The sequence below is a fragment of the Nicotiana tabacum genome, chromosome 8, assembly GCF_000715075.1.
Source record: "Nicotiana tabacum cultivar K326 chromosome 8, ASM71507v2, whole genome shotgun sequence".
NCBI lineage: Eukaryota > Viridiplantae > Streptophyta > Magnoliopsida > Solanales > Solanaceae > Nicotiana > Nicotiana tabacum.
The window spans coordinates 115,640,024-115,712,112 of NC_134087.1; the positions used below are offsets into that span (position 1 = coordinate 115,640,024).

A 72,089-nucleotide genomic window follows, 5' to 3' on the forward strand; every position below is an offset into this window, starting at 1 on the left:
GAGCCCATCTCTTGGGAGGCTCTTCCATTATGTAATTGTATGTTTTCTTGTCAATACTTTTGAGTTGGGACATTAACTGATTAAAATCTTCACATTTGTATGACCTTGCAGCACTTTGAAAAAGATTTATTACCGTGGCTTTTACATGTCTTTGCTTTAAATTTATCTCAAAGTGATAGAGGCAAATACCATGGTGAGCTTTAGGAAAAACTTTTCTAATCCCATTTGCGATCGATTGGTTTCTATCTGACAAGAAAACCAGTTCACGACAGACTTGAATTACTTCTCTCATTTCCCCGAAGAACCAAATGTATGCCTTATTGTTTTCTGAATTTGCTACACCAAAACATAGAGGAAAGATTTGATTGTTTGCATCCTTTGATACAACAACAAATAGAACACCACGATATTTGACTTTAAAAACGTTGCATCTACTGCAATAACGGGTCTACAGTAGGACCAACCAGCTATTGATGCCACAGGAGCAAAGAACATGTAAGCAAATCTGTACAGTGAAACACAAAAAAAAAAATCATAAGATGTGAAGTTTTTCAAATAGGAACATTTGAAACTTCAGGCTGATGGTTAGTATTGTTTTGCTTACCTATTCTGCGCATCTCTTTTTATGCTTGTGTACGTTCCTGGGTTTTTGCCCACCATCATGTGTAGGTATGAAGGAAGAATCTGGTAGTTCTCTTCAGGTGTTCCCCTTATGCAAGCAACAGCTTTTTGAATAGCACGCCATGCCTTGTGATAACCACTGTCAATTCCAAATTTCTTTTTCATTTCATTTTCTACAAAGGCTAGTGTAACCTCTATCTTTTTGTCTCGAACATGGTCTATAGTTTGTTCACTTATAAAATTTGATGTAACATGCTTCTGATCTGATTTTCTTGCATCAACCGAGCATTCATGGATGTTATGATATTTTATCACCCTGAATAGTGTGGAATATTTTATTCTGGTAGCACGTACATTCCAACCACATTTGTCCACGATGCATTTCAGCTAGTATCTCTTTGAACATGATCTAACAACAGTGAATTCAACTTTCTGGTTTAGCTCCAAGCTGCAGAAAAATTTAGTCATGTTTTGTTTGTTCTCAAAAATTGATCCAACTCTTACTTCCTCAGGCAACACATCGTGCCTAAGTATTTTACATGGTGGAGATTCTTTCAGCTTTCTCCTCACTCTTTTTCTTGATTTTTAAGAAGCACAAGAACTTTCAGTAATTTCTTCAATTCTATCTGATATTATCGGTATAAGCTCCATGTTTACTTCATCTTCGTTGTTGCTTATCATTGCAGAAGGTAAAAAAAGCTTTGTTGGATTGTGTGTTGGTTGTCAATTTGCATTATTAGTTGTCCTTCTTCTTCTTGGTCATCGACAAACTGGTATGAATTTATTAGAGGAGCGGGTAATTGTTGCAGCATTATATATTCTGAAGCAGCTATAATGTTAGAAGGTTATTGCTCGTTGTCTACTTCCATTATTGGCTGTCCTACTTCATGTTGATAATCAACAAAAGGTTCTGAATCTATCGCATATGCAAGCGATTGTTTGAATACAGCAGATTCTGAAGGATATATTTTTTCGATGATGAAATGTCAATTCTTGTAGGGTGAATCAGTTGTAAGCAAATGTATACATGTACTGAGTTCTTCATATGAAGTTACAAGCATTCCTTTGCTTGTATTTAGTTTGATATCAAATCATACTTTTAGTGCATATCTGGTTGAATCAATATTTGCAACTTCACTAATTTTCTTCAGGAAAGTATTGAATGATATGTGCTTATTAAGTAGAATAAGTTTTGTATCATGATCCAAGTATTTGAAATCAGGAGTCCAACTCCCATTGAAAGTTATAACAGCGCAAATTGAACTCATCCTGCAGATTCATGTTAGTGGCAAGTATTAGGAAAGCGAATAGAAGAATTTTTAGGTTGTTTGTGCTAAAGTTTTTACAAATGAACTAAATCACTTAGGCATTTTCTGCAGAAATTTTTTGGAAAAAGATGTATGACATAATTAATGAATGCTACACAGAAAACTTCAACTTATTAAGTGCAGAAGTTTTTAGAAATAAGCTTAATAACTTCAGCATATCAGCTGAAGTTTTTTTGAAAAAGCTGTATGACAGGGATTCATGAATGCAGGGAAGATAACTTCAGCTCATTAGGTGCTGAAGATTTTAGAAATAAACTAAAGAACTTCAGCACATTGGGCTGAAGTTTTAGCAAATGAATTCAACAAACTTGAGCATGTTTCAGCATTAATTGCATAGTATACATGAGTAACCTACACAATTAAAGTAGTAATTATATTGCGTTGGGGGTATGTGTTAGTGTAATAATTACATTCCTATCACATTCATGCACGCTTTTCATTAGACAATGTTTAAAATTCCTCTTTGCCTTTTTATATACCATGCAGAAGTTTTTTCCCCTATATAAGCACGCTATTCCTTATGAGTTTATTCACTCAAACACATATATTTTAGCAGACATAATAAAATACAAAAAGAAAAAAATAGATGCTGCCATCAGGCAAATAGTGAAAGAAATCAAGCAAGACATTACAGAGGCTTTTGAGCTGAAACTGGATGAGCTCATACACAAGTACGACAGGGAGCTGGAAGAAATTAACAACAAGCTTGATACGCTTGTGATGTATACAAGATTTGATAATCTTGGTGATGAAGATGCTCGTCCATCTGGTAGTGACGACGATGATGATGATGATGATAATGATATGGGCGATTAGTTTTCTTTTTATTATTTATATTTATGTAGTTTAATTTATCTTTTTTGATGTTTAATGAAATATTCAGTTTTTGTTTTAAGTTTTTTCTGCATTGTTTTTTAATATTAGTTCTATTCAAAGTCAAAAAATAGCAGAGGAAATGAACTATATAAGTTCAGCAGGAATTAACAAAAACTAATCCGAATATTAAGCATTTTTTGGTATGAAATTTTTTCAAAAAATCATAATAAAATACACAGTGCTTGATGGAAACTTCAAGCATGAACTAAAAAATCTTTTTAAACTTAGAAACTAACAGAACAATTAACAAAAACTTATCCGAAAATTACATATTGCACGACAAAATATTAAGCATTTTTAGCAAACGAACTAAAAAACTTCAGCATACAAAAAATTATATGAAAAATATTTTACATATTCTTGAAAACATAAGCATTTTTTGGTATGAAGTTTTTCCAAAAAATGATAATAAAATACATAGTGCGGGAGGGAAACTTCAACTCCATCAACCGAAGTTTTTACAGATTAACTAAAGAACTTCAGCACCCGCGCTGAAGTTTTTTGTGCAATATGAAATTTTAATTTATGTTTTATTTTTTACCCAGTGTAGGAGGAAAACTTCAGCTCCTCCTACTGAAGTTTATAAATATTAACTAAAAACTTCAGCATCTATGCTGAAGTTTTTTGTGCAATATGAAATTTTAATTGATGTTTTATTTTTTATTACAGAGTGTAATAGGAAAACTTCAGCTTCTCCTGCTGAAGTTTGTAAATATTAACTAAAAAAACTTCAGCACCTATGCCGAAGTTTTTTGTGCAATATGAAATTTTAATTGCTGTTTTATTTTTTTACGCAGTGTAATAGAAAAACTTCAGCTCCTCCTGTTGAAGTTTTTAAATATTAACTAAAAAACTTCAGCACTTATGCCGAAGTTTTTTGTGCAATATGAAATTTTAATTGATGTTTTATTTTTTTTACAGAGTGTAATAGGAAAACTTCAGTTTCTCCTGCTGAAGTTTGTAAATATTAACTAAAAAATTTTAGCACATATGCCGAAGTTTTTTGGGCAATATAAAATTTTAATTGATGTTTTATTTTTTTTTACGCAGTGTAATAGAGAAACTTTAGCTCCTCCTGTTGAAGTTTTTAATTATTAACTAAAAAACTTCGGCACCTATGCCGGACTTTTTTGCACATAGGTGTTTTAAATATTCAAATACTCATATAATGTTTTAATATAATTTTTTCTTCGTTGTGTTATTTGCCTGCTTGTTTTGCTGAATTTTTTAGATATGAACTAAATAATTTCAGCTTGTTTCAGCATATTTGTCGGATTAGAATGTTAGAATTCATCGTCAAATAGATTTAGAATGCAAATTCAGCATATCAGTGAAGTTTGTCAAACAACTTCAATCAATCAATCAGAAAACATGTAATTCAAAAACTATTTTGAATTCTGAAGATGAATTTGAATACTTACAATGTATTTTGTAATTTGAATTTGGAATTTGAATCTGGTTCAAATCTGGTTTGCGAAAGGCGATCTCAGGAGAGACGGACTGATGGACGAGATACGAAGAAGATCTGGAATTTGATTCTGGGTATGCTTGATGCATCTTTTATATGTTTTGGAAGGGGTATAATGATCATATTATTACGGATTTTTTGTTAGTTGGTTACAAAATCAATAATTTTTAAAAATAGGGTATAGGTTAAAAGGTGGCATAAAAATAGGTTACGGCTGCAAATCGCCCCTTTTTTTTGTTGTTGAAGGAAATGAAATATTTATATACTGGTACCTAAAGTTGGTTAATAGAACTAATATTAAAGTTGGTTTTTATTAAACTTAAGGCATTTTGATTGCCAAATTCAGCCAACTCAATACAAACATTATCGAAATTAGTCTAACAAAATGTGTTCCATTTCAAAATATTGGGGTTCAACAAATAAAGATTGAGTTGCAAAATACATCCGTTCATGTAGATTGGATTGCATGCAAGCTTCCTTAGGAGTCCAAAACGCTTTTGATGTTTTTTTGGACAAAAACCACTTTTATACTACTTAAAAAAAGTTACATAAATGAGTAAAACGCAGTACTATACTGCGAACTACGTTAACGGAAATTAGTCCGTTAAAGTAAAACGCAGTATGGTACTGCGTTTTACTTTAATTTTTTTTTTGTAATTCGCAGTACCATACTGCGTTTTACTTTAAATTTTTATTTTTTTGTAATTCGTAGTATAATACTGTGTTTTATAAAGTTGTTTGCAGTATTATACTGCGTTTTACTCTGGTTTTTGGCCCACCAATAATGAACTGACATAACAATAATTCAATACATAAAACGTAGTATTGTACTGCATTTTACATTCGAACTTGCCTTATTTAAAGGCGTTTCAATTTTATGAAAATTCATTCAATCTTCAAACTTACGTTCATACTTCTCTCTTCTTCTTATCAATCATTTTTTTACAATGTCTGAAGTGGCAAAAATAAGGGTTTCACTATATTGGGGGGGGGGGGGTGAGGTTGTGTTGGAGAATAACTCTGTGAGGTATAGCTCACCTCCACAATGTCATATTAAATTGCCGCTTACTATGGAGTACGATAAATTGGTATCGTTGTTACGTAAAAAATTAATGAGAGGTGGCGTTCGGTTAACCTTAAAATAACCCGGTAGATTTCCGTATTCAGTGACTCCGCAGGGGTTTGCTTATTATTCTGAGTTTAACATCGAGGATGATGAAACTCTTAGAGATTTTTTTGCGGATTCCGGATGAATACATGGAATTTATTGTAATAAAATTATTGGAAATGTACGTCAAGGTGGAAGACGATCCCAATAATGAGGGCGTGCATAGTAGGGATAACCCCCAGTCATCGGGTGGTTATTCTGGAGCAGTTTTTGCCGGATAGATTGCTGATGAAAGAGCTTGCCTTGATTTAAACTTGTCACCACCAGCGAATGAGCAGCCACAAAATAATTTTTTGACTTTATATAATCAACAAGACCATTGGTAAACTTCAATTCCGTGGGTGCTTTAGCGATATTAATTTTATGTTTTAATTGTATTTGTATTAACACTCATATTTTTCATATGGGGTACCGTCTGGATACGAATTTTACAAGTTATGACCCTGCCCCTAGTTGGAATATGTGTAGTTCTGGAGTATTGGACCACGGTGGTCCATCCGGGAGTCATCACCAACAAGAAAATATCCATCATGAAACGTCAAGACAGTACGACTTGTAAGTAAAGTGATATAGCTATATCTAAAGTATTTATCTAGTTGGGTATATTATCATTTTTTTTATTTTTGTGCAGTGAAAACGAGATTCTTGAAGCTCCTAACCTTACACAGTTGCCCATAGACGACGTATTTACTCGTGATTTGGCAGATGCGTAGAGTCAGGAAGATGATAGTGATTATGACAATAATGCGGATGAGTTTGGGGATGACACACCCTTCCATGATGAGGGTGATGATGAGAAGGAAGTGAATGTTGAACCTAAGCTGACGAGGGAGCATGTTCCTCCACCTCCCGCTAGACCAAGAGTGTACGAGTCCTACGTGCCATTTCATGAGCGGAATATTCCCTACCTTGATAATTTGCCAAGCATGCCGAACGTGGATGCCCTCACAAGGGATGATGATGAATTTCGGTCAGCGATGTGGGATGAGTCTAGACCAGCTGTTCTGACAAAGGGCATGTATTTCCCTGATAAAGCTCGCTTAATTAGGGTTGTAAAAATCTACAGTATAAGAGAGTGTCGTGAGATGACGGTAAGTGAGTCAACTACGGAGAAATACAAGGTTGTATTCCGTAGAGACTTTATGGGTTGTCACTGGATGTTGCATGCCACCAAGAAGAAATCAGGTTTGTGGAAAGTGGGTAAATTTATTAGCGAGCACAGATGTGAAATGGACACATACAATGAGAATCACTTCAACTTGGATGTGGACTTGATTTCTCTTGTCTTGATTCCATATTTGGAAGTGTCCATTAGGTTCAAGATTAAAGAGTGTATTACAGCCGTCCACCAGGAGTATGGTTGTACTATAACCAAAAGAAAGGCATATCTCGGTCGCAAACATGCCTTTGAACTTATTTATGTCGACTGGGATAAGTCTTTTTCAAATCTTCCCAGGTACATGGCCGCACTGCAACACTTTAACCCTGGGACTGTTGTTGAATGGAGGCGTGAGCAGAGTCCGGACAGACCCGAATATATTTTCAACTATGTGTTCTGGTCATTTAAACCAGCAATTGATGGTTTTGTGCATTGTCGTCCTGTTATTTGCATAGACGGTACTCATGTCTATGGAAAGTATGATATTAAGCTTTTGATTGCAGTTGCAGTAGATGTCAACGGGCAAATATTTCCACTAGCTTTTGCCATATGTGCCAACGAAAGTGAAGAGACATGGACACTTTTTTTGAACCACTTGAAGCAGCACGTTGTCAAACAGCGTTTAGGTATTTGTCTAATATTAGATCGGCATGGTGGTATTTTAAGTTCTGTACGTCACTTGCCTGAATGGCAGGAACCATATGCATACCACCGTTACTGTGTGCGTCACCTAAAGGCCAATTTCCAGAAGAAATATCCTGACAAGGCATTGCATGACTTAATGTGGATGGCTGCAACTGAGCACCAGCAGTGCAAATTCATGAGGCACATGAAAGCGATCCGGCAATTAGAACCACGAGCCTATACTTGGTTGATGGGGCATGAGCTTCACATGTGGACATTACATGCTGATGGCGGAAGACGATGGGGAGCCCTCACTACAAACGTGTTGGATTCATTCAACGGCTTGTTGAAGTCTGCCCGTGGACTGCCTGTCACTGCCATTGTCCGCATGACATTCAAACAGAGTGCGGAGAGGTTTGTTGAAAGGCATGCAGCTGCATCAGCATTGATGGACAAGGGTGTTCAATTTATGCCAATACCCATGATAAGATTTGAAAGGTCCAGGAGGCGAGCACAGTGGCATTCATTTATTCAGTACGATCATGAACGTGGTATTTTTGAAGTTAAGACCGCTATCCGCGGACACCGTGGGAATAATCTACAGATGGTGAATGAAAATAGAAGGTTATGTTCATGTGGGAAATGGACCATCTACCACATGCCGTGCGCACATGCGTTGAAGTGCTTTCAACAAGTTGGATATGGGGCAACAAACTATATTGATAGGCAATATAGTGTTGCTGCATACGTAGACACGTATAGTGGGAAGTTGCAACCATTAGGTGCTGAGCATTATTGGCCGCCGGAACCTTTTAAGATGGTATGTAACAAGGACTATATGCGCAAGCTGCAAGTGCAAAAGAGAACGCGTATACAGAACCAAATGGATGTTGGTGACACCGTTTATGCGCGTGAATGTGGCGTATGCTTGCAAACAGGACACGACCGTCATAAATGTCCTTCAGGTGGTGTGCGTGGCGGTGGTAATCCGGCTCCTGGTGCAAGTTCGTCGAATGTACCCAACTATCAAGGATACCCCTAGTCTTTTATTTTGGTATTGTTTTTTGTAATACGTGTTATACTTGTGTATGTTGCAATATATATCAAATAAAATTATGTTCCACAATTTGGAATAACTGAAGAAAAAGCTGTTTAATTGTAGGAAAATGTAAATAAAACATTACTACAGCACAAACACAAACATAACAGGCCAACATAATAAAAATACATGAAATATGAAAAATACACTAAACACATACATGCCAATGTTTAGTCCCGATTGCCATTTATTCTCCGCTCCAACCACTTAAATCGTTCTTCCATTCGTTCTTTTTCTTCTTCTACCTCTTTCAGTTTCGCCTTCACCTCTGCAAGTTCCCGTTTATATTTTTCTTTTCGTTCCTTTTGTGTTTCACAATTTCATTGTGCTTTCCATTTTTCTTCTCCCACCTCCTTCAGTTTCGCCCTCATTTTTACAATAATTCTATCGCTTTCTCTTTGTGTTTCCCGTTGGCATAAACACATATTATGAAGAAACTGCAGTTGTTCTCTGTAGCATTCCTGATAACATGGTTCATCAACCCATTCCTCAAAATCACAAATAGGTTCGCCGGGAACCTTGTATAACTGGTTCATACAGCACCAGTAGCGGCGTCCAACTTCACCACCGTCCCAACAATTTTGCATCGAGCATTCTTTTCCACAGTTGCACTTTGGTGGACGAAGAGGTTGAGCCATTTAATGAAATATTTGCTTTTAGTAAAAAAAAACCTTACTTTTAATGAAATATTTGCTTTTACTAATTTTTGAGCACACAAAATAACTACAATGATGCCGTTATTTATAGGCGAGACAAAATACATAAAGCATGATATAGTACTGCGTTTTATGGAGTTGTCTTGTCGTTCTAAAAAAGATGAAAATCATGTGAAAAAAGCTGGTTTATTGCAGAAAAATTTAATACATAAAGCGTGGTATAGAACTGCATTTTATGGAGTTGTCTTGTCGTTCTTAAAAAGATGAAAACCATGTGAAAAAAGTTGGTTTTAGTTATCCTTTGTGCAGTGATGGTTTTAGTTCTACTGTTTGTTTTTGTGTTACGTTTGCAATGTTTGTGTTTCTTGTGTATTGTTTAAGTAAAACTGCTGTTCAAACGCAATTAAAATAAAATGTTGTTAAAATATAATTGTTATCATTATTTACATAATGCACTATTTACACAAACAAAAAACCTAAGTAAATTAGTGAGTCCCGCAGCCTGTGTGCTTCAGTGCGGCTGCTGGCCTGAGTCGCATCCCCTGTCGCCCGGGTACACTATCTGGATCATCATCATCAAGCTGCCTCTTTATGTGAGGATGTGCAGCAGCATCGACACCACAGCTGACAGGATCAGCAACCTACAAAACAAGTACTAAACTTAGCAGGTGACAAAGTATATTTGTATTGTACGTGTTAAGTCAAAAAATATATTCCCACCGTGGTCTCGTCGGCCTCCTGAATATATGCATCCGTGGTGTCCTCATCAAAGCATGTAGTGGCCTCAAAGATGGGCTGAGACGAAGCCTTCATAAAAACCTTAAAAATTAATTAATGGCAGCTCATTAAGGAAAAGAAAACAAATTGAAATTTTAAAGTAATACAAACATACTTGCGCCTGTGGTAGATTTGCATCAATCGCCGGGGATGAGGCATAACTCAACCTGCGCTCGTAGCCTGTAGATGCGCGACAACGCGGGCATGGAAAGGATGCTCCCCGATGAACTGCCACAAATCGTTAGGTCTTCTGGGGCGGAGAGGCTGCATCGATAGCTGTCCCTCCCATACAAATGAGGACCTATGGTCGCCCTGCAACACTAGTAGCTGATCCTCGGCAGGTCCGGGATGCGCAGGCGGAGGAAAGTCCATGTCGTCTACTATAATTTAAACAAAATTAATTGTGTGTGTTAGCTTAATAAATTAAATAATTAATTATGTTTAAAATTGGACTGAATAATTATGTACGGGTTCCAAGCTCGATATTTGAGGCCCGGTAGCACCGAGTTATTCTTAATTATTATGCGTGTTAATTTTAACATTTTTAGAATTGTGTGTGTTAGCTTAATAAATTAAATAATTAATTATGTTTAAGATTGGACTGAATAATTATGTATGGGTTCCGGGCTCGATATTTGAGGCCCGGTAGCATCGAATTATCCTTAATTATTATGCGTGTTAATTTCAACATTTTTAGAATTGTGCCTGTTAGCTTAATAAATTAAATAATTAATTATGTTTAAAATTGGACTGAATAATTATGTATGGGTTCCAGGCTCGATATTTGAGGCCCGGTAGCACCGAGTTATCCTTAATTATTATGCGTGTTAATTTCAATATTTTTAGAATTGTGTGTGTTAGCTTAATAAATTAAATAATTAATTATGTTTAAAATTGGACTGAATAATTATGTATGGGTTCCAGGCTCGATATTTGAGGCCCGGTAGCACCGAGTTATCCTTAATTATTATGCGTGTTAATTTCAACATTTTTAGAATTGTGTCTGTTAGCTTAATAAATTAAATAATTAATTACATTTAAAATTGGACTGATTAATTATGTATGGGTTTCAGGCTCGATATTTGAGTTAATTTTACAACATATATTAATTTGTTACTTTTGTAAGTTTATTGTATTAAATTAAATAATTAATTTTGTAAAGTGTAATTGGATAGATTTTGCAGTTACTACATACTTAAACTACATAGACTCTACGCTAAAAGGCTCTACATTTTACTACGCTAAAAGGCTCTATATTTTTCAACACTAAAAGGCTCTATATTTTACTACACTAAAAGGCTCTATATTTTACTACGCTAAAATGTCAATATTACATATAGAAACAACTAACATAAAATACAAATATGAACAACAAACAAAATAAATAATATTAATTTTTTAACAATACAAATAATTTATCAAATTTTAACAATTTTTTGTACCAAAGCTAATAAATCAATCCGGGTATAAATAAGATACAAATTTAAACACAAACATAACACAAATTAACATGGAAACACATTAAACAATACAAATATGCATGTACTATACGAGTTTCGACATAAACAAAATCGAAATACCTTGATTTAAGTTTTTTGAATTTGATTGAAATCGAATTTTTGCACCCGAAAGAAGGAATCCAAAGCTTGTCTTGTATGTGAGACCTACACTCCTTGCTCTTTAGGTGACGGGTGGGACCGATTTTTTTTTTTTTAAGTTTGTCGCGGGGTGGGGGAGGGGGGACCAGCAGAATCGAAATTTTTAAAGGAGGGGGGCGTCGGTTCAGTGGTCCAAGGAAGAAGAAGGGAGTTTATTTTATAAAGCTGTTCGCAGTATTATACTGTGTTTTAAGTAAAACGCAGTAAAATATTGCGAACAGCTTTATAAAATGAAGTATTATACTGCGAATTACAAAAAAATAAAAATTTAAGGTAAAACGCAGTATGGTACTGCGAATTACAAAAACAAAAAAATTTAAAGTAAAACACAGTACCATACTGCGTTTTACTTTAACGGACTAATTTCCGTTAATGTAGTTTACAGTATAGTACTGCGTTTTACTCATTTATGTAACTTTTTTTTAAGCAGTATAAAAGTGGTTTTTGTCCAAGAAAAAAAAAACATCAAAAGTGTTTTGGACTCGCTTCCTTAGCCAAGAAGTACACCACTTGATTTCATTGCTAAAAATTTATGTATGACCACCACCTACTCCAACCGGAGCATTAACAACTCGTAATCACGAATACTGGCGTCATCTGAATGATAACTTTTTTCTAGTTCAGACAAGCATATCTCAATATCTATTTTAATAAGTTGAAGCTCGCATGCTAAATAGAGACGTGCTTTTAGAGCAGGTAGCTCAGCTTCGATAGGAAATATTTCATAACTATAGTTGTAGAAACAAGCCATCCAATCTCTTGCATTGTTTTTGCTTTAAAATTAGACCGTAGATATAATTAATTTATGTCTAATTATATGTAGGAAAGAAAAGAGAGACAAATAATTTTAAAATCTTCGAAGGAAAAAGATAGTAAGATTTCTCAGTCGGCGTTGGTCCCGTGGGGAAAATACATTTATTGGGTGACGAAAATTTAAAATGTTACATCACATACTTTAATATTAGGATGAGTCGTAATAATTCATATGAGCTTGAAAGGATTAAGATCATTCATGAAGTTATAGAGAATTTATGACTATGTTATTGTAAGACCCCGTAAGTTTAACAACCTTGATACCATTATATATAATTGATATGGTATTTTGAGTGGAACATTTTTGTATAAAAAAAAAAGAAAGGTTATTTTCTCACAAAAAAAGAAGGTTATCTTTTTACCATTTTAAGAATTAAGCATGCAAAAATTGTGCTCTTTATATGAGATTAGAAAAATTAGAAGTTGACAAAATATATACATTTTTTACATGGATATTTTAATGAAATAATAGTGTATGCATTTATTTTATATGCTACCACATGACTATAATAGTAAGGTATATAAAATGTATTAAAAGTGAGTAGTATTTTAAGTAATTTGAGATAATGGGAGATTAACTAGTTAATTACTAATTAGTTGATGATTAATTAAGATATTGGATAAATCCTAAAAGACCTTAACGTGGCAGCCCCATATGGTCCATTAAGTGACTCATACACTATGATGCATGGTGTCACATTGTTAGAACATAAGAAAGCTCCATCTCAGTTGTTTCCTCGTTCCTTTTTAGATTTTTATAACAAGATTTAAGATTGAAGTTTGCAAATCTTTTCAGCTGCTAGGTTGTAGGTATATTGCTGAACAATCATTTTTTTTCAGATGCTTATAGTTTTATGGCTACACCTTATCCACTTTCTTTTTCTCGTTGGTAGTGTCATGCACTAGAGCTCTATTTTTCAGTACGCTCACTTAACAAGATTTACACCACTCTTTAGCTTTCTGAACATGATTTGTATAGTGATATTCACTTCCCCCAGCACATGCAAGCCAATGTTTGCTTATACCCTTGAGATTAGAAGATACAAGCATCACGTTTCAGCACAAAGTTATATCCGTAATTGCTACAATCAAATCTCATACAATACTACGTGAGATTTTGCGATTCTAAGAGAGTATGGTGCAATCTTTCTCAAAAATATAATACAGATTTTCTCCTGATTCGATCCGCCGTTATGTCTTTTTCGCAAAAGACGTGTGTTAGAAGGATTGTCAAGAAAATGAGCTAAGGTATGTTAAGACTATCCTTCTTTCCTTTTGGCATGATCCATACGATATAAACGAAACGAGCAAATACACAATTTTCATAAATGACTATTCATAGAAATGCTAGAGATGCCTATGTTCTTGATTCCCCATGTATCCTATTATTCTATCATTGCGAAATAAATAGTTTGCCCATCAACTTTGGAGCGAAATCCCTGTTACATACCTCTCCTTCACGGGAAACTTTTTACACACTCAACCTTTCAAAAATGTGTCTAAGATACATCACTTTTGACCAGATAACACTTGTGTGTTTACACATAAAAAAAAGCGCGTGAAGCCCGTAAAAAATTCGATTTATTTTTTGTCTCCCCTCCCTACAAGAATCCCTCCCCTACCTCTGATCTTCTTCCTCAGACCACCCTCCCCTCATCTTCTTCCCCAAATAAACTGTTTGAAAGAACATAAAATTTTAGATCTAAAATTGAGAGAAATTCATTGGTTTATTGTCCAAATATTATGAAAACTATTTATTTTGTGATAGATTTAAAAGCTTTTAATAGTATTGAAGGTTTGGTGAAAAAATCTAGAATCCACCATTATTGGATATCGAAAAAGTTTGAAAATTCAATTGGGTCTTGTTGATTATTGAGTTGTTGAACTCAATTGTTGGTCGATTGTTTTCGACTAGTTGTTTAGATAGTGTGGTTGAATTTTGGTATTGTTGGAAACTTTCTCACAAACAACATGTTGGCAACAAAAATGGTGCTTAAGATATAAAATGGAAAGATGAAAAAGATGGGTTTTAATTGTAATTTCTAATATTTTTTTCCTTTCTAAAGTCGATGACACGTGTTACGACCCTATTCGGGCGTGACTTTCACGTTGTCTGAAAAAATTAGTCAAGCACAAAAGTGGTGTGTCTTAGATACACTTTTGAAAGGCTGAGTATGTAAAAAACTATCCATGAACGAAAAGTGTGTAACAGGGATTTCGTTGCAAGGTCGATGCGTAAACTATGTATTTTGCCTTCTATCATCTGTTCATGGGCCTTATACATACGTAAGTTGATAAAGTTTATTTCATGATATTAATCAAAGGCATAATGGTCTTATGACGTTCCGAGAAATTTTATTGACGTACTTCTCATGCATTGCATTCATCTATACATGTACATTGACCCATGACCCGATGGCGTTATACGCGTATATATGTATATTATATGTATATGGGATATGGGAAAATGTTACGGTATTATATACGCACCACCACCTGATCAGCTGGTATACGTTGATGATTTTGCCCACAGTGGCTGAAATGATATGATGGGATGCCCTCAGAGACTTGATGATGTTATGAACACATGTACCTATGCCGACATGAAATTCATACGCATATGCATGACACTATAAGTATTTCATGATTTATAGAATTATCCAGACTTATTGGTTAAGTTATTTACTCCATGTTTCTTCCATGTCTTTTATATACTTATTTATGTGCCTTACATACTCGGTACATTATTCGTACTGACGTCCCTTTTGTTGGGGACGCTGCGTTTCATACCCGCAGGTATAGACAATCAGTTTGACAAGCCCTCATATTAGACGAGGTCAACATTCAACGAAGGATCGATAAAACTCCATCTTATTCGGAGTGCAGCCAAGTCTATAAGTCATCATGTCAGAGTTTTGCTACAGATTTATGGGTAGGCCGGTACCCTGTCCCATTTGATGTCAAATAATCTTAGAGGCTTTGTATTCATTTTGTACAGTATGTCAAAGGCCTTGACGGCCCATATGTATTCATGTTTTAAGAACGATAGTTTATTGATAGAGTGTTCGCTCACTTACAATTATGCACTACGAGTTGTTGCCATGTTGGCCCACGATGATCACAGAAAGAATGAGCTACACAATGGTTTACTCGGACCAGTACGTCACCAAGTGCCAGCCACGCCTCCCATGTTTGGGGCGTGACATAAAATACGAAATTTAGAAAATTTACTAGCGTTTTTCCTTAAAATAATGCTGTGACATAAAATACGAAATTTAGAAAATTTACTAGCGTTTTTCCTTAAAATAATGCTCATACATTTCATTTTATGTGGTGGGATTGGAAATGATAATTATGCTTAACCTACTCATCATTAACGATTATATTAGGTCAGACAAAAAACCTAGAACAAAAACAATTGACACAATTGTGGATACTATTTTAATCTTCCAATTTAATTTTTAATAACTTGCTAATATTACTTTTATTACCTTTTAGTTATATATATATATATACATTTTATTTAAGCAATTAAGAAATTTTTAATGCCCCCTAAAATTTTGCTTAAAACGCGAAGTTTCGAGGTGTCGAGTTAGGCTTATGTGTTAAAGATTATTGAGGTTCTAGCTCGCCGCGGTATAGACCTTTTGGATTTAACAGTGCATCGAGGAGTTAAAGAAAAATGTTGGTAGAATAAGGCATTTCTGCTGCCTTTATGCGGTTACAGAATCACTTTGTGGGCCGCAGAAAGGCTGCAAAGCGAGGCAGTCATTTGGGTCATTTTTTATGTCACTTTTGCGGCCCATTATGCGACTACATAAATATTTTGTGGGCCGCAATTTGATCGCATATCCAGCCTCGAGATTTCTCAAATGGTGGTTCTGTGGCACATTATGTGACCGTAGAACAGGTATGCGGACCGCAGACTGGTCGCAGACCGAAGCAGAAAATTTCAGTTCCGGAGGGCCATTTTGCGGACTGTAGATATATTATGCGGTCGCATATGCGACCGCAGATTTGTGTCGGGGCTCCTCATTACTAATTTTTAAATCTGATCCTATGTCGATAAAACATATGCCATAATTCATTTTGAGCATATTTCTGATACTTTAGAGTGATAGAAAGAGTTCTAGAGTGAGAAAGTGATCTTCATCAAATTACTCTTCAATTCTTGCTCAAACTTTGAAGATTATCAAGGAAATCACACTAGGTCTTCATCCTATAGGTAAGAATCTATACCCTAGCCCTTAATTTCGAAAATTAATTAAAAATGAGTAATTAATAAGATGGTTCATGCGTATGAGAGTTATTTATCTTGCATGCATGTATGATAAAAGAGTGTAGGGAAAATGTGAGCTAAAAATGGTGATGAATGGGTTGTGGTATGATGAAACCTTCCATAAAAAGGACCTTGAAATCTTAATACACACTTAGTGTTTGATAAAATGCTCAAGTGAGCTAGTACCATGAACGTTTTCCTATTTTTTTGGTTCAATTTATTATATTGCTAAAATAAATTGAGGTTGCTAAGAGTTCCGGATAATTGTAGAGTTTAAAGAAGCTCAATTGAGGTATGTATGGCTAAAACCTCCTCTTCGTAGAATTGAACCCCATGGCATTCATGCAATCAGTGTAAGTTCCGAATTGATCATTATAGAATTTGTTATCTCGGATGTGTTTGCGTTGAAGAATATATGTGCAATGTGTATTCCAATGATTTCATCATGTTATCTTACCATTTGAGGATATGTTAAAAATATGGAATATTTGCAAAAACAATGCCTAGGCTGCAAGTCAAATTTGAATAAAGATTGTTATGCCAAATTGTGTCTATGCGTCTTAGATTTTAAATTGCTCACATGTGTAAGCAAAGTATTGAATGAAAAGCCTTGTTGTGGTTGTTGATGATAATAATAACGTGAAATGTGGAAAAGAACTTGGATTATGAAATGCGGCCAGGTGCCAAGTATGATATAACAATTGTGGCCACTAGTGCCGATGGACTGAAAAAACATGAAAGAAGTATGAAATGAGATGATTGATAGAAAATGGTAATGTCTCGGGCGAGACGGCCTAGCCGGTCGGGCCGTGAGTGGACACTATGCCGCATACGTAGTGGTAATTGTGCTGGAAATTGAAATAAGAATTTGACAATGAAATTATGATTATGGTTGATGTCTCAAATGAGACGACCTAGCCGATCGGGTTGTGATCGGATTCCGTGTAAGAATGCGGTGGTATTGTGGATGATGGTGTATTAGTATTAAAGATGTCCCAATCTAAAGTTATGGAAATTTACTTGAAAACTTATGTGATTCTTAATTTGATGTTATGGTGTTGTTTAAGGCTTTTATTGATTTTATGATTATCTTCTTCTTGTATTATTGTTCATTCTAATGAGATAGTGTTTAGTTGTACATACTAGTACCATTCAACGGTACTGACGTCCCTTTTGCCGGGGCGCTGCGTCTTAAATAAATGCAGGTGGTTCCATAGCAGGCGGTGTTAATCATCGTTAGCGGTCCATCCTCCTCCCAGCAGTCTTGGCGAGTCCTATTTCATTTCGGGGTCATACATCTTTGGTTCCTTATGTACTGTACTTGAGGTATAGCGGGGGCCTTTTTGCCGTCACTTTTGTAGTACCCCTTTGTATATATTTAGAGGCTCACTCAATTGAGCGTTGGCCGCGCTCCCGAGTTTGGGGCATGACAAAATTTATAATATATAAATTTTGTCATGCCCCAAACTCGGGAGCGCGGCCAACGCTCAATTGAGTGAACCGGCTGAGCAAGCCTATTCGACACTTTTTACCCGACTCACGTATGATTAAGAGAGGGCATGCTTTTATCAATTAAACCTTAGGAAGGTCATATATATATTAATAAATCTTTTCATTAGTTACATCATTGTTAAGTTTCGAAATACACACATTCTTATGATTGAGTGGAGCAATAGCCTAAAACACAATATAATCCGTTGACCTTTCCAACACCTATATACAACTCACATAGTGTCTACGGAGCCTCTAAATATATACAAAAGGGTACTACAAAAGTGACGGCAAAAAGGCCCCCGCTATACCTCAAGTACAGTACATAAGGACCAAAGATGTATGACCCCGAAATGAAAGGGTATAAGCTGAAACCCCCTCATTTAGCTGTAGTCAAGCCAATATTGCAAGAGTATAATATTTTTTTCGTTGAAGAATATTAGTTTTGAATCATTAGATTATGTGAAAGTTTTTTTTTTAAAACTCAACAAGAGATAAACTGGTTTCTACTTGATAGTTTCTATAGCGACTTTTAAGTGTAACAAAGAGTATATATAAAGAAAAAATTGGTATGAAGTGAAATATTTTTTTTTAAAATGTAAACAAATTATTTCGAAAAAACTCTTTACTTTTTTTTAATTCAAAGATAAGATATTTTTGAAAATTAGTAGAGGGTTTTAAAATTATTTTAATAGAAGTTATATCATGGATAAACTCAAAAAAATCAAAATTTTATGGAATATTTACATAATATCCGATTATATTTATTCTTTACTTTTAATAGCTAATATAAATAGATGATATACGGACAACACATGATTATACACATATTATATATGGATTATATATAAATTACACATCATTCAATATTTTTAATTTAAGTGGTTGGGTGAGCGCCTATTTAGGCTGATTAGATAAAGCCAAAAGAAAAATATGAAATAATTTCAACCAAAGACTAAAAATATAATTAAAGTTCATATGTAGAACTCATCCTTTTATAGTGAAATAAATTAATTTTTCGTAACAAAAGAAATAATGACATAAAAAATAAGATAAAAGAAAATAAATATTGAAAAAAATATTAGAAAGATCTAAAAATGAGAAATAAAAGATGACAACAAATTTCTTCTTATGTTTCATCTTTGTTGAGTATAAAAAATTTGAAAGTTAATCTCATCGATTTCAAATATTTTTTTCAACTTAAATACATAGATTATAAGATAAAGATATCTTCGAATATTTTTTTAATTTACATTATGTGTTCTTAAGATTATTTATATACAATCCAAATAACTTAAATATTTGACGGGTACTAATACTAGTTAATGGTAAATTAAGACAAAAAAAATTATTATTGTTTGGCCAGAATACCGTCATTCTCTTTTAAACAAGAAGTAATTCCTACGGAGAGGCATATAACTGTGAATAAAGAGGAAGAGGGGAAAACCTGCATAGATTTGAAGCTGCATTAATCCAGATTGGAGTTGCAATCATCATTCTGCAACTCCAATCTATTAGCAAAAGATACGTTTATCTCATTTTTATTATTTTATACGACCCAAATTAGATAGATTTGAACCTGCATATTCCAATTTATTGTTAACCTACAAGTCTAATTTATTATCCGAGTTGAGTAACATCGCCTTTTTTCCGCCCCACTCCATTCTTATCGAAACAGGAAAAAAGTCAACCAACCATTCTTTTTGTTTCTCCCACATCTTGCAATCTCCGTCTCTCTTAACCTATCCACAACTCACCATTATTTTTATTATTATAATAATTATAATTATAATATAGTACATTTATTAAGAATTTTTTTACAAGTTTTTTTAGCTTGAGCAAAATGGGCACTGGTTCATCAAAGAACCCAGACTCTAGTTCACATGGCAGCGAGGACCATGGAGGAGGACAACTCTACGTCTCTCTCAAAATGGAAAATTACAAACTCAAAGGCGAACTCATTCCTCATGTCTATGGCTCTGTCCCCCTCATTGGTTCCTGGGATTCTTCTAAAGCTGTACATTTTATTAAGCAGCTCTGATTTTTTACTCCCCAATTTGAACTACTGGTATTTACTAATTCTAATGCCAATTTCATTTTTCATCTTCAGCTTCCCATGGAACGCGAATCCACCTCTATGTGGGAACTCAGTTTCGTCGTTCCTCCTAATCACGGTTTGCTCCTTTTGTTATTTTCTTCAACTCGTTGATTTCATGGAATTGCCCTTTCCCCCTCCAAAGTAACTATGCACTGACGGTGTAAACAAAACTTTTACACTATCAGGATCAATCAAAAGATAGATATGTATGGGTAGTCGTCAAAAAATGAGATTCTAATAGTGAGGGTAAGTCAAGTTACCTACTGCAACAAGTAAGGTGACCTAATAGTGTAGAAGAATCTTTAGACAGTATCAGTGCATTTAACTTGTTAAATACTTTGCCCTGATGGTGTACATTTTCTTTTCACTATTAAGTCAATCAAAAGATATCTACCGCTAAGACTCCATAAAAGGTGAGATTTGTAATATTGAAAGTAAGGCACCTGCTACTATAGGTAAGTTAACCTGATAGTTTAAAGAATCGTTACACTTTCGGTGCATATAACTTAAATCCTATTGATATAGGAGGATTAATATAGCCGACCTCAACTAGCTTGAGATTGAGGAGTTGTTGATCAATTGACTTTTCTTTATGAAGAGACGTTGGACTTTAAGTTCCTGTTGAAGCCAAAATACAACCATGAGCCTTATATAGTGGAAGAAGGTCAAAACCGTGTACTAATTGCTGGAACATTACAAGGGGACGGCCATTCAGCTTCGTTTAAGCTGGACAACGAAGAGATTATTGAATATAGAGTGTTTGTTAAAGCAGATAGAGTTTCACCATTTGACCTTGCGGCTAGTTGGAGAGCCTTTCAGGAAAATCGCAAGCCTTCCACTGTTCGAGGAATACCGGATGTTAGCATAAACTCAACACCAGCGATGGGCGCAGAGGTAAGGTGTTGCCATTGTCAGTTAGACTGCTAATCATAAGTGCTGCTTTATAAACCTTCATGCTAGAAGCCTGTCCTTACTATCTTGTTGGTGGTTTCTCCATGTCAATTAGTGTTTGTCAAACATTTTTGGAGCCAGGTGCGTTGTGCATTTTCATTTGGAGCAAATGCGATAAACTGTTCTACGTACATGCTATTGGATCAATAAATGTCGTACAACTAAAGACGGAAAACTTACTTTGGTTATGAGCATTATGGGGTTGCAGATTTTGATATTCAATAGGTTTAAATTTGAATATAGATGCTTAGCCTATGCATGTTTGTTAGTATATGTGTATTTTGAGGAAACTTTTGGACTTTGTGTTTTTAATCCGTGCTCCTCATTGTTCTCTATTGTCTATTGGTCAAATTGATCATGTTTTTAGCTTCTGCTGATGCTTGTGGATGAATATTGCTTACTAGGGCCTGTCTTCTATAAATTCCGGTTGTTGGATATGTTTGTCATATATGCCTTAATACTATTAATTACATTTTAAACAATTTTTCTCGACAGAGTGGCTCTTCAGCTAGTCTAGAGCTTGATCTTGAACATTATGTTGTCCCTGCTCCAACAACATCTGCAATGGTTTACGCAGCTAACTTGACAGAAACTCCCAGGTCACTAAAACGTACAGGGGTATTTTCTGGGACAGATGGCACTACCATTCCTAGGCCTTCCTCAAAGGATGGTCACACTTCAAATGATCGTCCTGCTACAATAAAGGTTCTCTTGGTGCCTTTTGTTTCTGTTTTTGTTCCATTCTTATCTAACATAATAAACCCCCAAAGTGCACTGAGATTCAGAGTTTTGCTAATTCTTCCTTTTTTTTTTCTTGATTAAGTGTTTAACTGTAATGCATTCCCATAATTTAAGCGACTTCAACATTAGCATATCTTTTGTACATGATAGTGATCATTATCATAGTCAGTAAAATGATAAAGCTATTCAACTCTAGCACTTCATCTTTTTCATCCCCAACTAAAATTCTTGTGTAATAGGCATCTGTATGTGGTGATCATATGACCAATCGTAGACGCTATTTAAAATTATATCCCATGTTATGTATGACAGGTATCGCATTTGCTGGTGACATGCATATTATGTTATTGATGTTCTCCCTACTTACTTTGCCAACCTTTTGCTCTTATTGTTCTAAGTATATTACCATTTGCTTTAAATTGTACCTCATAGGTTAGGAACTGCACTTGATTCACATTGTGCCGTCTTTTTATCATTCAGGAGATGGAAGTGATTGTCCCAGATCTAAGTAGAATGCCCTCAGGGTCTGCCATGGCTGAATCCAAGTCCGTGGGAACGTTCTCGTCTTTGCAAAAACAAGATAGTTACAGAGGACTCCTTGTAGATAGAGGTGTGGGATCTCCTAGACTAGTCAAATCACCCAGTATAACCAGTTTTACTCTTGATCTCAAGCCTGATTCAGATGCCAAGGTGTGTAGAAATCTAATGTGTCCATTGTGATGAATACTGTAATAAAATCTCTGCTGTGGCGTGGTTTACACATCTGATATATCTTTCTTTTTAATTTTTAGAATATGATGCCAGCTGCTGCAGGAGCCGTTGCGGCTGGAGCTGTAGCAGATCAGATGCTTGGGCCAAAGGAAGACAGGCATCTAGCAATCGTTTTGGTATTTTCATTTTCTGATGAAGAACTGATAAGCACTAATTAGCTTTGAATTGACTTTCCTTATTCTTGGAGTAGTATCTTATGCAACAAATGATCTTAGGATTTACATATGCTGCCTGCAGGTTGGCTTACCAGCTCGTGGAAAAACTTTTACTGCTGCTAAGCTAACTAGGTATCTTCGATGGTTAGGTCATGATACCAAGCACTTCAATGTTGGGAAGGTAAATTATAGCAGTTGTTCTTCAATGTCTTTCTAAATTTGCAAAAGTAAGGAAACTAACCACTCCTTTTCTGTGACAGTACCGCCGACTCAAGCACGGAAGTAACCAGGTAGTTTAATTGCCTGAATTGAACTGTTTTTCTAAATTGCTCCAGTCAAAAAGAACTGCCGTCTCATATATCCCCCCCCCCCCCACATAAAAAAAAGAAGGGGGAAAAGAACTGGTACTACAATTAGCAATTGTATCAAGAGATCTAAAAATTTTATGTTCTGAAGAGAGTAGAGACAAAACGTAGTAGTCCTTGGACATCCTTTTTGTAGAAAATATACAACATGTGCAGACATTCATGCACAAAATGCAGAAATTCTAAATTATTCCTGGTAGTAGGTTCTGCATGCTGATTTACTTTACTCTGATCTATAAAGTTGAAAAATCATTTCCCCCAATAAGATATTAAAGAATTCAACCTCAAGGATGCCTTACAGTCCAGATGCTGGGCATGCTGCTTTTGTTGCACTGTTTTCTAATTTCACTACTGGGCTTATATTTTGAAGCCACCGAGATAAGATAAAGTGGCCGCTTATATTCCTTACATTTGTTAGTAGTGTGCTGATATAGAACAAATTTGAAGGATGTCATGCCTAATTGTGAGCATGAAAATAGTATTATAGGGTTTGTTATGTGGTGGAAAGAACAGAAAAAGGTATTGAGCTTTCATGGTATCATAGGGAAGAGTCCCAGAGAAGATTTTGGGACTGCTTGGCATTATTACAACATAACAGCAGAGACTAAGAAGAACCATGGAGGAAGGTGTTGGAATCTAATCCAAAACTCCTAGGAACAATTTCTTCCGAGGAAGGAAAATTCTTGGGAGATGAAATGAATGTGTTGTACTCAGAAATTATCAACTGTTCGGACCTGTACTACCATGTAAAAATTATGAGAGAAGCCCGAACTTGAAAAAGGCATCGTTAGTAAGTTTGTGCAACTCCTGCTGGGCCTTACCAACATTTGGTTAATATCCTAAATGCTTACCAATATTTGGTTAATATCCTAAATGTAATTACTGGCCTTTATGCAGCTCTTGCCAAATAGTGTTTGGAGAGCATTTGTGCTTAGAGGCTTCCATGAGCACTCTAGTTGCTACAATTTATATGAAGAGTTAGATTTTAAGGGTAAGTGAACTATGGTGATTCAAGGTGGATGAGGGCCTGTTAGAGAACATTAAACAACTTCCTCCATGATTCTTGGAGAACACAAAGTTACCTATATGCCTCACTTCCGGAATAATAATAAAATATTTTAAAATTGACAAATGTTTATAGAAGTGAGAAATCTCTAATTCTAAATGTAAAACAACTGAAACATGCTCGTACAGGTGGGCCTTGTGGATAAAACCGGTTTTCATCTAGATGTCCCAATTCATTTTTTTTTGTCATGACAATTTCTGGAAATGAAACAATTTAACAATCTTCCTTTTTAGAGGAATTTGTCATATGTTGCTTGTCAAAACTGTTTCTGTACTTGATTTCGTTGTTCGTCAGACTGATAGATGATTCACTTGTAGCTATCCTTGAAAACTCAACTCTTGAATGAATTTTACCAGTTGTTGTCATCCTTGACATTTTCTTCTTTTTGGTGCTATTACTTTCTACCTTTCTACACATTGTGATGAAGCAACTACATATGTCTTGGTGATGACTTATTGGATCTTTTCCCTCTTGGAGCTATAAGTTCATATTAATTGAAATAGAAACTGTGAAACTTCTTTTTCTTGTGTATCTTGTTGATGCAGTCTGCTGATTTCTTCCGAGGTGACAATCCAGAAGGCTTGGAGGCTCGCAATGAGGTAATGTCTATCAGCATAAAGAAAAAGAATAGGGTTTTTTTTATTGTCTGTTTGCTAGAAGCCTGAAATCATCTTAAGTAGGAGTGGCAATGAGGCAGTGACCGGGCAGGCATACCAAATGCTATCCCAGTATTGACCCCATTTTGGCCTCTATTCTCTGTCGTCTAAGTTGCTCCGACATGGCAGTTTAGGTGCCGTACCCGTGTCGACACGACACTAGTATGGGTGTGGGTATGGGATCCGTACCGGATCTGGTCAAACAATTTCGGATACTTTGATCACGACGGGCGGAAAATTCGAGACGAGATACAATTTGGTTCCCGAAATCAGAATCCTAATAATTAGGGTAAAGTTGAAGAAAATAGCATACATTTTCTAAGAAATCAATCCTTTACTTATCTACAACTTGAGAATAAAAAAGAAATCCACAATTTACAATCTATACTTAAGTATTTCACATAATTTCTCATAATTCAGAGACATGTTTTATATCTTTGTTTTTTTGAATTATTTTTAGCCGGATCCCGGCACCCGTATCCGTACTAGGATCCGTATCCCCGAATCTTAGAATTTACATCTCGAAGGATCCGACTTCTAGATCCGTACCCGTGTCGGACACCCGTACCCGTATCCGAGCAACTAAGTCTGTCGTTTCCACAGTTATCAAATTGGCAACGGCATACATAGGATTTTGACACTTACCTATTGTTAGAACTCAGCTAGTACCATGTTTGGGTTTGAGGTGGTGGGTTTCAATAAGGCTTTACTTCTATCCCGAACTGATGTTTACTTTACATTATTTTTCAACCAGTGTTAGCCTATCGTGTGTGTATGTGTGTATTATGTACACATATACATTTAATTGTATTTTTCAGGGAAGTAGTGTCGGATGACACCACTTGAAGCAATGGAAGATTTAGAGGAAAGAGGCAAGACCAGTAAGATGAGAGGCTGAGCTTTAAAAGGGCAGTACATTCAGCTCCGTGCTTGTGTATTTTGCTAATATGCAAACAGGTGGATTTTGGGATTTTTAATTGGAAGTTGACAAGGAAGATTGCATGTCAAACATGATAGATAGAGCTGTTGAAATGGAGATGTAGGCTCCCCCTAATGTGGTCAGAGGAGGTCACCGTCTGCCCTTTCCTTGTCTGTTGTTCAGCATGATTTAAAACTGGGGTTAAATATCGGTTTGAGATTGGGAAAGAGAGGGATGGGGGAAGATAGAGAGAAAAAGTGAAATCCGGGAGATTCAGTCATAACTAGTAGCAATAACGATGGCTTTCTCTCCTTTCGTGTTTGTGTTCTGTTGGGAAATTAAGGTTCTCTTATGTTCTCTCTGTTTTTTGTTCTGTGTCCCAAAAGAACCATAAGGAGTGTCAGACGTGTTCTTATGTGTCTTGAGAGACAGGAGAGATCAATGAAAGAGAGTGGAGGGTTGTCCTCTGGTGTGATCTGTTTTGAGAAACGTGGAATGAAGAAAGAGTCAGAGGGTCTGGTTTGCAGAGGTAAGGGTGTGCACTAGCTAACTTGAATCTAAACCCCAGATAAGTTATGAGAAATTACGTATAAACTTTTGAAGTCCTATCTCCGACCCCGCACAGTGCTATGAAAAAAATTCCCTGACAGTGCTCCATTCCCCATGTAATCTATAATCTCTATCCAATTATGGACAGGTTCTTGATTGCCCTGCCCCAACATCTTAGTAGCCCCTCCTGGCGTCCCAGAGAATAGAACATATGGATAGGGATTTTTCATATACCATGCATGGGAAATTTTCAGTTTGCATCAATATTCTCCATTGCCAATCCAGCACCCATTAATTGGTCATTGGACCATTCATTTTTAGGAGAACATTTGACTTGTGTTATATCTACTTTATAAGAGTTGTAGATAGGGATAAATTGCTTTCATATCTTGCTGTAGAAGGTACTTTCTAGATTTTGTGGTTTAGATATGGATATTGGATGGCCATAGGTCCATATATTTACAGTCTGTCTGTTAATATTTGAGGAAATTTCTAATCTTCTTGTTGTTGTAGTCATGGTAAGAGTTCATTGTTACATCGTCTCTAGGGCTAATGTGCAGAAAATTTTGAGTTCTAGTGTATCATTAATCTCTCCTATAGTTACATTGCACTTAATTTATTCGTCGGATTAACTTTCTTCTTTTCACATAGTTTTAATACATCACATGCTACTAGGTAGCAGCCCTTGCAATGGAAGATATGACCGCTTGGATGCAAGAGGGTGGTCAGGTAAGTCTTCTGTTATTTTTAATGAACAGTACCTGTTTCTGAGTTTCCAATAACAATATCCATTACTGAATGCAGGTAGGAATTTTCGACGCCACAAATAGCTCGAGGCAAAGAAGGAATATGCTTATGAAAATGGCTGAGGGAAAATGCAAGGTGAAGTCTCATTAATGGACATGTAATATTACTGCTCTTAGTTTCCTTTAATAGAACTGTAAGATGTATTTCTCAAGCTTTGGTCCAGTGGTAAGAATGCAACATGTGATGAGTGGGTGAGGCGCACGTCATGGGTTCGATTACCAGTGCATGCTACAAAAGCCTGGTATTTAAGTGTAGAGGGGCGGACCCATTATCCACCAAGTTTCTTACCATGCGCCACGAGCCTCTGTGATTTCTTGGTTATCAACTTAAAAAGAAAGAAAGAACTGTAGGATGTGTTTAATTCACGCCTATGGAAATGCAAGTACTGGATTACTAGCAAATAATATTTGTCAGCTAATACTATACCTTATCTTGTTTCCATGGGTGGGAGGGGAGAGGTGGAGATAACATAGAAGTCCTCAAAGTGATGAAGTGAACATGCCCTTATTTCTCTTTGGGCAGTTGCATGTTTCTGAATTCTAGGTTGAAACTATCAATTCTTTGTCTGTCGAAAGAGTATTGAAATTCACAAAGGACTATTACATACGGATCATCAAGGCTATGTTTTTAGTTTCTTATTACTTCAAAAATTGCAGCACTGTGAAGTTACCCCGACTTGTTGGCTCGCTTATGTATCTCAGCGCTTTAATTCATCTAAGTACTTTCTTTTAATAGATTTCTTTTAATAGATTCCTTTTATTAAATGTACTTCGTATGGTGATACTTGTTGGTGGATTTGATGGATCCATATGCAGAAGCTTGAGTTTATCTGCTCTTAGTACTCTTTCTTGATGTCTGTAATGCTTTACTTGCAGATTATTTTCTTGGAAACAATCTGTAATGATCGTAAAATAATTGAAAGAAACATACGTCTGAAAGTTCAACAAAGCCCAGACTATGCTGAAGAGTATGATAACTTGCTGTATCTTTTGGTGTTTCTCATATTAGTTAGAAAAACTTACATTGTTGGCATTGTTGTACAGGCCAGATTTTGAAGCTGGATACAGAGACTTCAAAAATCGCCTTGATAATTATGAAAAGGTGATTCTTTATCATGGTTGTTATTTTTATATTCAGCTATGAATGCTTAACATCGTGTTATGTAATGGTTATCATTTTTTTAAGGTTTATGAGCCAGTGGAGGAAGGTTCTTACATCAAAATGATTGATATGGTCAGTGGTAATGGAGGACAAATACAAGTAAGTGACCGTAGTTCATTTGTTTACGAAGTTCACACTTACAAATTTCATGCATTGTTTATTGGAGGACACTTCAAAAAGTTTGTGATGCAAGCATTGGTAGCAAACACTGCATTTTCCATCCAAGGAATTAATTCCAAGGTGGACTTTAGTCAAACAAATTTGTCTTGATTTCTTCATGATGATTTTGAGTAATTCCAGTGACAGCAGGCCACCTGTGAGGCTGGCTCAAGTGGTAGATTGTGCCTCTGAAGGGTTTTAGGTCTTAGGTTTGATTCTTTTAACTAGGGGTTTTAACTTCCTTCACCATATCTGGCAAACTTTGTGATTAGTGATTTGATTTTCTATATGTTCTATCTTGTGAAGGAATATGAAGTCCCCTGGCTTCTTCAGGTGTTCATCGCATTTAACTTCTGTGATAGCTATATATCTTTTGACGGTCGGAAGGACTGTCTAAACTCTAAAAGTTATTCTAGATGCTTTCACAGGCTGACATAGAATTTTGAATGCCAATTTCATTTTCACATGGGTCGAATTTTAGGAGCTGGAGAAAAGGTGTAATCTGTGGAGCAGACGATGCTTAGATTGGCTTCAGTAAGAAATTCAAAAGCTATTGACAGTGGATTATTCAGTTAATTAAAGAGAAAAGAGAGGTTGGAGCAATTCAGAACTGGCTATAGGACTTTCTCATTCTTTCTTAATATGCCTGTGCAGAAGTTTGCAAATTTGTCCATCTTTTTGGCTAGCCTTGTTTTGAGTTCATAGTCAGTTGCATTTCCAGTAGAGTATGGAGATAGGCTTATATAAGTAAATGACTTACTTTCCAAAATTGATGGAAGTTTGTGCCTCTGTCAAGATTCTTCTAGTTTTATCTGAGTTACTCTGCTTTACTATAATGCCAGAGGCATGCATGCACTTATATAAAATTCTACTTTCTTTTAATTAGATTGCAGCTAGACTTCCTGCAACTATAGACTAAGTTTCTGTGCAACTCAATTCACATTCTAAGGAGGAAATAGAATCCTACCAAATCAGTCTCTAGAAATTATATATACAGCTTCACACTCCTTAAAGGGTCTGTTTGATTTGTGCAGGTGAATAATATTAGTGGGTATCTTCCTGGGAGGATCGTCTTCTTCTTGGTAAGTTACTGCTCTCCTACTAAGTGGTCTCTTTTCTCTTCCAACAGACTACTGTGTCTTTGAGGCATCTCCTGAATCCTGTTGAGTAAAATTGTTAGCCATGAAGGAATTGCTTTTATTTCTTTTAACACCTGTAACCTCTTTGGTATCCTTCCTCTCCATGGAATACGGACAAAAGGAAAAAAAGAAAAAAGAAAAAGAAGCAAAGACTGCGATAAGACGCATCCACAGATGGTTGCTGCCTTAGTTTAGTCTTCAAGACTCGGGATCTGTTCTTGTGGTTTCGAGAAAAGGAGAGATTAACAATTCAGAGTTTGGCAGCAGTGCCAGTATTCTTGCTACTGTCTGATTTCACTACCGGTACAGACTGGTAAATGGAAAATTTCCATGCTGTACAGACCGTATCCTCTTTACTGGTGTTCTTTTCTTCATTTGAATGTATAACGAAGATATGGCACATTCCTGTGGGGAAAGGTGGGGCTTCACATTTTGCCTAAGAGTGAACTTCATATACGTCATGGGCGCTCTACTTATCCCAGAAAAGTAAGGAAGGAAAGATAGAGATTTGGCCACACACTAGCAGTCATTGCAAGATGGCAATTGGCTTGATCTAGACATCTTTTTGTTTAATTTGCTTCTCTCATTTGCTCTTAAATTTTGTTGGAAGTGCCCAACAGATTGACATGATATGCAGGTCAATACACATCTGACACCCCGTCCAATTTTTCTAACAAGGCACGGAGAGAGTCTATACAATGTTAGAGGCAGAATTGGGGGTGACACTGCCATAAGGTTTTTATCCTCTTAACACCTTGAAAATGCTATATGTTTTTGAGGAATAACACATTGAAATTTTTCTCTGACAGTGAAGCCGGGGAGCTCTATGCGAAGAAGCTTGCCAATTTTGTTGAAAAACGACTTAAAAATGAGAAGGCCGCTTCTGTGAGTTCCATTATTGATGATTCAATTGTATACTTTTTTCTTTTCCTTTTCGTTTTTGACTTTGACTTGTGCTTTTATTAAAATTGAAAAATGGGGATTGACCTACAGCTTCTGTATGGGGTATCGCAGGTAAGTTGAGGGAGGGCTGGGAAAAAGATAGGCTTAAAGCAATTGAGAAAGCATTAGAAGTGACTCATACATTTAGGAGAAAGCATTAGGATTGGAAAAGCATTAGAAGCCACTGAATGAGATGGGTACAACCTTGAGAGCGTAGCTTTCTGTTTTTTTTGACCTTTTGCTCTGTTACTGGTAACATATTCAGAAAAACTAATTCTTCATTTTGAAACCTGTTCTGTATTATTTTGTTCTCTGGCTAAAGAAGAAAGCTTCCTCTAATTGCTGATGAGAACTTTTTCTGAGTGACTACAACAACAACAAAAAAAATCCAGTATAATCCCACAAGTGGAGTCTGGGAAGGGTAGTGAGTATGCAGCCTTACCCCTTGTGCAGAGGCTGTTTCTGATAGACCCTCGGCTCAAAGCAAGTATACAAAATCACAACAATATATAAAAGAAATACAGTACTGTAAAAGTCAAGGAAGCAATAAAGATAGTAGAAAAACCAAAACACAAGCAACGTCAGGCAGTAATAGAATTCTAAGAATATGAGAATACTAGAATAACACTACTACTGCTGTAATGAAAGTTGTAATGAAAGGAAAGAGGCTCAATTGCCTACTAGCCTTCTACCCTAATCCTCGCCCTCCACACCCTCTATCAAGGGTCATGTCCTCGTAAGCTGAAGATGCGCCATGTCCTGCCTAATTACCTTTCCCCAATATTTTTTCAGCCTACCTATACCTCTCTTCAAACCCACCATCGACAATCTCTCACACCTCCTCAATGGGGCATCCAGACATCTCCTCTTCACCAGCCTGAACCACCTCAACTTCGCTTCCCGCATCTTGTCCACGAATATCTTCATTTCTGACCATGTCTCTCCCGGTATGTCCACACATCTATCTCAATATCTTCATATCCGCTACTTTCATCCTTTGGACATGAGAGTTCTTGACTGGCTAACACTCCGTCCCATACAACATAGTCGGTCTAGCCAACACTTTGTAGAACTTACCTTTAAATCTTGGTGGCACGTTCTTATCACAAAAGACACCGGATGCTAGTTTCCATTTCATCCATCTCTCTCCAATACGATGAGTGACATGATCGTCGATCTCCCCATTAACCTTGGATTACAGACCCAAGGTACTTGAAACTAACTCTCTTAGGGATGACTTGTGAATCCAGTCTCACTTCCACGTCTACCTCCTGAGTAATGTCACTGAACTTGCTCTCCAAGTATTCTGTTTTAGTCCTGCTCAACCTGAAACTTGAGACTCCAGGGTCTGTCTGAGTAACTACATCTCAATCATAAAAAAACCACATCGACTACACCTCAGTTCCAAGCATCTCAATAGTTTAAAAAAACAAAGTTTAAACTTCCTGCTATGGATAGTAAACTGTGCCAGGAGCAGGAACCTTTGGCCTTTTCCCCCAAGGCGAGCATGCATGTTTTGTTTTTTTCTTTTTCTCAATGTTTTCAACTGGGAAAATTAGCTCTCTAGAGGAAGCATGAGCACAACCCTCTCTGATATTTGTAACTTCCTACTCGTTAGATAAACTGATAAAGTAGCAAACTTTCTTTTTGATAAGTAATATTATTAATGTTCTAATACAGAGGAGGTACAGAATATATACAGAGGTGGACGAACATTCAATTCCTGTTCTAGACTTAAGGTGTCAATTAAGTCCAATAGATGGGATAGTTCCTTCACAATATCCCCCTGATCCAAAACTACAAGTGTTGAAGACATCTATATATATTTACAGCAATATGTTCTTCTTGTCCATCTTCTTGCCCTTGACTGCTGCTAAGAGATTGCTTCAGAGTGCCTGGCATAACCCATTTCACTCCGAAAGGGCACAGGAACATAGCCCATATTTGCTAATTCTGATTGCAATGCAACAACAAATGATTAATATATTCTAGAGAATCTTCGCATAGAAAACATCTGTTGCGCAACAAATACCTTCTTCTTTGTGGATTTGTTGTGAGTTAAACATGCACCATGGTTAGCAATCCATCCAAAACATGTGACTTCTGTTGGAACTTTCACTTTCCAAATCATCTTCCAAGGCCATTGATTTTCTGCAATATTACCCTGTTGAAGCAGAATTGCATAACAAGATTTAACAGAAAAATAACCATCCCTGCTTCCTGTCCATATAATGGTATCTTGTTGATCCTCCACCAGATTCTAAAGCAGTAGTTGCAAATGTCATATGTAGTTTTGAACTAAAAGAATCCAAAGCAGTATTTATACTTCTATCATTGCTTACACAAACTTGAAGCAGAATTAAGGGCAGCTGAAAATTACGAAGGCAAGTGTATGAAAACATAAGCTGCCAACTATTTTCGAACATATGGAAAGTACCATTTTATGTTGCTTCCAAAATTTAAATAATTGGTATTATCCTTAACTGCGTTACTCCTAATTAGCGGGGCAGATGCCAAACTTCTATACCGATCTTAAGATATAAGGAATCCCTCTGTGGAAAATGTGATTTCAAGCTTGTTACTCCTGTTTGCGCAAAAGAGGCCCTGGTTTCTCCTCAAAAAAGAAATCAAAGAAATAATAAAATAGATTCAGGTGCTATCTTCTTTTGACTTTTTGTATGGTTGCAGTCTTGCGGCTGATCTTTGGGATTGTGCCATGTTATAGTATCTTAAAATTTTTGGTTTCAAGGAATTAAAAGCTTGCTTTTTCTGAAGAACATAATGCACATGAAGTAGCATAAGTTTCAATCTTTTTTTTCCCCCCATTTCTCCATAAACCTTGAAAAATGCATTTTTAGCTCCTTAGTTGTTTGTTAAGACTTTTAGTAGGTGGTGCTGACCCTGCATAAAGCATTTGTAGTTGAAGATAGCTGGTAGTGCTTATTCTGCACAAATTGTTAGATATATGCTAGAGAATGTTGTATAAAAACCCTATATTTTCTTTGGCTTAGATATGGACCAGCACATTGCAAAGAACAATTCTGACAGCTAGTCCAATTGCTGGGTTTCCCAAGGTTAGCTTGTTGAACTGTTTGTTTTCTTTTGTTAATCTTGACTTTGGTGAAGTATGGTTCTTCCTCTTTCCTTACTCCTTTTTCAGATACAATGGCGAGCCCTTGATGAAATAAATGCTGGCGTATGTGACGGAATGACATATGAAGAAATAAAGAAAAATATGCCTGAAGAATATGAGTATGCTATAACTCTTCTTTTACCTTTCGTGAGGCACACTTATCCATCTGGCTGTGACACAGTAGGATTTTAACCAAGTAGAATTTTATATAACGTTTATACAAACATTCAGCAAACTATTAACACATACCAAAGGGGAAATAAGCCCCATCAGTTACCAAAAGGTGATATTGCTATGACAGGGAATTGACCATAGAGTTAGTTTGGTGTCTACTTAACGAGTTTAACATGATATTGATTGGGCCCATTGCTTTGTTTTTTATTTTGCCAGAATCTATCTGTATAGGCAATGCAACTGGATTAAACTGCTTCGAAATGTAGTAAGCTAAGGTCTTCCATGATGTCTCAGGACTAGAAATTCAAATATTAAGTAATTAGCACGATTCTCACCTTCCTAGTTTGTGAGTAATTTGTGGAACAACTGATCTGAAAGACTCATGTATGGAGTAAGAACATCTCCATGGAATCAACACACTCATCTGCTTCATTATCTTCTAACTTCCTATGATTTACTCTTCCTCTTTGTATGCTTTTATAAATAGTGCATCATTGACTTGTCAGAAGAATGAAGCTGGTCTGCACCATTCTCTCTTACTGATCATGAACAATGCTCTCTTTTTCATCTTAAACCGCAATTACTTGTTAGTTGTCAAATATTGCTTGTTACTTGTTTATGCATACAGGTCACGCAAAAAGGACAAGCTGAGGTATAGATACCCTAGAGGTGAATCTTATCTTGATGTCATACAAAGGTTTGTTATTTAAGCGTTTATAATGTATGATTTGTTCCTTCAATAAATTAAGTCTAGGTATCTGCAAATTTCTGATCCTTCTAATGAACATTCAACACGCAGGTTGGAGCCGGTGATTATTGAGCTTGAAAGACAGAGAGCACCAGTGGTGGTGGTATCTCACCAGGTTGGTAAATGTGCCGATACTGTGATACATGAAGATTAGCTTGCTGCCATACCAATAGAGCATGTGCTTGACTTTAAATATTTTCTTTCTAAATTCTCTTGTAGGCAGTATTGAGGGCTTTGTATGCTTATTTTGCTGATAGGCCTTTGAAAGAAGTCCCACACATTGAGGTAATTACTTGAAATACTGGTAACTTCTTTCTTTCTGAGCAGGAATGCATATCCATTCCTGCTGATTGGCACATATTGTTTACGTACATGATATATTTGAGATGCTGAAAGAAGTTCATTAAGGCATCTCGTATGAAAAATATGCACCCAGGTTAGATGTTGAACATTAAAAAACATGTGTTAGGGGTGTTATCTTTTCAAGGTTGTGGAAACGGTTGGTGCTAAATGATAGTTGAGGGTTTTATCAACTCATCATTTAATAGGGAAAATGGCTTTGAACTTGGACTGGTCTCCTGATTTTATTATAGTGGCTGGAAGACAAGGTTAAAGCATGTAGTTGCTATCGGGGAAAGTTTGTTCATTTATGCTTCATTTTAGCGAACTTAAAGCAGAAACCTATGCTATTTGCTTTCCTGATCTTGTATAAAATGGAACTGTCATTTTGTTTTACCATTTTCCTTCTTAACTTCCAGACGCCACTTCACACAATCATAGAGATACAAATGGGGGTTACAGGAGTGCAGGAGAAGAGATACAAGCTGATGTAGGTCATTGCAACTTGACTTGCTAATTCATAGCTGCAGCAATTGCCTCATTCTTCAAATTGTAATCGATACCAAAAATTGTATATCAACGAGACTGACATTAAAGTGTATAATTTTGAAGGGCTTCATCTTCGTCTTCTTCTTCTTCTTACTGCCTTCTCCAGTTCCCCTATTTCTCTTTTCTTTGTGATTTCACGAGCAAATAATCTCTCCAAAGTTGTGACATATCCAGCTTACTGGGACTAAACTGGTTCTTAATACGGTCAATTATTGAAGATGACAAACTTTAAAACCTCTTTTCCTCTCCTCCAAATACACATGGGACCCCTGAAGCGGGTAACTCAGGCAACTCGGACCCTTTTATCGTCACAGAATAAGACAGGCTATTCCCATCACAATTTATCACTGTTTCTGCTAATTCTCTATGTTTTTTACTTAAATGCATTTATGTATTGGTTCTTGGGTCTTGGTGCAAGCTCGTCATAGGAATCGAAACTTTTTTTACCTTGTCTCATTTTTGAGTGCTTGTTTATTGAATTCATCATTTGAATTTATACATTGTTAAATACTCACTTGAGATGTTTTGCATCAATCTCCATATGCATTAGTCTAGGTTTGAAATTATGGTGAACGAATGTGTTAAAAGGAGAAAAGATAGACGTAAAATCACAGTTGTCTCAAAAGACCTATACTTTCTTGGAATCAATTCAAACATATATATATACACACACACACACTCCATCATCTTTATATATTTAAAAATAATTTAACTTTAAACTTTTTATTTATACTTAATAACATGCTTTTATTTATAACTGCATAAATCTCATGGCAGGTGTAACATCATAAGTTTCAACTCTTTGTTTTATTTTTAAATTTCGTGTCTAGTTAACTACACCACCAACAACACTTTCATCTCAAACAAGTTGGGATTGACTGTATGGATCCTCGCAATTAAGTTTCTCCATTTAAGCTCATCTCAAGTCATCATCATTCCAAATATTTCTTTCTTAACGAGCTAATAAAGATGAAGAGGTGTGCATGCAGCAGGAAGTTAAAGACCTTATGCGGATAAATTTTTACCGGAAGTTTTTTATTTTAATTTTTTGGAACTCAGTTCTTACCGGAAGTTAACAAAGTATATTAGCATGCATTCCGTGCGGACTGCATTGACATGTTGCTGCATTCTTAATCAATATATGTGTCATTTGGTCGAGCTCTAATCCTGAATTCTCAAAATAAGCGCTAATCAGGGTGGTGGCAAGAAATTTTTAATTTTGGTTTGGGGCTGACTAAAATTAGCTGTACACAAAATAGGACAAAAAGCACAGAAAATAAACAGAACAGTTTTCATTAACTGATGGTGAAAATTTCCAATCTTGGTGTTGATGCATTATGAAAGAGTTTATGTTTGACATTATAAAGAAGTTGTATACTATCAGGTTAAATTAACTTACCACAACATGTAAATATAATATGGTAACCTAGAGAATAGAGTATAATAACTTGCTATAACAAATTAAATCTCAGTACAGTGCCAAATTTCTAACTTGCTATAACCAGTTAAATCTCACTATAGTGTCAGCATATATAACTTGACTCTTCATCAAATTAATAAGCAGATTTTACAAATTGGGACATTACTTGCAAACCAAACAACAAAAAGAATGAATTTACAATACATTTGATTATCACTTCATTCTTGGTTCCTGGTGCAACTCATGCAGTAACTACTGAAATTATAGTAGAGTTGAGATGGAGAAAAGCTCGGCAAAGAGGACAATTTGAGTGGGATGAGAGCCATTTATCTATACATTCAGCATGATATGTATGGTGGCAATCCGGCAATAACTTAACCATTTCTCCATCTCTAAATAACCCCAAACAAATTGGGCACTCACTTTCTTTGACAGTACCTTTACAATATGTCTCACCAAATAAGAAAACAGGCAGCTTTTGAATAGTTTCTTCGTCAAGCCCCTTACTGAGTTGGACTAGAACTGCATCCCCAGGTACCAGTGCGGGACTTGATATTCTTGCACTGGAAAAGCAGCTACATTTAGAAACAAAATAGAAGAAAAAGAAGGCAACAAGGAGTATTAAGAAGAAGAAAAGAATAATTGAAAGGCCATGGTTGTAAAAGTGTGAGGTGATTAAGTTGAGGTCGCTGCTGTACCAGTTGGAGGTTTGGGCGTCTTGTAAAGCCATAGACATGATCCAACAATGACTTCGTAATTTTGGTAGAACTCAGTACTCTTTAATCGAGCTCTCTTTCTCTCTCGCTCTATATATATATGTGTGTGTGTATGTAAAGAAAAAGTATAAATAAAGTATCAATACTAGCCTTGTTAATTCAGATTAACGACGTTTAAATTCTGAGTTATGAATGTTTCGTTTGGGGAGTGAGAAGTGAAGTACTGGAAATGATGGCAAAAGTATGGGTTACTGCTGCCTACTTATTAAGTACAAGTTATTACTACAGGAGGAGCCACTATATTACTACTTCGGAGCAAACAGATTTATGGTATTCTTTTTCGTCGTTTCTCATAGCATTTATAATATATATCCAACAGCCAACTTACTCTCATATTTCTCTTTCATTTGCTTTACATCAACTACTTCATTTCACCTGCCCTAGCAGCCATAAGGCCCACACATCGTGAGGAATTTAATGACCTACATACACTGACAATGGTACTGTAAAAAGTTTTTTAATGTTCTATTTTAGCAGATAACTTTTATTATCTTTTAGGTGATAATATTAGTGCAAGAAATTCTTTTATATTGTAATATGTTATATGTATACAAGTTAAAGTCTAAATAAATGTGAAGAATTTTATGGTGAAGGTCGGAAAATTGAACGATCGATGTATTTCAAATCGGTATGTCCTAATAGATAGGTAGTGATCGAAACGTTTGTTCTGAAATGCCAAAAGCACTTGTTTCAAGATGAGGGATCATGAAGAAATTAAACCCTCAGAGATTCACTCACTCTGGTTAAGTTTCTCCGTATATGATCCGTTGTTTACTTTGATTAATAGAGAAAATAAAGAGATTTATCTTGTTCTTTTTGTTTTAATTTAGAAAGATATTGCAAAATAATCTGTTCATTTTCTTCTCCATTTCTCCATTTTCTCTACTACCGGTCAGATGTTAACCTATAGTCAGAAAATGACAGAAATATAACACCATAAGGGATGATTTTACCTAGCCCAAAATTTCAAGACCAACTCCTTTCAAGGTGATGTGTAACTTAACCGTTGAAAATCAATGAGCTAGGCAGTCAATAAAATACAACGTTTTCTTTCCTCTTCATTACAAAGAAAGTGAAGACGCTATTATTAATAAAGCCTTTCAAGAATGAAGGTACGTGCCACACTTGTGTTTTCACTCCCAAGTTTGAACATCTAATCACAGTTTTAATGATGACGCGGGCGATAAAAAGTATACCAAGGATAGATAGATTTCTCCTGGAACAAGGAAGGTAAATGATTTGATTGAGATAGTTACCTCATAATCCCTAGTAATTAGGGGATTAGAAGGCCAACGTCCAAGTGCCAATTGGTGGCGGAGTGGATATGTTGGGAATAAACTCCCACAAAAATAATATTCACGGTAATAAAAACGGAATAATAATGTAGCACTGAGATACGGTAATTAACAAGAATAAAAGAGTAAAATCGATACCAAGATTTTTACGTGGAAAAAACCCTTTTAATAAGGGAAAAAACCACGGCCCCGAGAGGAGCAACTGATATCACTATAGTAAGGAATTTTATACTTTGTAGGTCCGAGTAAAATACTCCAAAGACCACTACAACACTTAAAAGAAATAACCCTCTTTTGATATTCCCACCTTACTACAATATCACTCACTCTCTATTTTTCTCACAGACTATTTTCTTATACCCTATCTGTGAAACCTCACTCTTTCTTTCTCTCTTTATTGATGTAATTCAAATGGATCAGAAGCTCTATATTTATAGAGATTCTATACCCCTACAAATGTCATCAAAAGAAAGGAATTTTTTTTTCAAAGGATGACTTTTAAGCAATTCAAAAACAACGGTGGCTGCCATTTTAGAAAAAGAAGACAAAGGAAGAAAGTTGTCTTCCTTAATTTATGAGATGGACCCCACAAATCTCCCCCTCCAGTCCCATTCACCTGAAGGAGGTAACACTGGAGGTTCTAGTTTGAGTGTATGCCGACAACCTCTTTGCATAGCTCAAACTTGTCTCTTGGTACCACTTTGGTCAGCATATCCGAAGGATTCTCACTTGTATGGATCTTCTTTACCTGCATAGACCCATCCTCTATCCTTTCTCGAATCTAATGATATCTCCCGTCGATATGCTTCGTCCTTGCATGATACATGGTATTTTTGCTCAGGTCTATTGCACTTTGACTGTCACAATAGACGACATACTCCTTCTGATGCAATATAAGCTCTTGAAGGAACCGTTTGAGCCATACCATCTCTTTGCCAGTTTCAGTAGTTGCAATATACTCCGGTTCAGTTGTAGAGAGTACGACACACTTCTGCAACCTCGACTGCCATGATATAGCTCCCCTTGAAAATGTAAACAAATATCCAATAGTGGATTTTCTATTATCAATGTCACCTGCCATATCAGCATCTGTATAGCTATGCGATACTCCAAAGCATAGACAATCTCCTGTGGTACCTCTTAGGTACCTGAGTATCTACTTGACTGCTTCCCAATGTTCCTTTCCAGGATTTTCAAGAAACCTGCTGACAACACCAACTACGTGAGCAATATCAGGTCTAGTGCATGCCATTGCATACATTAAGCTTCCGAATGCTGAAGAATAAAGAACTCTAGCCATGTTCCCTTTCTCCTCCTCTGTTGTAAGACACATCCTTTTGCTCAAATTTAGATGACTAGCAAGAGGTGTGCTGACTGGCTTAGCATTCTTCATGTTGAAGCGTTCTAGTACACGTTCAATGTACTTCTCCTGAGATAGCCACAACTTTCTACTTGTTCTCTCTCAGACTATTTTCATCCTCTAGAATTTGTTGTGCTGGGCCCAAGTCCTTCATATCAAATAACTTGGACAAATCTCTCTTCAACTTTGCGATCAGCCCCTTATATTTTCCTATAATTAACATGTCATCCACATACAACAACAATATAATAAAGTTATTCTCACAAAATCTTTTGAAGTATACACATGGATCAGAATAAGGCTTTAGGTATGTTTGACTTTTCATGAATGAGTCAAACTTCATATACCACTGCCTTGGTGCCTGCTTCAATCCATAAAGACTCTTATTCAATTTGCACACCATGTGTTTCTTTCCAGCTACTTCAAATCCTTCTAGCTGCTCCATATAAATCTCCTCTTCCAAATCTCCATGAAGAAATGCAGTTTTCACATCCAACTGCTCCACTTCAAGATTTAGGCTAGCTGCTAAGCTCAAAATTGTTCGAATAGAAGTCATTTTGACAACATGTGAGAAAATTTCATCAAAAACAATACCTTTCTTCTGTTCGAAGCCTTTAACCACCAATCGAGCTTTGTATCTGACCAGCTTGCCATTTACATCTTTCTTGAGTTTAAGGACCCATTTGAATTTGAGTGGTTTTTTACCCTTTGGAAGTTCAACCAGCTTGTACGTGTCATTTTTCTGTAGAGATTCCATCTCTTATTGCATGGCTTTCATCCACTGGTTCTTTTCTGAATGGGACAACACCTCTTTAAGACTTTCTGGCTCCCTCTCATCACTGATGAGGACATACTCTGTGGAAGGGTACCTGCATGACTCTACCCTTGGCCTCTCTGATCTCCTCAGAGGTTGAGTTTGTTCTTCTTTCTGAGTGGGGTGCTCCACTTCCTCGATACCTTCATCAAGTTGCTCCCCTTGCTCAATAACCTCACCAGATTGCTCTCCCTGCTCGACAACCTCGTCGGTCGTACTTTATGCACTTGTGGGATTGTTAGAAGCATAAGAAATAGTAACAAGGTTAGGAATTATACCATTCTTCGCCTTTTCTGACATATCAGCAGCAGTTCCAACTTCACTTTCTCGGAAGACTACATTTTTGCTTTTGATGGCCTTCTTTTTTACAGGATCCCACAATCTGTACCTGAACTCTTCATCTCCATATCCGATAAATATGCAGGGAACAAATTTATCATCCAGCTTTGTTCTCTGCTCTTTTGGTGCATGTGCAAAAGCTCTGCAACCGAACACCTTCAGATGCGAGTAGGGCACCTCCTTGTTGGTCCAAACTCTCTCTGGGATGTCAAACGCCAACAGAACTGATCTAAAGCCTCCACCAAAGGCACATTAATGGATAAGCTCTTCATCGTGTCAATAAACTTCTTGAACTGATTCTCATTTTTCTGTTTCGCGAGCCTTTGAGGATAAGGTGGAGGTGGCTTTGGCAAAGGAGCCTTGGTTTTAGGCACAACTATTTTCGGCATGTCTATTACGTGTTTCCTAGATGGGTTCACATCATTTGGAGGTTCCACCTCGACATCTTGGATATCATCCTCACTTCCTCATTCATGTTCTCATCAATCACATTTTCAACCAACAAATGGACCTCATTCTCTTGCAACTCAACTTCATAACTCAAAATTTCTTTTTATTTAGAGGCATTCACATCATCGCCTCATCCACTTCTTGTAGTTACCGCCATAACATGATTTTTCCCACCCTTCGAGTTAACTACCATATCACTTGGTAGAGCCCTCTTAGGGCGAGTATTCAAGGATTGTGAGATTTGACCTAATTGAACTTCCAAGTTTCTGATTGAAGTACTGTGGGAAGCCAACTGAGCATCAGAGTCCGCATTCTTTTTCATCATCTGTTCAAACATCATTTCAATTCTCCCCATTTCATTGTTAGAAGAACTCGGACCTTGGGATGGAAATGGGGGTGGATTGTTCGGTTGTTGATACATTGGGGGCCTTTGAAAGCCTAGCCCCTGATTTCCTTGATTGTCATTGTTCCAGCCACCCTGATTGTTGTTACTACCCCAGTTGTTGTTGTTGTTGCCATTCCAATTACCCTAATTATTTTGATTATTGTTCTGATTGCTCTAATTGGAATTTTGGTTGTTGTTCCCCCAATTACTATTCCCTTATTGTTGTTGATTGCCCTAATTGCCTTGGGGTCTCCATTGTTTTTGGTTGGAAGAATTGACCCTTTAGCCCTGATAATTGTTCACATATTGCACTTTTTCATTCCGCCCATCGTAACCATCATATTGGAATCCACCACAATCATTGTCATATTGATCAGAATTCCCTTGGTTCTGTTGACCTCTTTGTCTTCTTTTGTTCACTAGCATGTTGACACCCTCCATATCATTTACTTGGTGTGGATTTTGAACCTGCTGTAACTGTGCCTTTGCTAGCTGGTTCATTGTTGTTGTCAGCTCTGCTATAGCTTGCCCATGATCATTTAACTCTTTGTACAAGTGAGTGACCGTGGGGTCACCCTGTGGCTCATTGGCTCTACTTTGCCAAGCGGAGGACGTGTCCGCCATCTCGTCAAGAATGTCACAAGCCTCATCATAAGACAGCTTTATGAAATTACCCCCAGCAAGTTGGTTCAGTATGCACTTATTTGTTGTGTTAATGCCCCCGTAGAAAGTCTGTTGTATCATTGCCTCAGTCATATCATTGTTGGGACATTTCTTTACCATGGTTCTGTATCTCTCCCATATCTCATGTAATGGTTTTGTGGGCTCTTACTTGAAAGCTAAGATCTCATCCCTCAATGCTGCCATGTGCCCCGACGAGAAAAACTTTGTAATGAATTTATCCGCTAACTCATCCCGAGTAGTGATGAAATGGTTAGGAAGTTGCTTAAGCCAATCCAATGCCTTCCCTCTAAGTGAGAAAGGGAATAGTCTCAATCGAAGTGCATCCTCTGACACATTAGTTTGCTTGCTCCCCCAACAGGTATCCACGAAACCCTTGAGATGTTTGTAAGCATTCTGATTGGGAGCACCCGTGAAATACCCTCGCTGCTCCAACAATGTCAGCATCACATTTGTAATTTGAAAATTGCTCACCCGGATTCGGGATGGGACAATTGCACTAGCATATTCTTGGTTGGGAAGCACTCGAGCAGCCACTCTTGGAGGTGGTGGGGGAGGGTCTGGAATATTATCATTGGCCTGACGGCCTCTCTTTTGTCCTTGAGGTACAATAGGAACCTCATCATCAATATTGTTATCTACCTCCTCCCTTGGCGGAAGATCTCCAAGATGTGCGTTGTTTGCTGCCATTTTGTACCTGAAGTTGCGACACACACAAATTAGTAACACAGAAGGAAAGAAGAACAATATACAAAACTATTTAGATAGATAGACAAAACCATTATCTCCCCGGCAACGATGCCAAAAAGTGATCGGAGCCAACGCTACACCACTACGAAGTGGCGAGAGCGGTCGAAGCAGCTTTTACCTGAGATGGTCGGGATCGAATCCACAGGGAGCTAAAAGTGGGAATTGGATTCCTATCTAAACTAGAAATGCGTAGTGCTCTTAATTACTCTTCCAATCATCTTTTTTTTTTGGATATTACTTCTAATATTTATGCTAATGATAAGCTAAATTAAACTAAGAATGATTGCTTGTCGGGTGTTCTAAATAGTTAAAGAGGCACTAGGGAAGTGACTTTCTCCTAGGTGAATACTTGATGGGATCTAAAGCCTAAGGCAAAGACGTTATGTTGGGGACTGTGATATAGCCGATGCATGGAATTACCCACTATATACCTCTCGGTAGCTTGAGTGACTTTGCCCTAATTGACTTTCTCAAGAACAATTGGGTGTTAAAATTGTGCAAACAATATAGGCTCAAGTCGGGTACTATTATCTCTAGGTTTAACCCTTTAATTGGGACTATCAATCTCTTGATTACATCCCAATTCCTTGTTGGACTGATTTTCCGAAACTCAAGCTCTCTTTCTCAAGAAGAACCCAAGTCAAATAGGCACAAATTAGTGTTTGCAACCACTAATTCAACATGGAAAACACAATTTAGTCCAAATATCAACTACTCATAAACATCTAAGCCATAAATCAAAAGACCTATCAAATACCCACACTAAGGTTGAGCCACAACCCTAGTTAATGGGTCTAGCTACTCATAATAATGGAAGAAAACAAAGAAATAGATGAAAAATAACCCATATGATTTAATTACAAGCTAAGATAAAGAAGATTCAGTGTTAATCTAGCTACAAATTACTCAAAATAGCCTAATTACAGCCGTTCACGTGCTCTGCTGAAAGTTGGATTACAAAAGATGCCCTAAAAATGTGAAAAGAAAGTATTTATACTAGGCCGAATTTTCTAGACAAAAATACCCCTGACGAGGTAGTGCGGTCCGCACAAAATGCACCGCGGACCGCAATGAGGCTTCTTGGCTTAATTGATCATTCTCTGAATATGGCCACCGTGGGTCGCATAAAATGCACCGCGACCGCGGTGGCTTCAATGCGGTCCGTACAAAATGGCTTGCGGACCGCGCTGGCTTCAATCTCCATTTTTCATAACTCTCTGAATCTCATCTCCACGGACCTCACAAAATGAAGTGCGGCTACGGTGAGGCTACTGCAGTCCACACAAAATGGTTTGCGGCTGTCACACCTCCTTTTTCACCTACACCCCGGGGAGGGTATAATAAAGGGAGTTTTTTCCAATTTAAGTGACAATCGAAACGTGATTATTTTAATTAAAATTTAGAGTCTCCACTTGGGATAATTAATGGTGTCCCAAGTCACCGGTTCAAATCCCGAATAGAGGAAAAGATTGACTCTGTATTACAGTCTGCGAACACAGAAATCCGGGTAAGGAATTCTGTTAACCCGGGAGAAGGTGTTAGGCATTCCCGAGTTCCGTGATTCTAGCACGCTCGCTCAACTATTATAATTGGCCTATTATCTGATTTTAGTACATGCTTAAATCTATGTGCAAATTTTAACTTAAACCGCTTTTCTTTATTTAATTTTTTAAGAAATATTCAACGTCATCTAAAACACGTCTTGAACCCCGTCACATAAATGCACCCGCGGTCCGTGACGTATTTTATCCAACATTGTTGAGATTTAGATTTGGGTCACATAAATGCGCACCTGAGTTTAGGAAGATAAATTATTAAAATAACGCGCCTAAAGCAACTACGCACTTTCAAATTTGCGAGGGCCATGGAAAATTCAACTAATGGCACGCCTCGATTTCTAAAGGATTAAAATTAGTTATATGCGGGATATGGATTATGAACAAAATATATTGTGGAAAACCATCTTCAATAGGAGAACTATTGTGGATACATCTGCGGTACATTACTGCTAAAGTAAACATTTGCTCCAATATGTGCAAAAAACAAGCATATCAAAATTGTTTGACATAGGTTCAGGTGAAACCAAAATAGAAGAGATCAAAAGATATTAAATTCTTTATTGACAAAATATCGTGAGAATATTCATAGGATTTAATAATATGAAACATGGCCATTTCACAAGTAGATATACGATACAACACATCATTCAGGCATCTTAAAAGTTAACTGCTAATATAATAAATAAAGGCACTAATTTGACAACTACATACGACACATCGTTAAAACACATCTAAAGGACACAATGATATAAATAACAATACTTTTCAACTTTAGCTAACAATTTCCATAGCTTTTGTTGTTTACTTTCTAAATAATGAGTTTTAAATTCAAAGGGAAATCATGTACTTCTTCAGCAACCTTCAAATAAATCAAAAGGCCTTCAACTTAAACTCACGTTTCCAACTAATCCAAAGATAATAAAATATTTTACGTCAAACAAATACAGGGATGCAAAATCGACAATAATCAAACTAGCTGAGAAGATCAACACTGATACAGTAGTATTATCAAAGTGCTAGAAAATAGGAGCTGACCTTATCTTCCAAATTCAAACAAAATAACAGCAGCAAAGTCAAACAGGAACCGCAAGCAAAATCGAGACCTCGAACCGGAAACCTCAGAACTACGTTCTTCGACGACCTCGAAACTCGCCGGAACAGTTTTGGAAGTGGATATTTGCGGCGTTTTATGGGGTGTTTTTCAGGTGGAGAAGATGAGCTCTCATGGCTCTTTCATGGTGGATGTTAATCTCTAGATGTAGAATTTTTAGGAGGAAGAAGACCCTCTTTTCATTGGCTGTCCGTGTATATCCAGTGTATATCGAGAGTATCTCTAGTGTATATAGAATGTATACTGACTGTATATCGAGTGTATACCCCCTATCTCCGTTAAGAAGAAGCCATCTTTTTTTCCTCTCTATCTTTTGAACTTCCCCTCCCGTTTTTTTTTTCTTCATCCTTTCCTCCCAAATTTTCTCTTTTATTTATAGCAAAATTTTCGAAATTTTTTTCAGATTTTTTTTTAAATATATTTTATTATTTTATTATTTTTTAATTAAAAGAAATCCCACTTACAAATTTTTTTATAAAAAGAAATTCCACCTTTCTTTACTTTTATTTTTTAAAATCCAACTTTAATTACTTTTATCTTATTTAAATCCCACTTTTTTTACTTTTTAAAAAGAGAATTCCACTTTATTTAACTTTTCTTAAAAAAATAATCCACTTTCTTTTGCTTTTCTTTTAAAAATGCTACTTTCTTTTACTTTAAAATTTTTTAATTTTCAGATATCTTTATATTTATTTTTTAATTCCAATTTTCTTTTACTTTTTATTTTTTTTTTTGAAAATTTTCACAAAACTTTACTTTTTTTTTATTCAATACTTCCCTTTTTCTTATTTTTTGAATCACTCCTGAAAATTAAAAAATAATTTAATATTTTTCGGAATTTATTTTTTATTATTTTAAAATAAAAATAAAAATAAAATAATATTAATAGTAATAATTCACCTTTTAAAATTTTGTATTTTTACCCTATAATAAAAAGTGTAACAAAGCTAAAAATTGTAGGTTAAAACCCCTAAAATATTTACATAGAAGAAGTGATAAAAAATTAAATATTGTCAAAAATTAGGTGCTCGCAGCTGCCCCTCTTTGTTTAGTCTGAAGACACTTGCAAAAAATAGAATTATATACTTTGTATTGTTTGGGCCTGCCTTTTACTTTCCCATCTCAGTGCTATTGATGGCCCAATCCATTTTCTTTCGAATATTCGACCATGTTCTCTTCCGGGCAAATTTCCTTCTAATTCGTTTGGAACATTAGTATTAAAAGTAGAATTCAAGCTCCTTTAATGTTTTAATTAATTAGATTGTGTTAATTAGTTGAGGTGTGCCATATTAAATGATACCAATAGTTATGGCCCTCAAAACTAAGTTTAGAAATACCTTTAATAGAATAATTTGGTGCATGCCGTGCCAAATAAAATTTTAAAATGCATGGCCCTCATTTAATTAATTTTAATCCTTAAAAATCGAGGCGTTCCATTTAGTTGAATTTCCATGGCCCTCGCAAAGCTGAAACGCGTAGTTGCTTTAAGCACGTTATTTCAATAATATTACCTTCCTAAATTCGGGTGTGTATTTCATGTGACCCAAATCCAAATCATAACAACGTTGAATAAAATGTGTTTCGGATTGCGGGTGCATTTCATGTGGCGCGATCCAAAGACATGTTTTAAACAACGTTAAATCTTCTTTAAAATAATTAAAAGCGATTTAAATAAGTTTAAATGTACCATAGGCTAAAACATGTATTAAAATCAGTTAATATGCCAATTATAATAGTTTAACCGACCGTGTTAGAACCACGGAACTCGGGAATGCCTAACACCTTCTCCCGGGTTAACAGAATTCCTTACCCAGATTTCTGTGTTCACGGACTGTATAACAGAGTCAATATTTTCCTCAATTCGGGATTTAAACTGGTGACTTGGGACACCATAAATTATCCCAAGTGGCGACTCTGAATTTAATAAATAATCTCGTTTCGATTGTCACTTAAATTGGAAAAACTCCCTTATATCCTTCATGGGGTGTAGGTAAAAAAGGAGGTGTGACAGCTCTGGCGACTCTGCTGGGGACTCGAACCCAGAATCTCTGGTTCAGGGTTCAAGAATTAGAGCTTAGAATAATTGTTATAGTTGGTTTTATCCATTATCTGATTTTGTTACATGATTTGGGCCTAATGTGCTAATTAATTGCTTTTACCGCTTTGATATTCCGTGAACTGTATATAAACTGTTGTGAAATCCCTCTTCTCTCTGAGTCTTCTATATCATGAAGAAGTGTGCACTTCGTGTGACTTCTTTTTTGTTAAAGTCATATTCCAAATTTAGAACGAGGTTCGAAGAAATAAGGATAAGAGAAAAGAGAAAGGGTGCAAGCGAGTCTTGGTTTTGGACAGCCTACATATCCCGGGTTATAGGGGAATCAGGTCGCGTGTAGTTCGAGGAATGAGTGAGATGACAGAGTATGCCGAGGTGGAGATCCGGTCGAGGTGCCGTTCCGCCGAGGTTCTGGTTCGCGGTCCTGTTGTTACACCAAAAATGAAAAATGAAAAAAGACTAACTAAACCTATCAACTACGAGTTACAAGATTCCTATCTATAAGTCTTCTTAAGTTTGATTTTGAGTCTTGAATGGTTCTTCATGCAGACTTTGGATTTGAACCTTGACGCTTGCTAGTTGCAGGTGCTAGCTCGTTCTTCTACAGCTTTTGGATCAAGACCGGACATGTAGCGCTTGTGACTTCCACCATGTCTTAAGCAGTTCACATCTTTCATCAACTTCTGCATTTGGATTCACTTCTTGCCTTTCTCTCTTTTTCTTTATTGTGACTAACTTCTGTTGATCGCCTCGGACTGTTGACTCGCATTCTTGCCGCGAGATTCTTTGGTTGCTGACTTGAATTGCATCTGAGATATTTTCCCTTTCTTTAGGTAGACGCCTGATTGCTGAACTTGAACGGTATTCCCGGCTCTCCAGGTGGGCTCCTGATTGCTGAACTTGAAATGTATTCCCATGCTCTCCAGGCGGGCTCCTGATTGCTGAATTTGAAATGTATTCCCATGCTCTCCAGGCGGGCTCTTGACTTCAAAATAGACAAAACAAAGAATTTGAAAGCTAAAACTTAAATTGTACTCCCTTGTACTCTAGGCGGGCTCCTGACTGCTGCGCTTGAATGTATTCCCATGCTCTCCAGGCGGGCTCCTGACTTCAAAATAGATAAAACAAAGAATTTGAAAGCTAAAACTTAAATTGTACTCCCTTATTCTCCAGGCGGGCTCCTGACTGATGTGCTTGAATGTATTCCCATGCTCTCCAGGCGGGCTCCTGATTGCTGAACTTGAAAGTATTCCCATGCTCTCCAGGCGGGCTCCTGACTTCAAAATAGACAAAACAAAGAATTTGAAAGATAAAACTTATATTGTACTCCCTTGTTCTCCAGGCGGGCTCCTGACTGTTGCGCTTGAATGTATTCCCATGCTCTTAAGGCGGGCTCCTAACTTCAAAATAGACAAAACAAAGAATTTGAAAGCTAAAACTTAAATTGTACTCCCTTGTTCTCTAGGCGGGCTCCTGACTACTGCGTTTGAAAGTATTTCCTTCTCTCCAGGCGGGCTCCTGACTGCTGCATTTGAAAGTATTCCCTGCTCTCCAGGCGGGCTCCTGACTTCAACTTGAAATGTATTCCCTTCTCTCCAGGCGGGCTCCTGACTTCAAAATAGACAAAACAAAGAATTTGAAAGCTAAAACTTAAATTGTACTCCCTTGTTCTCCAGGCGGGCTTCTGACTGCTGACTTGAATGTATTCCCATGCTCTCCAAGTGGGCTCCTGACTGCTGAATAGACAAAACAAAGAATTTGAAAGCTAAAACTTATATTGTACTCCCTTGTTCTCTAGGCGGGCCCCTGACTGTTGCGCTTGAATGTATTTCCATGCTCTCCAGGCGGGCTCCTGACTGTTGAACTTGAATGTATTCCCATGCTCTCCAGGCGGGCTCCTGACTTCAAAATAGACAAAACAAAGAATTTGAAAGCTAAAAATTAAATTGTACTCCCTTGTTCTCCAGGCGGGCTCCTGACTGCTGCGCTTGAAAGTATTCCCTGCTCTCCAGGCGGGCTCCTGACTGCTGCATTTGAAAGTATTCCCTGCTCTCCAGGCGGGCTCCTGACTTCAACTTGAAATGTATTCCCTGCTCTCCAGGCGGGCTCCTGACTTCAAAATAGACAAAATAAAGAATATGAAAGCTAAACTTAAATTGTACTCCCTTGTTCTCCAGGCGGGCTCCTGACTGCTGCGCTTGAAAGTATTCCCTACTCTCCAGGCGGGCTCCTGACTGCTGCATTTGAAAGTATTCCCTGCTCTCCAGGCGGACTACTGACTTCAACTTGAAATGTATTCCCTGCTCTCTAGGCGGGCTCCTGACTGCTGCATTTGAAGGTATTCCCTGCTCTCCAGGCGGGCTCCTGACTTCAACTTGAAATGTATTCCCTGCTCTCCAGGCGGGCTCCTGTCTTCAACATAGACAAAATAAAGGAAATTTTCTGCCCCAGTTTGGTAGCTGGGCACATTGGTCAGTGTTAAACTGAATCATTCTAGCAACTATTATTAAGAATCTGAAGGCTAAGTCCTATTATTCGGAGAGGTCCTGACAACTCTTAATTAAATGATAATGTATCTTCTGAAGGTATTACTTCCGCTAAGTCCTGTTATCTAAAAGGGTCTTAAACTACATCTTATTATCTAGGAAGGTCCTGAAAACTCCTAATTGAATCCTATCTTAAACATGCAAACATTGAAACTAACTTATATTCCTTTGGGATACATTTATGCTAACTTATGCTACTCATGATTGTTTTGAATTTTAACTAAGCCACATTTTCCAGGAGGGTCTTGAAAATAAAAAAGAATCAAACCTGTTTGGTGACTGCCTTTCTCTACGGAGGGTTTCTCTGAAACAACCAAAATTCCCTGCCCTGTTTCAATCAAAGAAATATCTTGTCAGTTTAAAATGTGATGGTTGGTTTGTGGCCTTGACTTTGAGGGCGATTGCTCCTTCAGTTCTCATGATAACTGATTTCCACTCGAGGACCTTACTTGCTTATGAACTAACCACTTTCTTTGTCATCCTTATCACAGAAACTACCCTTTCTCCGTTCAGACCCAATTCCCTCTATATGTTGCATTGCTCATGAACTGACACTTACCAATCTTTGTGTTTTCCCGAAAATACATTTGATCCGTCCACCTAACACCCTCCATCTGTTGCATCGTGCTCTTGTGTTGACGTGTACTGCACCTTTGTGTTTCTCATGAATTCCAAAGCACGTTAATTTCCATCCACTTAGAGCGCCTGTTGTTCTTTCTTGACTTAAACCACTACCTTGGCCTTGAGGACTTTTGTTCCTTCACTTACTGTGATAGCTTTGATATCCACTTGAAGTCCCTTCTTGTCACTGGTTTACCACCCTTTTTGTCAATCCTACCATAGAAAACACCTCTGATCCATTCACCAAACACCCTCCATCTTGTTGCATTGTTCATGAATTGATATGTACCAAACCTTCGTGTTTCACCAAAAATACCTTTGATTCGTTCACCTAACACCCTCCATCTTGTTGCATTGTTCATGAATTGATATGTACCAAGCCTTTGTATTTTACAAGGATTCCAAAGCATGTTGATTATTACCAGCTCAATGCGCTTGTTGTTCTTTTCTGACTTATGACATTTTGATGTGCTAGCCAGATCCCGTTTATGCAATTGGAAAGCTGGTGGCAAATTTTGAAGTCATTTCTCAATTATTTTGACCAAACAGACTCAGGAAGAGAAAGTAAACAAGACAAAAGGAACAGAGTAAAGGACAAAGGAGATAGGTGATTCCTAACAAGAAAACTATAAAGTAGAAACCTATCAGATGTGGATACCAACTCTAATGGCCATGACATGCACCTGTGGCCTGTTCTGTTGAGCAAGTCTGATGTTCAACTCCTGTTATACCTCTAAACCGTGAAACTGGGCTTCAATGCTCCGATCATCCAATCTGATTCACAATCCTTATTCGACTTGTAGTGCCCGAAGGGTTTTCACCATCAAGCCTCTCTCATTTTGTTCTTTCTCTCAACTTACCGTCGTCTTACGGTGCCCGCGAGGGTTTTTACCAATAAGACTCTCTTATTTTTGACTTCTCTCAGCTCCCGTCGCCTTATAGTGTCTGTGAGGGTTTTCACCAATAACACTCTCTCATTTTCAATATTTTTCTGCTTTGACCAGAGTGTTGCCCCTGATATGAATTACCTCTCCTTGCTTGACTTGGCATCTCTCGAAGACTGATCGGAAGGTGTTTCTTTGGACTGTAACGTGGGCTTTTGGATAAGGTTAAAAAATAAAGGATATCAAAGGCTTAAAACAATTTGAATGGGTTCAAAATTACAACTTTCAGAACCAAGTTTTTTACAACAAACACAACTTCTGCCCCAGTTTCTTGCTTGGGGACTTTGGATTTTTATTTTGATGGGACCGAACCGTGAGGCTGCCTACGTATCCTTAAAAGGAATCGGGTCGAACGTAGTTCATGTCATAGGGATTATTTTGTTGTTGTGATTTTCTCTTTTCTCTTTCTTTTCTTTCTCTTTCTTTTCTTTCTCTTTTTTGCTTTCTTTTTCTCTTTTTGTTGTTTTTCTTCTCTCATTTTTCCCTTTCTCTTTTCATTTTTTCTTTCTCTTTTTCTCTCTCTTCTTTTTTTCTTCTTCCTTTACTTATCTTTTGCGCTCGCGTTTCTGAACTTTGCTACTGATTCTAAAAGAGGGGTATGAAATAAAATAAATGAGGCTCAAAGGGGTAACAAAGGATAAGGTGTTTAGATAGCAGAACAAAATGCTTTCGTCATTCCAATCTTCAAAACATGCTAAGTACAAACAACACAATTAAACAAACCAAGGAAAACATTCGTAATATCTTTTGATTGCCCCAGACTTGATGACCATATCCACACATTCGCCTTCTACATCTATTACATACAAAGCACCATTGGACAACACTCTCACTCTCATTACCACGAACGACCCCTTACAAATTTGGGGCAAACTTGCCGTTATCTTCACCCGATGCAGCATGATGCATTTCAATAGTGTATTTTTATGTTCTATCTGCCCTAGTTTCACACAATTCGGGTTTGAAGTGATCTCAAAATGCCTTCATTTATTTCCCTCAAATGTCCATACATCTTCAACATTGTTTCATTCATTGCTTCATGAATAAACTGACTTTTTAAGACCAGGCCGAGAAATATGCACACATGTCATGTCACTAGAGTCAATCAGGAAAAGAACTAAGAAGAAAAAAGAGAACTAAATGAAAATGACTAGAAATTACAGAAAATAGAAAATTGCATTAGATAGATGGTGAAAGGATTTGAACAACAAAACAAACAAACTAAACTGGGGACACAAACCTAGAACAAACCTAGACAATGCTAGACGGGCTACTATGACTAAACAAGCTAGGCAAGATAAAAGGATAAAAGGGTTTAAGCCACAAGACAATGTCTGGATTACAACCCTAAAATAACCTGGACAACAGAAATGACAACAAAATAAACCACCAAAACTCCTTCCTGGCTAACCAAGAAAGGACCGTCTTTCCAATTGCCAAGCTCAGCATCTTAGCCACTGAATTCCGCATCAACATTACTAGGACCTTCACAAACTTCCATCAAATTGTTCTTAATAAATTGCTTTTGGGTTCCCTTTGCTGGCTCGTTCTTAAGATCCACCTTTGATAGCACTGAAAACTTTGCAGTGCGTGGACCTTCAAGGATCTCAGAAGAATTCTCATATTCCTTTTCGAAACAAATCATACTCACCATATGCGTTTCATTACGAACAGGCGATGGACTTTGGCTAGTGTCCGCTGCATCTGGAGTTTGCACGACAATGTCGCCTGCATCAATAAGCTTCTGAATAGCATTCTTCAGATTCCGACACTTCTCTATGTCATGCCCCGGGGCATCTGAGCAATACGCACACCTTTGAGAAAACTCAAACTTCTTTGACAGAGGGTTTGACATTTTTATATGAATCGGCTTCAAGATGTCCAATTGCTTCAACTTTTGGAACAAACTGGCATATGACACTCCCAATTGGGTGAAAGCCTTTTCTTTTTTCAGCAACCTCTCATTCTTAAATGCTTGATTGGGTCGAAATCCTGATCCGGGAGGTTTTCGGTAGGCTCGTGGGGGTGGATAGGCATTTTGTGGAGCTAGGTACTGGGAGAGTGATGTACGATTTTGGGAGTTCCGTGGAGAGAAGTGGAATTGGGGAGGATTAAAAGTATACCCACGGGGTCGACATTGAGGCTGAAAGCATTTAGCAAGAACGACCACTGGACCCTGTCGTCGGCGGGGCTCACCAACATCTTTTCTATCACTAGGAGGACTATCCCGAGCAATTTGTTCGTTCCATCTGAGCCAAAAATCCCTAAAACATTTCTTGGGTTTCTTTTCCATTTGAGATAGGGAGAAGCGGTCTGGGACAACACCTGATCTGTAATGAAAGTATCGAACAAAATCTTGAGCCATGTCACCCAATATAGGCCACTTACCAACATTTTGACGATTATGCCATTCCAAAGCTGCCCCAGTCAGGCTCTCACTGAAGTACGCCATCAACAAATCATCTTTCTCTCCAACACTTCTCATTTTACTGCAATAATCCCTCAAATGGACTACCGGATCCCCACACCCATCATATAAGTCAAACTTTGGCACTTTAAACCTCGGAGGCAGATGAATGTCGGGGGACATAGACAATTCTTTGTAAGACATGCTACCCTGGTCTCCCGTTCCTTGCTTGTTCATTGAAGATTGTTCTATGCCTTTCAGCCTCCTGGATATCCCATCTCGCCCTTTTCTTCCTATGAACTCTTCATTTACAACATGAGACCCATCCTGCAGACCCTTCTTGTATGAGTTGGGAACCTTGTGGGAAACCTTTGAGGGGTAATATTGGGCATCATGAGCTTTGAATGAGTATTCATTGTCGAGGATAGTAGATGTGATAGGAGGGCGATTTTGGGGAGAGGTAATTGGAGGATGAGTGATGGAGCTACTAAGACGGTTGGGAAAGCTGTGATAAGCGGGTAGATCTGGAGAGTATGGAGGATCATCTGCCATTGTGTTCGGAACTTGGGTAAGGACGACATCTAGGAGGCTAGGTGGTGGCGGGGGTGGTACCTTCCCAGTCATCCAAGCCTGATACATGTCAGCCATGTGTTGTTTTAACATCTTTACCTCTTCAACCAACCCATTGTTCTGTTCAACCAACTGCTTTCGAGCTCCGGTGTCAACCAACTCAGTTCCGTTGTCGTTTGCCATTGCCTTTTGACCTTATGTTATAGAGAAGAGTTACCACTTTAAAACACAAACCAACCAACCTTCTGCTATGTATATAACAAAATGAAGCCATCACGTTAGTATTAGGGCATTTAACATAAGATAATCTCACTTTATGTGCAATGCACCTAGCCACAGTTATCTGTTCTAAAATGACTTCGAGGGTATAAAGGTCAGTTGGCATCATCTCAATTTATTCATTTCAACCTCTCTTTTCTTTGCTTTTCTAGCACTTGTTGGCTTGCCCATTTCCCTTCATTTCTTTTTTGAATCATCACTCTTTCTTTCTCTCATATCTCACATCCCACAATTTCGCCATCTTTTTTTTTTCCTTTTTTCTCTTTTTTTTTTCATTTCTGTTAATAATAAATAAAAAATAATTCGATTGAACCCTATATAGGTTGCCTACGTATCATGACGCCGCATGAATCAGATCTTTGCGTAGTTCGGGAAGATCGAGAATAAAGTAAACAAACTAACGCTTCCATTTTCTTTTCTTTTCTTTTTACCTTAAAGACTATTCTGATGAGAAAAGAGAAATAAAAGAAGAAAAGCTCTTTTTTTTGAATTTTCTAGAATGAATGTTCTATAACCTATTCTAAACTCAAGCTTAACGAGCATGTATTTTTTTTGAAGCAAATACTCTATTAAGGAAAAATCATAGAAGAGAAAATAATTTTTGATCCTTTTTTTAGGAAGAAAATCTAAAGAATAAACCACAGAAAAATATTTTAAAATTTCATTTGATATCGTGATGTGAGACTTCGAAACAAACAATGAAAAAGATAAAACAAAATATTTTTGGATTTTAACTTGATTACCTAAAGGAGAAACTCTGAAATAAACCAAAGATAAAATACGTTATTTTTTCTCTTTCTTCTATGTACAATATCCTAACATTCTAGTAGAAATAAAAAGAATTTTTTTCATCTTTTGTTAATTTCCCAAATAAACACCTCAAAAGAAAATCTTTTTGGATTTTGGAATTAATACCATAAAGAAAACTTTTAAAGAAGTACTAAAATAAAATTCTCCTTTTGTTTTGAATTTGGTCCTAATATACTAAAGGAAACACAAAAACAATTCATCTGAAGTCCTAGATATTAATTGCCTAAAGGAGAAACAACCTCATTTTTTTTCCATTTCTAGAATTAGTATTCTAAAAGAAAACTTATAACGGAAATATAAAAACGCGAAATTTCTCTTTTTTTTCCTTTTTTTTTTGGATTTTTGACTCATAACACACTTTTTCCAAATGCAAAATAGTAAGTACAATAATAATAAAAATCTCGACATTACTATACAAAACTAGAAGGTAAAAAGACAACATAAAAAGAAAACAAACTGCAAACATAAAAAAACAGAAAATCTTCTTTTGATCAAATCCTGAATGAACGATCCTGACTAGATGGTCTTGAGGTTCTATCATGCCCAAACTCCGGCAAGTAAATTCACACCTGTATGAGAAAACTTAAACCAACACTATGTGAGACAAAAACATTCCCTACTAGACACACGCAAGACATGATTGAGGTTATTTTTGCAAAAATGGCTTATTTGGCCAAAAGATGGCTAGAAGTGCAAAATTTGGCTAAGACCCCGCAAAGCCAAGAACCTAAGATTTACTAGAAAGACCAGACCCTATGTGGGTTGCCTACATATCACGCCCTGAAAGACGAGAATCAGGTATGCGTAGTTCGGGCAGATTGGATACGGGCGAGAAATAAAAATAACAACTAATTCAGAGAAAAACATTTTTTATCTTTTATTTTGAAAAATGATGAAACATGTAAACTCTTTTTGGATTTTCTTCTTTTTCCTTTTTTTGATTTTTTGATTTTCGGAAAATGATGAAAAAGTACAATTTTTTTTTTTTGAAATTTCAAGCTCTTTTTCTTTCTTAACAACAATGTGACAGAAAACATAATTGGGTCCTCCTCGCTTTATCCTCACACTTCACCTCTCTTTTTCTTTTTTCTTTTTCATCTACCCTCAACTATCATTGGTCCGCCAAATGACCCTTTTACCCTTGATAAATGCAACATGTAGCACATACGATGCATCAAGATGGTCTGTTATTTTGGGCACACCTGTCCTATACGGACCCAACCCCTGTGTTGAGTCCCCAAAGTCAAATGCACGTGATGCAACAAACGTTCCTACTAGGGATCCGTCATGAGGCTATGTTATTCTAAGTTTAAAAACCTAGGTTTGTTTGTTCTAGACTTGGCTTACCCGAGCGGACAACTCGAGCCGGGGGGGGGGGCAACATACCGGGAATACAGAAGCTTCACCGGCTTTGCAACTTGTCCGAACGTCGTTCTAAAATTAGGATATGACTCTAACAACAAAGAAGTCACACGAAGTTCACACTTCCCAGATGATTTAGAAGACTCAGAGAGAGGAGGGTTTCGTAACAATTTATATACAGTCCAACCAAATATCAAAGCGGTAAAAGCAGCATTTAGCACATTAGGCCCAACCATGTAAATAAAACCAGACAATAAATAAAGCGAAATATAACAATTATTCTAAGCTCGAATTCTTGAACCCTGAACCAGAGATTCTGGGTTCGGTCCCCAGCAGAGTCGCCAGAACTGTCACACCTTCTTTTTCACCTACACCCCGGGGAAGGCATAATAAAGGGAGTTTTTTCTAATTTAAATGACAATCGAAACGGGATTATTTTAATTAAAATTCAGAGTCCCCACTTGGGATAATTAATGATTTCCCAAGTCATCGGTTCAAATCCCGAATCGAGAAAAAGATTGACTCTGTATTACAGTCTGCGAACACAGAAATCCGGGTAAGGAATTTTGTTAACCCGGGAGAAGGTGTTAGGCATTCCCGAGTTTCGTGATTCTAGCACGGTCACTCAACTATTATAATTGGCCTATTATCTGATTTTAGTACATGTTTAAACCTATGTGCAAATTTTAACTTAACCGCTTTTCTTTATTTAATTTTTTAAGAAAAATTCAACGTCATCTAAAACACGTCTTGAACCCCGTTACATAAATGCACCCGCGGTTCGTGACGTATTTTATCCAACATTGTTGAGATTTAGATTTGGGTCACATAAATGCGCACCCGAGTTTAGGAAGATAAATTATTAAAATAATGCGCCTAAAGCAACTACGCACTTTCAAATTTGCGAGGGCCATGGAAAATTCAACTAATGGCACGCCTCGATTTCTAAAGGATTAAAATTAGTTATATGCGGGCTATGGATTATGAACAAAATATATTGTGGAAAACCATCTTCAATAGGAGAACTATTGTGGATACATCTGCGGTACATTACTGCTAAAGTAAACATTTGCTCCAATATGTGCAGAAAACAAGCATATCAAAATTGTTTGACATAGGTTCAGGTGAAACCAAAATAGAAGAGATCAAAAGATATTAAATTCTTTATTGACAAAATATCGTGAGAATATTCATAGGATTTAATAATATGAAACATGACCATTTCACAAGTAGATATACGATACAACACATCATTCAGGCATCTTTAAAGTTAACCGCTAATATAATAAATAAAGGCACTAATTTGACAACTACATACAACACATCGTTAAAACACATCTAAAGGACACAATGATATAAATAGCAATACTTTTCAACTTTAGCTAACAATTTCCATAGCTTTTGTTGTTTACTTTCTAAATAATGAGTTTTAAATTCAAAGGGAAATCATGTACTTCTTCAACAACCTTCAAATAAATCAAAAGACCTTCAACTTAAACTCACGTTTCCAACTAACCAAAGATAATAAAATATTTTACGTCAAACAAATACAGTGATGCAAAATCGATAATAACCAAACTAGCTGAGAAGATCAGTACTAATACAGTAGTATTATCAAAGTGCTAGAAAATAGGAGCTGACCTTATCTTCCAAATTCAAACAAAACAACAGCGGCAAAGTCAAACAGGAACCACAAGCAAAATCGAGACCTCGAACCGGAAACCTCAGAACTACGTTCTTCGACGACCTCGAAACTCGCCGGAACAGTTTTGGAAGTGGACTATTTGGGGCGTTTTATGGGGTGTTTTTCTGGTGGAGAAGATGAGCTCTCATGGCTCTTTCATGGTGGATGTTAAGCTCTAGATATAGAATTTTTAGGAAGAAAAAGACCCTCTTTTCGTTGGTTGTCCGTGTATATCCAATGTATATCGAGAGTATCTCTAGTGTATATAAAATGTATACTGACTGTATATCGAGTGTATACCTCCTGTCTCCGTTAAGAAGAAGCCATCTTTTTTTCCTCTCTATTTTTTGAACTTCCCCTCCCGTTTTTTTTTCTTCCTCCTTTCCTCCAAAATTTTCTCTTCTATTTATAGCAAAATTTTCGAAATTTTTTTCAAATTTGTTTTTAAAAATATTTTATTATTTTATTATTTTTTAATTAAAAGAAAGCCCACTTACAAATTTTTTTATAAAAAGAAATTCCACCTTTCTTTACTTTTATTTTTTAAAATCCAACTTTAATTACTTTTATCTTATTTAAATCCCACTTTTTTTACTTTTTAAAAAGAGAATTCCACTTTATTTAACTTTTCTTAAAAAAATAATCCACTTTCTTTTGCTTTTCTTTTAAAAATGCTACTTTATTTTACTTTAAATTTTTTTAATTTTCAGATACCTTTATATTTATTTTTTAATTCCAACTTTCTTTTACTTTTTTTTTTTAAATTTTCACAAAACTTTACTTTTTTTTATTCAATACTTCCCTTTTTCTTATTTTTTGAATCACTCCTGAAAATTAAAAAAAAATTTAATATTTTTCGGAATTTATTTTTTATTATTTTAAAATAAAAATAAAAATAAAATAATATTAATAGTAATAATTTAACTTTTTATTTTTTTTTGTATTTTTACCCTATAATAAAAGTGTAGCAAAGCTAAAAATTGTAGGTTAAAACCCCTAAAATATTTACATAGAAGAAGTGATAAAAAAATTTAAATATTGTCAAAAATTAGGTGCTCACAGCTGCCCCTCTTTGTTTGGAAACATGAAGAGTTTTCAAGCAAAGATAAGGTGAGCCATGTGACTAATTTTTGAACATATTTTTATTCAAAAGGGAAGAAATAAGGATAAGAGAAAAGAGAAAGGGTGCAACCGAGTCTTGGTTTTGGACAATCTACATATCCCGGGTTATAGGGGAATCAGGTCGCGTGTAGTTCGAGGAATGAGTGAGATGACGGAGTATGCCGAGGTGGAGATCCGGTCGAGGTGCCGTTCCGCTGAGGTTCCGGTCCGCGGTCCTGTTGTTACACCAAAAATCAAAAATGAAAAAAGACTAACTAAACCTGTCAACTACGAGTTACAAGATTCCTATCTATAAGTCTTCTGAAGTTTGATTTTGAGTCTTGAATGGTTCTTCATGCAGACTTTGGATTTGAACCTTGACGCTTGCTAGTTGCAGGTGCTAGCTCGTTCTTCTATAGCTTTTGGATCAAGACCGGACATGTAGCGCTTGTGACTTCCACCATGTCTTAAGCAGTTCACATCTTTCATCAACTTTTGCATTTGGATTCACTTCTTGCCTTTCTCTCTTTTTCTTTATTGTGACTAACTTCTCTTGATCGCCTCGGACTGTTGACTCGCATTCTTGCTGCGAGATTCTTTGGTTGCTGACTTGAATTGCATCTGAGATGTTTTCCATTTCTTCAGGTAGACGCCTGATTGCTGAACTTGAACGGTATTCCTGGCTCTCCAGGTGGGCTCCTGATTGCTGAACTTGAAATGTATTCCCATGCTCTCTAGGCGGGCTCCTGATTGCTGAATTTGAAATGTATTCCCATGCTCTCCAGGCGGGCTCCTGACTTCAAAATAGACAAAACAAAAAATTTGAAAGCTAAAACTTAAATTGTACTCCCTTGTTCTCCAGGAGGGCTCCTGACTGCTGCGCTTGAATGTATTCCCATGCTCTCCAGGCGGGCTCCTGACTTCAAAATAGATAAAACAAAGAATTTGAAAGCTAAAACTTAAATTGTACTCCCTTGTTCTCCAGGCGGGCTCCTGACTGCTGCACTTGAATGTATTCCCATGCTCTCCAGGTGGGCTCCTGATTGCTGAACTTGAAAGTATTCCCATGCTCTCCAGGCGGGCTCCTGACTTCAAAATAGACAAAACAAAGAATTTGAAAGATAAAACTTATATTGTACTCCCTTGTTCTCCAGGTGGGCTCTTGACTGTTGCGCTTGAATGTATTCCCATGCTCTTCAAGCGGGCTCCTAACTGCTGAACTTAAATGTATTCATGCTCTCCAGGCGGGTTCCTGACTTCAAAATAGACAAAACAAAGAATTTGAAAGCTAAAACTTAAATTGTACTCCCTTGTTCTCCAGGCGGGCTCCTGACTGATGTGCTTGAATGTATTCCTATGCTCTCTAGGCGAGCTCCTGACTACTGCATTTGAAAGTATTCCCTGTTCTCCAGGCGGGCTCCTGACTTCAACTTGAAATGTATTCCCTGCTCTCCAGGCGGGCTCCTGACTTCAAAATAGACAAAACAAAGAATTTGAAAGCTAAAACTTAAATTGTACTCCCTTGTTTTCCAGGCGGGCTCCTGACTGCTGACTTGAATGTATTCCCATGCTCTCCAGGTGGACTCCTGACTGCTAAATAGACAAAACAAAGAATTTGAAAGCTAAAACTTATATTGTACTCCCTTGTTCTCCAGGCGGGCTCCTGACTGTTGAGCTTGAAAGTATTCCGTGCTCTCCAGGCAGACTCCTGACTTCGATTGAAATGTATTCTCTGCTTTCCAGCCGGGCTCCTGACTTCAACATAGACAAAACAAAGAATTTGAAAGCTAAAACTTAAATTGTACTCCCTTGTTCTCCAGGAGGGCTCCTGACTGCTGCGTTTGAAAGTATTCCCTGCTCTCCAGGCAGGATCCTGACTTCAACTGGAAATGTATTCCCTGCTTTCCAGGTGGTCTTCTGACTTCAACATAGACCTGCTCTCCAGGCGGGCTCCTGACTTCAAATTAGACAAAATAAAGAATATGAAAGCTAAACTTAAATTGTACTCCCTTGTTCTCCAGGCGGGCTCCTGACTGCTGCGCTTGAAAGTATTCCCTACTCTCCAGGCGGGCTCCTGACTGCTGCATTTGAAAGTATTCCCTGCTCTCCAGGCGTACTCCTGACTTCAACTTGAAATGTATTCTCTGCTCTCCAGGCGGGCTCCTGACTACTGCATTTGAAAGTATTCCCTGCTCTCCAGGCGGGCTCCTGACTTCAACTTGAAATGTATTCCCTGCTCTCCAGGCGGGCTCCTGACTTCAACATAGACAAAACAAAGGAAATTTTCTGCCCCAGTTTGGTAGCTGGGCACATAGGTCAGTGTCAAACTGAATCATTCTACCAACTATCATTAAGAATCTGAAGGCTAAGTCCTATTATTCGGAGAGGTCCTGATAACTCTTAATTAAATGATAATGTATCTTCTAAAGGTATTACTTCCGCTAAGTCCTGTTATCTAAAAGGGTCTTAAACTACATCCTATTATCTAGGAAGGTCCTGAAATCTCCTAATTGAATCCTATCTTAAACATGCAAACATTGAAACCAACTTATATTCCTTTGGGATACATTTATGCTAACTTATGCTACTCATGATTGTTTTGAATTTTAACTAAGCCACATTTTCCAGGAGGGTCCTGAAAATAAAAAAGAATCAAACCTGTTTGGTGACTGCCTTTCTCTACGGAGGGTTTCTCGGAAACAACCAAAATTCCCTGCCCCTGTTTCAATCAAAGAAAAATCTTGTCAGTTTAAAATGTGGTGGTTGGTTTGTGGCCTTGACTTTGAGGGCGATTGCTCCTTCACTTCTCATGATAACTGATTTCCACTCGAGGACCTTGCTTTCTTATGAACTAACCACTTTCTTTGTCATCCTTATCACAGAAACTACCCTTTCTCTGTTCAGACCCAATTCCCTCTATATGTTGCATTGCTCATGAACTGACACTTACCAATCTTTGTGTTTTCCCGAAAATACATTTGATCCGTCCACCTAACACCCTCCATCTGTTGCATCGTGCTCTTGTGTTGACGTGTACTGCACCTTTGTGTTTCTCATGAATTCCAAAGCACGTTAATTTCCATCCACTTAGAGCGCCTGTTGTTCTTTCTTGACTTAAACCACTACCTTGGCCTTGAGGTCTTTTGTTCCTTCACTTGCTGTGATAGCTTTGATATCCACTCGATGACCCTGCTTGTCACTGGTTTACCACCCTTTTTGTCAATCCTACCACAGAAAACACCTCTGATCCGTTCACCAAACACCCTCCATCTTGTTGCATTGTTCATGAATTGATATGTACCAAACCTTCGTGTTTCACCGGAAATACCTTTGATTTGTTCACCTAACACCCTCCATCTTGTTGCATTGTTCATGAATTGATATGTACCAAGCCTTTGTATTTTACAAGGATCCCAAAGCATGTTGATTATTACCAGCTCAATACGCTTGTTGTTCTTTTCTGACTTATGACATTTTGATGTGCTAACCAGATCCCGTTTTGTGCAATTGGAAAGCTGGTGGCAAATTTTGAAGTCATTTCTCACTTATTTTGACCAAACAGACTCAGGAAGAGAAAGTAAACAAGACAAAAGGAACAGAGTAAAGGACAAAGGAGAGAGGTGATTCCTAACAAGAAAACTATAAAGTAGAAACCTATCAGATGTGGATACCAACTCTAATGGCCATGACATACACCTGTGGCCTGTTCTGTTGAGCAAGTCTGATGTTCAACTCCTGTTATACCTCTAAACCGTGAAACTGGGCTTCAATGCTCCGATCATCCAATATGATTCACAATCCTTATTCGACTTGTAGTGCCCGAAGGGTTTTCACCATCAAGCCTCTATCATTTTGTTCTTTCTCTCAACTTACCGTCGCCTTACGGTGCCCGCAAGGGTTTTCACCAATAAGACTCTCTAATTTTTGACTTCTCTTAGCTTCCGTCGCCCTACAGTGCCTGTGAGGGTTTTCACCAATAAGACTCTCTCATTTTCAATATTTTTTTGCTTTGACCAGAGTGTTGCCCCTGATATGAATTACCTCTCCTTGCTTGACTTGACATCTCTCGAAGACTGATCGGAAGGTCTTTCTTTGGACCGTAACGTGGGCTTTTGGATAAGGTTAAAAAAGAAAGGATATCAAAATCTCAAAACAATTCGCATGGGTTCAAAATTACAACTTTCGGAACCAGGTTTTTTACAACAAACACAACTTCTGCCCCAGTTTCTTGCTTAGGGACTTTTGGATTTTTATTTTGATGGGACCGAACCGTGAGGCTGCCTACGTATCCTTAAAAGGAATCAGGTCGAACGTATTTCATGTCATAGGGATTACTTTGTTGTTATGATTTTCTCTTTTCTCTTTTTTGCTTTCTTTTTATCTTTTTGTTGTTTTTCTTCTCTCTTTTTTTCCTTTCTCTTTTCATTTTTTCTTTCTCTTTTTCTCTCTCTTCTTTTTTTCTTCTTCCTTTACTTATCTTTTGCGCTCGCATTTCTGAACTTTGCTACTGATTCTAAAAGAGGGGTATGAAACAAAATAAATGAGGCTCAAAGGGGTAACGAAGGATAAGGTGTTTAGATAGCAGAACAAAATGCCTTCGTCATTCCAATCTTCAAAACATGCTAAGTACAAACAACACAATTAAACAAACCAAGGAAAACATTCGTAATATCTTTTGATTGCGCCAGACTTGATGACCATATCCACACATTCGCCTTCTATATCTGTTACATACAAAGCACCATTGGACAACACTCTCACTCTCATTACCACGAACGACCCCTTACAAATTTAGGGCAAACTTGCCGTTATCTTCACCCGATGCAGCATGATGCATTTCAATAGTGTATTTTTATGTTCTATCTGCCCTAGTTTCACACAATTCGGGTTTGAAGTGATCTCAAAATGCCTTCATTTATTTCCCTCAAATGTCCTTACATCTTCAACATTGTTTCATTCATTGCTTCATGAATAAACTGACCTTTTAAGACCAGGCCGAGAAGTATGCACACATGTCATGTCACTAGAGTCAATCAGGAAAAGAACTAAGAAAAAAAAAGAGAACTAAATGAAAATGACTAGAAATTACAGAAAACAGAAAATTGCATTAGATAGATGGTGAAAGGATTTGAACAACAAAACAAACAAACTAAACTGGGGACACAAACCTAGAACAAACCTAGACAATGCTAGACGAGGTACTATGACTAAACAAGCTAGGCAAGATAAAATGATAGAATGGTTTGAGCCACAAGACAATGTCTGGATTACAACCCTGAAATAACCCGGACAACAGAAATGACAACAAAATAAACCACCAAAACTCCTTCCTGGCTAACCAAGAAAGGAGAGTCTTTCCAATTGCCAAGCTCAGCATCTTAGCCACTGAATTCCGCATCAACATTATTAGGACCTTCACAAACTTCCATCACATTGTTCTTAATAAATTGCTTTTGGGTTCCCTTTGCTGGCTCGTTCTTAAGATCTACCTCTGATAGCACTGAAAACTTTGTAGCGCGTGGACCTTCAAGGATCTCAGAAGAATTCTCATATTCCTTTTCGAAACAAATCATACTTACCATATGCGTCTCATTACGAACAGGCGATGGACTTTGGCTAGTGTCCGCTGCATCTGGAGTTTGCACAACAATGTCGCCTGCATCAATAAGCTTCTGAATCGCATTCTTCAGATTCCGACACTTCTCTATGTCATGCCCCAGGGCATCTGAGCAATACGCGCACCTTTGAGAAAAATCAAACTTCTTTGACAGAGGGTTTGACATTTTTATATGAATCGGCTTCAACATGTCCAATTGCTTCAACTTTTGGAACAAACTGGCATATGACATTCCCAATTGGGTGAAAGCCTTTTCTTTTTTCAGCAACCTCTCATTCTTAAATGCTTGATTGGGCCAAAAACCTGATCCAGGAGGTTTTCGGTAGGCTCGTGGGGGTGGATAGGCATTTTGTGGAGCTAGGTACTGGGAGAATGATGTACGATTTTGGGAGTTCCGTGGAGAGAAGTGGAATTGGGGAGGATTAAAAGTATATCCACGGGGTCGACATTGAGGCTGAAAGCGTTTAGCAAGAACGACCACTAAACCCTGTCGTCGGCGGGGCTCACCAATATCTTTTCTATCAATGGGAGGACTATCCCGAGCAATTTGTTCGTTCCATCTAAGCCAAAAATCCCTAAAACTTTTCTTGGGTTTCTTTTCCATTTGAGATAGGGAGGAGCGGTCTGGGACAACACCTGATCTGTATTGAAAGTATCGAACAAAATCTTGAGCCATGTCACCCAATGTAGGCCACTTACCAACATCTTGACGATTATGCCATTCCAAAGCTACCCCAGTCAGGCTTTCACTGAAGTACGCCATTAACAATTCATCTTTCTCGCCAACACTTCTCATTTTACTGCAATAATCCCTCAAATGGACTACTGGATCCCCACACCCATCATATAAGTCAAACTTTGGCACTTTAAACCTCGGAGGGAGATGAATGTCGGGGGACATAGACAATTCTTTGTAAGACATGCTACCCTGGTCTCCCGTTCCTTGCTTGTTCATTGAAGATTGTTCTATGCCTTTCAGCCTCCTGGGTATCCCATCTCGCCCTTTTCTTCCTATAAACTCTTCATTTACAACATGAGACCCATCCCGCGGACCCTGCTTGTATGAGTTGGGAACCTTGTGGGCAACCTCTGAGGGGTAATATTGGGCATCATGAGCTTTGAATGAGTATTCATTGTCGGGGATAGTAGATATGATAGGAGGGCGATTTTGGGGAGAGGTAATTGGAGGATGAGTGATGGAGCTACTAAGACGGTTGGGAAAGCTGTGATAAGCGGGTAGATCTGGAGAGTATGGAGGATCATCTGCCATTGTGTTCAGAGCTTGGGTAAGGACAACATCTAGGAGGCTAGGTGGTGGCGGGGGTGGTACCTTCCCAGTCATCCAAGCCTGATACATGTCATCCATGTGTTGTTTTAACATCTTTACCTCTTCAACCAACCCATTGTTCTGTTCAACCAACTGCTTTCGAGCGCCGGTGTCAACCAACTCAGTTCCATTGTCGTTTGCCATTGCCTTTTGACCTTATGTTGTAGAGAAGAGTTACCACTTTAAACCACAAACCAACTAACTTTCTGCTATGAATATAACAAAATGAAGCCATCACGTTAGTGTTAGGGCATTTAACATAAGATAATCTCACTTTATGTGCAATGCACCTAGCCACAGTTATCGGTTCTAAAATGACTTCGAGGGTATAAAGGTCAGTTGGCATCATCCCAATTTGTTCATTTCAACCTCTCTTTTCTTTGCTTTTCTAGCACTTGTTGGCTGGCCCATTTCCCTTCATTTCTTCTTTTTTTTAATCATCACTCTTTCTTTCTCTCATATCTCACATTCCACAATTTCGCCATCTTTTTTTTTCTCTTTTTTTTCTTTTCTGTTAATAATAAATAAAAAATGATTCGATCGAACCCTATGTAGGTTGCCTACGTATCATGACGCCGCATGAATCAGATCTTTGCGTAGTTCGGGAAGATCGGGAATAAAGTAAACAAACTAATGCTTCCATTTTCTTTTCTTTTCTTTTTACCTTAAAGACTACTCTGATGAGAAAAGAGAAATAAAAGAAGAAAAGCTCCACAGAAAAATATTTTAAAATTTCATTTGATATCGTGATGCGAGACTTCGAAACAAGCAATGAAAAAGATAAAACAAAATGTTTTTGGATTTTAACTTGATTACCTAAGGGAGAAACTCTGAAATAAACCAAAGATAAAATACGTTATTTTTTCTCTTTCTTCTATGTACAATAACATTCTAGTAGAAATAAAAAGAATTTTTTTTCATTTTTTGTTAATTTCCTAAAGAAACACCTCAAAAGAAAATCTTTTTGGATTTTGGAATTAATACCTTAAAGAAAACTTTTAAAAAAGTACTAAAAGAAAATTCTCGTTTTTGTTTGAATTTGGTCCTAATATACTAAAGGAAACACAAAAACAATTCATCTGAAGTCCTAGATATTAATTGCCTAAAGGAGAAACAACCTCAATTTTTTTTCCATTTCTAGAATTAGTATTCTAAAAGAAAACTTATAACGGAAATATAAAAACGCGGAATTTCTCTTTTTTTTTCTTTTTTTTTTGAATTTTTTACTCATAACACACTTTTTCCAAATGCAAAATAGTAAGTACAATAATAATAAAAATCTCGACATTACTATAAAAAACTAGAAGGTAAAAAGACAACATAAAAAGAAAACAAACTGCAAACATAAAAAAACAGAAAATCTTCTTTTGATCCAATCCTGAATGAACGATCCTGACTAGATGGTCCTGAGGTTCTATCATGCCCAAACTCCGGCAAGTAAATTCACACCTGTATGAGAAAACTTAAACCAACACTATGTGAGACAAAAACATTCCCTACTAGACACACGCAAGACATGATTGCGGTTATTTTTGCAAAAATGACTTATTTGGCCAAAAGATGGCTAGAAGTGCAAAATTTGGCTAAGACCCCGCAAATCCAAGAACCTAAGATTTACTAGAAAGACCGGACCCTATGTGGGTTGCCTACGTATCACGCCTCGAAATACGAGAATCAGGTATGCGTAGTTCGGGCAGATTGGATACGGGCGAGAAATAAAAATAACAACTAATTCAGAGAAAAATATTTTTTATCTTTTGTTTTGAAAAATGATGAAACATGTAAACTCTTTTTGTATTTTCTTCTTTTTCCTTTTTTTGATTTTCGGAAAATGATGAAAAAGTACAAAATCTTTTTTTTTTTTTGAAATTTCAAGCTCTTTTTCTTTTCTTAACAACAATGTGAAAGAAAACATAATTGGGCCCTCCTCGCTTTATCCTCACACTTCACCTCTTTTTTCTTTTTCATCTACCCTCAACTATCATTGGTCCGCCAAATGACCCTTTTACCCTTGAGAAATGCAACATGTAGCACATAGGATGCGTCAAGATGGTCTGTTATTTTGGGACACCTGTCCTAGACGGACCCAACCCATGTGTTGAGTCCCCAAAGTCAAATGCAGGTGATGCAACAAACTTTCCTACTAGGGATCCATCATGAGGCTATGTTATTCTAAGTTTAAAAACCTAGGTTTGTTTGTTCTAGACTTGGCTTACCCGAGCGGACAACTCGAGCCGAGGGGGGGGCAGCGTACCGGGAATACAGAAGCTTCACCAGCTTTGCAACTTGTCCGAACCTCGTTCTAAAATTGGGATATGACTCTAACAGAAAAGAAGTCACACGAAGTGCACACTTCCCAGATGATTTAGAAGACTCAGAGAGAGGAGGGTTTCGTAACAATTTATATACAGTCCAACCAAATATCAAAGCGGTAAAAGCAACATTTAGCACATTAGGCCCAACCATGTAAATAAAACCAAACAATAAATAAAGCCAAATATAACAATTATTCTAAGATCGAATTCTTGAACCCTGAACCAGAGATTCTGGGTTCGGTCCTCAGCAGAGTCTCCCGGGCTGTCAGACCTCCTTTTTCACCTACACCCCGGGGAGGGTATAATAAAGGGAGTTTTTTCCAATTTTAGTGACAATCGAAACTGGATTATTTTAATTAAAATTCAGAGTCACCACTTGAGATAATTAATGGTGTCCCAAGTCACCGGTTCAAATCCCGAATCGAGGAAAAGATTGACTCTGTATTACAGTCTGCGAACACAGAAATTCGGGTAAGGAATTCTGTTAACCCGGGAGAAGGTGTTAGGCATTCCCGAGTTTCGTGATTCTAGCACGGTCGCTCAACTGTTATAATTGGCCTATTATTTGATTTTAGTACATGTTTAAACCTATGTGCAAATTTTAACTTAAACCGCTTTTCTTTATTTAATTTTTTAAGAAAAATTCAACGTCATCTAAAACACGTCTTGAACCCCGTCACATAAATGCACCCGCGGTCCGTGACGTATTTTATCCAACATTGTTGAGATTTAGATTTGGGTCACATAAATGTGCACCCGAGTTTAGGAAGATAAATTATTAAAATAACGCGCCTAAAGCAACTACGCACTTTCAAATTTGCGAGGGCCATGAAAAATTCAACTAATGGCACGCCTCGATTTCTAAAGGATTAAAATTAGTTATATGCGGGCTATGGATTATTAACAAAATATATTGTGGAAAACCATCTTCAATAGGAGAACTATTGTGGATACATCTGCGGTACATTACTGCTAAAGTAAACATTTGCTCCAATATGTGCAGAAAACAAGCATATCAAAATTGTTTGACATAGGTTCAGGTGAAACCAAAATAGAAGAGATCAAAAGATATTTAAATTCTTTATTGACAAAATATCGTGAGAATATTCATAGGATTTAATAATATGAAACATGGCCATTTCAGAAGTAGATATACGATACAACACATCATTCAGGCATTTTAAAAGTTAACCGCTAATATAATAAATAAAGACACTAATTTGACAACTACATACAACACATAGTTAAAACACATCTAAAGGACACAATGATATAAATAACAATATTTTTCAACTTTAGCTAACAATTTCCATAGCTTTTGTTGTTTACTTTCTAAATAATGAGTTTTAAATTCAAAGGGAAATCATGTACTTCTTCAGCAACCTTCAAATAAATCAAAAGGCCTTCAACTTAAACTCATGTTTCCAACTAACCAAAGATAATAAAATATTTTAAGTCAAACAAATATAGGGATGCAAAATCGACAATAACCAAACTAGCTGAGAAGATCAACACTGATACAGTAGTATTATCAAAGTGCTAGAAAATAGGAGCTGACATTATCTTCCAAATTCAAACAAAACAACAACGGCAAAGTCAAACAGGAATCGCAAGCAAAATCGAGACCTCGAACCGGAAACCTCAGATCTATGTTCTTCGACGTCCTCGAAACTCGCCGGAACAGTTTTGGAAGTGGACTATTTGGGGCATTTTATGGGGTGTTTTTCAGGTGGAGAAGATGAGCTCTCATGGCTCTTCCAGGTTGGATGTTAAGCTCTAGATGTAGAATTTTTAGGAGGAAGAAGACCCTCTTTTCGTTGGCTGTCCGTGTATATCCATTGTATATTGAGAGTATCTCTAGTGTATATAGGATGTATACTGACTGTATATCGAGTGTATACTCCCTGTCTCCGTTAAGAAAAAGCCATCTTTTTTTCCTCTCTATCTTTTGAACTTCCCCTCCCATTTTTTTTCTTCCTCCTTTCCTCCCAAATTTTCTCTTCTATTTATAGCAAAATTTTCGAAATTTTTTTCAGATTTTTTTTTAAAAATATTTTATTATTTTATTATT

The 72,089-nt window shown here is 37.1% G+C and overlaps 1 protein-coding gene and 2 long non-coding RNA genes across 4 annotated transcripts; 2 read left to right on the forward strand and 1 right to left on the reverse strand.

Moving 5' to 3' along the window:
• The first annotated feature begins 13,003 nt into the window (after nt 1-13,003).
• LOC142163605 (uncharacterized) lies at nt 13,004-15,304 on the forward strand. Its single transcript, XR_012694553.1, has 2 exons — nt 13,004-13,495; nt 15,044-15,304. It is a non-coding gene; the product is annotated as an uncharacterized LOC142163605 (long non-coding RNA).
• Nucleotides 15,305-19,468: 4,164 nt separating this feature from the next.
• On the forward strand, nt 19,469-35,517 carry LOC107786367 (6-phosphofructo-2-kinase/fructose-2,6-bisphosphatase). Of its 2 annotated transcripts, none has more exons than XM_016607835.2 (23): nt 19,469-20,034; nt 20,128-20,191; nt 20,714-21,009; nt 21,562-21,771; nt 22,288-22,497; nt 22,599-22,694; nt 22,816-22,914; nt 22,994-23,023; nt 24,710-24,763; nt 26,964-27,017; nt 27,093-27,170; nt 27,971-28,062; nt 28,139-28,196; nt 28,281-28,355; nt 29,450-29,497; nt 30,192-30,289; nt 30,364-30,439; nt 33,508-33,570; nt 33,657-33,748; nt 34,432-34,500; nt 34,603-34,666; nt 34,771-34,836; nt 35,310-35,517. In XM_016607835.2, exons 1-23 carry the CDS (start codon nt 19,861-19,863, stop codon nt 35,382-35,384), a joined length of 2,241 nt encoding a protein of 746 aa, XP_016463321.1. In that variant the 5' UTR covers nt 19,469-19,860; the 3' UTR covers nt 35,385-35,517. The 2 variants fall into 2 exon arrangements, with proteins under 2 accessions (XP_016463321.1, XP_075075659.1); XM_075219558.1 differs by having other exon boundaries at nt 19,762-20,034; nt 20,641-21,009.
• Nucleotides 35,518-36,873: 1,356 nt separating this feature from the next.
• Nucleotides 36,874-37,823, reverse strand: LOC107786366 (uncharacterized). The gene is made up of 2 exons (XR_012694193.1): nt 37,558-37,823; nt 36,874-37,422 (listed from the first exon to the last, which is right to left on the reverse strand). It is a non-coding gene; the product is annotated as an uncharacterized LOC107786366 (long non-coding RNA).
• Nucleotides 37,824-72,089: the final 34,266 nt, after the last annotated feature.

Bases quoted from the DNA above. Each gene is read 5' to 3' on its own strand.
- LOC107786367 (XM_016607835.2), top strand. From the start codon at position 19,861: ATGGGCACTGGTTCATCAAAGAACCCAGACTCTAGTTCACATGGCAGC. The intron at 24,764-26,963 runs GTAATGTCTATC...ACATGCTACTAG, and splicing joins GCTTGGAGGCTCGCAATGAG to GTAGCAGCCCTTGCAATGGA. The intron at 34,837-35,309 runs GTAATTACTTGA...CTTAACTTCCAG, and splicing joins AAGAAGTCCCACACATTGAG to ACGCCACTTCACACAATCAT.